At 41.8% G+C, this 72,089-nt stretch overlaps 1 protein-coding gene across 2 annotated transcripts; it reads right to left on the bottom strand.

The window, feature by feature from the left end:
* Positions 1–17,347: 17,347 nt before the first annotated feature.
* On the bottom strand, positions 17,348–69,803 carry B4GALT5 (beta-1,4-galactosyltransferase 5). Of its 2 annotated transcripts, none has more exons than XM_081867990.1 (9): positions 69,773–69,803; positions 33,388–33,522; positions 29,554–29,667; positions 28,156–28,280; positions 26,386–26,502; positions 24,443–24,630; positions 24,127–24,249; positions 23,343–23,444; positions 17,348–20,384 (listed from the first exon to the last, which is right to left on the bottom strand). In XM_081867990.1, exons 1-9 carry the CDS (start codon positions 69,786–69,788, stop codon positions 20,237–20,239), a joined length of 1,068 nt encoding a protein of 355 aa, XP_081724116.1. In that variant the 5' UTR covers positions 69,789–69,803; the 3' UTR covers positions 17,348–20,236. The 2 variants fall into 2 exon arrangements, with proteins under 2 accessions (XP_081724116.1, XP_081724115.1); XM_081867989.1 differs by lacking the exon at positions 69,773–69,803 and adding an exon at positions 66,375–66,867.
* Between the last annotated feature and the right edge of the window lie 2,286 nt (positions 69,804–72,089).

Here is a 72,089-nt window from a genome sequence, read left to right as displayed (position 1 = left end):
CAGTGGATCATCCTCTGTGTGTAAGACTTGTCAGAGGACATCCTCTTTTTGAAGATCCTTCTAGAAGTCCACATCTGGTTTAAAGATAAAAAGCCATCAGACAGGAGAGAAGGGGCCTGGAAGTTGTCCTTCAACAGTTAACAGTATCTGCAGTGCCTCCAGACTCAAGCGCATGCTGAGGAAATTATGCTTGCACAATTAGAATGGGACGAAAGACTTTGGGCTCATCCGTAATGTTGTTTTATGTGGATAGCAAGCTTCCTGTACCCCCATTGATTCTCAATTGTCCAGATGACATTCGCCTCCAAATCATGGCCTCCCCCCACCCTCAGTCTGGATTTTCTCACACCCTCTCCTTTTCAGAGTATTCCCGGTGTGAGAAAATCAGGAGGGGAAAGTGTGAGGAGGCTGTGATTTGGAGGGGAACATCACATGAGCAATGGGGAATTAATGGAGGAGGTACCGGAAGTTCACTATCCACATTAACTGACAGTACGGATGAACCCCCTGTCTCCCTAGCACAACCAATCTGCCTTTAAAAAGGTGACTTTTGCAGTTTGGGAAATGCATTGAAAAGTATAGAAAGAACCATGAATGGTGACGGGTATGATGTTGGGGTGGAGGGCTAACATGCTCAACTCACGCCTGGCCTCTGTTCTTGACTTAAGCAAAAATAGGTGTTTTTAATCACATTCAAAACCATTTCCGAACATTTAGCTTGGAGCATCAAACATGCTGCTTTCGATGAGAGAGAGCTGGATCCCTTTCTAACTTGGGGTAGCTCACAGGTACTGATCCTGAGACATTTGTTTGTTTGGTTGCATTTAGATCCTACCTTTTCTTCAAGAAGCTCAAGGTGGCATATATGGTTCTCTTCCTCCCCATGTTATCCTCACAACAACCCTGTGAGGTAGGTTAGGCTGAGAAACTGTGCCTGGCCCGAGGTCATCTAGTGAGCTCCAGTGGCTGAGTGGGGATTTGAACTCTGGTCTCCCAGGTCCTAGTCCAACACTCTAACCCAGGGGTCAGCAAAAAATTTCATGAGCAGCACGCAAAAGAGCTCTGGAGAGGGGCTGCTTTAAATGGGGGTCACTCAAGAAGGGCACTCAGCTAACCATGGCTCCTGTGTCTTGCGAGCGGTAGGGACTGGTGGGGGCAGCGGAGGGACAATGAGCAATGCGTAAAAGGGCTCCAGAGAGGGGCTGCTTGAAATATCGGCCACTCGAGCAATCACGCGACTGCTGCTGGCACCAATCAAAGCCCAGTCCCCTTCATCCACAGGGCGGGGAGAAGCCAAGGGGAGGGAGGGAGGTGGCACCACCACGGTGTGTGAGAGGGAAGGGGGGGAATGGCACAGCCCAAACGATCAGAATTAGATCTACGTGGTGATTCCCAGACCGTCCGCAGGCCAGATCCAGATGGCAATTGGGCCAGATCCGGCCCCTGGGCCTTAGTTTGCCAACCCATGCTGTAACCACTACACCACCCTGGACCGATATTTTAATAGTGACTTGTAAAGGTGGATTTATGCCCACCTACACAGAATATCGTTTACTCAGACTTGCCATGGTTTTCCAAGATGCTGATCCCAACATTTTTATAGCAAAAGCTGGATTTTAGGGATAACTCACAACATTGGGACATATAAAAATGGAATCAAACATACAAGAGTTACTATGGAGGAGGAGAGATTAATAAAGTATGTTCACTCCTTCCAGGGTGGTGCCCCATATGCTCAACAAGGGCTATGGGTTGAGCACATTAGCTGCACTTGGTCAAGGGGAAGGACCGAATTTAATGATGGCACATTAAGTGTATCTGAGTGTTTTGATCCATCTTGGCTTCCCTGCTTTCCTGTAAAGCAGTGCCATTAGCAAAAGTACATTGGAACCAATCCACACATCAAGGGGAAAGCTGCTACCAAGTGCAAAGAAAGTATTCTTAACTGAAGTCAGTGCCAAGAGCAAGAGAACTCAGCATAGGCATCTGTCCTCTAGTTTTACTGCAGTTGTCAAGGCCCTCTATGCTATCATTCCTCATCAGAGTGTTAAGGGGAATGCAGATTGATTAGTTAATGTGCATAACACCCAGGCATTGTGCACATTCCCCAGTCCTCGTGGAGAATGTGCAGAAAACCACCAATGAGGAGGGAATTGTGCACATTTCTTGGTCAATGGACATAATCACAAAGAAGCCCTGGGAAATGTGAATATATCAACATAATTTGTGCATTTCCTTGTCATTAAGCATAATCCCCAACAGGCTTTGAGAACCATACATATCTTGACATCATTTTGTACATTTTCTGGGCAATATGCACATTGTTTGATCAGTGTCTCTAAGGAACACACTACCCGCCATACACGCTGTACCCGAGGGCCTTCTTGGTAGTGGCACCCACCCTGTACAACACCCTCCCTTCAGATGTGAAGGAAATAAGCAGCTATCCTATCTTTAAAAGACATCTGAAGGCAGCCCTGTTTAGGGAAGTTTTTAATATTTAATGCTGTACTGTTTTTAACAATTGATTGGGAGCCTCCTAGAGTGGCTGGGGAAACTCAGCCAGATGGGCAGGGTATAAATAATAAATTATTATTATTATTATTATTATTATTATTATTATTATTATTATTATTATTATATAGTTGAGAAGTTTGAAATCCACACACCACTACCCTGTTCTGCTTCTGAACCAGAGACAGCCAGGGTGGTGTAGTGGTTAAAGTGTTGAACCAGGGAGTGGGTGTAGTGGGAAAACAGGTTTGAATCCTCACTTGGCCATGAAGCTCACTGGGTGACCTTGGGCCAGTCACTGCCTTTGTCAGCCTCACCTACCCAGTGGTGGAGGAAGCCACTTGGGTGCCCAGGGCAGCACGCCCAGGGGCGGGTCACACCGTGGGGCCTCTGGAGTCTGCCGGCCTCCTCCCACTCAGCCACCCTACAGTTGGGGGGGAGGCAGTGGGCGGACCGTTTGGGGAGCGTGGAGCCTGCACGTGCCCAAGCCACCGTGTCTCTCCCAGGAAAGAGGCGTGACTTGGGCGCACTGCAGGCCTCGTGGTGAGTGCCGCCCGGCATTTTGACACCCCCCTCAGTGGTGGCACCCTGGACGGACCGCACCTACCGCACCCCTCCTTCCTCTGCCACTGCACTACCTCACAGGGTTGTTGTGGGGATTAAAGGTGGAAGGGGAGAACCATGAGCTCCATGGAGGAAAAGGTGAGAGAATAAATAACTACTACCTAATTATACGTGACCCACAACATTCCTTTCCCACTGATCAGCCAACCGGGGAAAGAAGGTGTGCAGCTCTAGGTGAGGATTAACATTTTTTCCTGCAGTTCAGCCTCCTTTTCAACCCCCTCAGCTGTTCTCCAGTCAGCTGAGCAGCATTGGGGGGTCACAAAGAGGGAACAAATGGTCATTATGAGAGGTTTAGGACCTCTTAAAGTTATCAAAAATTAAGAGGACATTATATTAAGAAACAATCTGATCTCTATTCCTTTTGTGATGTCATTTTAGCTGACTCTGACAAGTTTGTATGTGCTCCATTAACGAAAAGGGGGAAAGCATCAAAGAACACTCATGATCACGGTGGAAAACCTACTTCAAAATGAAGAAAGGTCAGTGCAAACTGCAAATGAGTCCTTCAGGAAGGAAAGCCGGTCATGTGTTTGCAGTGCCTTGCAAAGCCAGCCAGGAACTCTTCAGTTTCCCAATTGTCCTCTGAAGGAATCACATGCTGAACCAAAACCCCCAGCAGAATGACACCGATTGTTGAGGAAGAGAGAAGCGGGTTAGCGCGTGTTTGGAAGAATATACCGCAACTGTTTCCCTGGAAAGCTTTCCGGAACTTGTGACTGGCAGGACGAGAATCGGAGACTCAGAAGCATCCTGTGACTTTGCATGTGATCCGAGCTCCAAACTAAAACAGCATGCTGGAAGGCATGGCTTTTCCTGTTGGAGACTTTCTAAGATAGTGCCTGAATCATAGAATTGAGATAAGTAAATTAGGCAGAGGTATAAAGCTGCTGGAAGGGATTTTGCCAGGGTTGCTGCACAGGTGGGAGAAAATATCAAGGCATGATTGGAAGGCATGCGATATAGCCATTTTGCTAAATCATAATATTAACTTATTTTTATATTGATATTGTCAGGGTTTTAGGGAGAGAGGAGACAGAGAGCGAGGGCGAGGAGGAAGAGGACGACAACGAGCCGAGGTTGTCCCAAAGTCCGTCTAGCGAATCAGAGGATTCCCAGAAGGGAGCCCCCCTGGTCAGGCCAAGGGGCAATAGAGAGGGAAGCAGTCAGAAAGAGGGGAACGAAGAGGGAATCCCCAGTGGGAGTGGCAAAGCGGGACCAGCTCCCCCGTCGGAACGGAGTGGAGGGGGGGGAGTTGCCAGTGTGTCAGAAAGAGCAGGACAGGAAGGAGGAAGGGGGAGGAGTTCGGAGCAAGACGTCCTGCCTGAAAGGGAGGAGTGTAGTACCGAGAGCAGCGTAACTGTAGAAAGGAAGGTCAGAGGCAACGTACGCGCGCCAAGTTCAAATATAGAGGCGCGCGGAAATGAGGAGAGCTCTGAGGAGGAGCCTGGTGCCAAAGCACGAAGGAGGGGGGAGCAGGCGGGAGAAGACTCAGCCTCTGGGGAGTCCCGGAAAGAGGGAAGACAGGGGGGCAGGAAGACCCTGCGGAAAAGGAAAGAGAGGAAAAGGTGGAGCAGTACAAGCCTCTTAAATTGGTGCAGGGGAGGGACGGACTCAGAGGGGACTTCTAACATCTAAGGGTAACAGATGCGGAGCCACGGAGTTGGGATGTAATGGCTACAATGATCTTCAATAAATCCTTTTGTACATAACTTGGACTGGACTTTGGTCTCTTGTGAGCTGGGACCTCGGGTGGCTCTGACAGATATTATATTTATATTCCACCTTTCTTCCCAGAAACAGGACTCAAGATGGCATACAAAAATTGAAACAAAACACAGAAGGCTAAAAAAGAGAGAGAAAGATAATACTTTAAAAGTAATTAAACTATAATAGAATTAAAACAACATAGCAAATCTAAGCAAGCCTGTATATTGGGAGATTTGGGAGATTTATTTATTTATTTATTTATTTATTTATTTATTTATATTTATTTATTTATTTATACTCCGCCCTCCCCGGTCAAGACCAGGCTCATCAAATCTTCACCAAGGCCAACTGTCCAGACAGGTCCTACATGGGCCAGAAAAAAGCCAGGGAAGTCCCCAAATAGGGGTTCCAACACAGAAGGAAAAGGAAAGAGGGGGAATGGATCAGGCTGATTCTAAGCCAAAGGCCAGATGGAACAACTCTGCCTTACAGGCCCTGTGGAAAGAAATCAGATCCCGCAGGGCCCTGGTCTCATGAGATACAGAGCGTTCCACCAGGCTGGACCCAGTGTTGAAAAGGCCCTGGCCCTGGTTGAGGCTAATCTGAGTTCCTTAGGGCCCGGGACCTCTAGAGTATTGCTATTTATGGACCTTAAGGTCCTCCGCGGGGCATACCAGGATAGGCGGTCCCATAGGTACGAGGGTCCTAGGCTGCAAAGGGCTTTAAAGATATTTGCAACAAAATGCTGGTGCATTTCATGAGGACTTTTCAAAATTAATAAATATTTTGCAAACTGATGTGGAAATGTGGAGAACTGGATGTATGATTGGAAAAATGAGAAGCCAGAAGCCAAGGCCTACATATTTGCCCATCCCTACATCTGACCTTCCCACCCCAGATTCCTCTGGGCCCAGGGTGGATATTTTGAGTTCCCCATTGCCATGATCATGGCTCAAAAAATGCTCAGTGGGCAGGCAACTTAATTCTAGCTCTTATGACAAGGCAACTATTAGAGGGCGGAGGGTAATTTAGAAAAGCTTTTGTTTACTTAAGGGAAACATTAATTATAAGTAGATGAAAACTTCTGAACTTTAAAACAGCTTTTCTAATTCAACTCAATTCTGCTTCAGCCTCCAACATCCCAGAACAGCAGCACTTGAGCTAGTTTGATCAAAGGATTTCAAAAGGTTCTGTTGAATGAAAACACTGACTTCTCGTTCCTTTCTTCAAAGCCCTGCCTAGAGAAGGCAGCTTTTCCCAGGAGAACTGAATGGCTATTCAATTAGTTGTGAATCTACAATGGTGCCTCGCAAGACGAAATTAATCCGTTCCGCGAGTCTCTTCGTCTTGCGGTTTTTTCATCTTGCGAAGCACGGCTATTAGCGGCTTAGCGGCTTAGTGGCTTAGCGGCTATTAACGGCTTAGCGGCTTAGCGACTATTAACGGCTTAGCGGCTTTAAGAAAAAGGAAACAAACTCGCAAGAACTCGCAAGACGTTTCGTCTTGCGAAGCAAGCCCATAGGGAAATTCGTCTTGCGGAACGACTCAAAAAACGGAAAACTCTTTCGTCTAGCGAGTTTTTCGTCTTGCGAGGCATTCGTCTTGCGGGGCACCACTGTACTGACTTAGGCATGCTCCCTAAACCCTAGTCCAGGCAGGGCTTTCAGTTTGGTACTTGTGCAAAGCAGGTGGGAACCGCAATGAAATGTTGCAGCGTATCATCATCCTTAATTGTGGGTTTTCCTGTGCAGAGCAGCAGCCATGTCTTCTTCTAGCATACTGTATACAATAGCAGAAATGTAATAGAAGCTGCATGTAGCTGGAGCAAGCACCTTATGTTTATATCTTCCTTAATAAACAGACACTTAGGTTCCATTGCTACTGAATATTTTTGTTTTAGGGGAAGAAGGAGGTTGCTGCCCCCTTACTGTTTGTATTTTTAAAAATTTTCATTTTTATTGCACTTCCACAAATCTCCAAATTCTCCTGAGAATGCTGACATTTTCTTTACGTTTCTCCTTGGACATCAATCCACCTCTTGATTTTTCAATTCAGGCAAATTCTGGTGCAGTGCATACTAAGAAAACGATGCCTGGGAACAGAACACAGCAGCTGCATCCTGCCTTGAACATCAAATACCCATCATCTCCTCCCCTTTTGGCAGGTGAAATTTTGTTTGTCTTCATTCATCATGGAGGGGGGCCACACCCCTTTGGCTAACGTCCCTGCAGCAGCCAAGTACACACACCCCAATTCTCCTATTGACGAAGGACCTATTGTTCAGATGGGAGTGTTATATAATTAGTTTTGGGGTAAACAGAAATAAAAGTATGGGTGAGTCTGGGAACCCCAGCACATGTTTGTGTCAATTCAGGGAGCTATGAGGCAATGAAGAATGATTGATCAGCTAGACTGGTGACTGGAAGCTGCCGCTGGGACCATGTAACAACGGTCCTGAAACACCTACACTGGCTCCCAGTATGTTTCTGTGCACAATTCAAAGTGCTGGTGCTGACCTTTAAAGCCCTAAATGGCCTCGGTCCTGTGTACCCGAAGGAGTGTTTCACATCCATTGTTCAGCCCATTTATTCAAATAGCCTGGGACAAGGTTTCTATGTGTGTACCCAAACTCCCAGTTGTTGTTTAGTCATTTAGTCGTGTCCGACTCTTCGTGACCCCATGGACCAGAGCACACCAGGCACTTCTGTCTTCCACTGCCTCCCGCAGTTTGGTCAAACTCATGCTGGTAGCTTCGAGAACGCTATCCAACCATCTTGTCCTCTGTCGTCCCCTTCTCCTTCTAACCTCCATCTTTCCCAGCATCAAGGTCTTTTCCAGGGAGTCTTCTCTTCTCATGAGGTGGCCAAAGTATTGGAGTCTCAGCTTCAGGATCTGTCCTTCCAGTGAGCACTCAGGGATGATTTCCTTAAGAATGGATAGAATGAACTCCCAGAATTCAGAACAATTCACAGGGTGTTACAGTGATTGGCCACCCTTCTATAGTAAAAGGCCCATAATGAATGAGTGCAGGTATGCAACTTAAACACAACTCCAGACCACACTGTCAGTTTGGTACTAAAAAATTGGGCAAAGCAGGTGACTTTTCTGGGAGACACACATACACAGCTATTCAGTTCTGTGACTAACTAACCCAAGTAGTTTACATTTGAAACAGTACAATGCAATCTAATCAACCACATCTAGTTATTAGATTTACTCTGCACATGGGTAAACAAGAGTGTATTTAACTTCCAGCAGAAGCTGTTCAGCCTGGGCACCTTTCTGATCTCTGCTAGGAGATCATATTGCAGGGAAGGTGCCTCTAGCAAGGAGGTCCTCCTCCCCAATGTGGCCAGATGAGGATTTGTGCAATGTCGGACAGTCAACAGAGGCTCCCCAGAAGATGCCTGTAACCTTGACGGCCTGTACAGGTGAAGGAGGTCTCTCACAAACCTGGGTCTCAAGCTGTTTATTGCAGGTCAAGACCAGTAAACTGTCAGGCCCTGCAGCTCATTCAGCATAAGGGTAATTTGTGATCCACACTTTGAAATATGCATTGCCATGTAAAGAGCAGGAACACAGGAGACTCTCAAATTCAGAATCTAAAATTACCTAACAGTGCCACTTGTGACAAATTAAGTAACTGGCAGGCTGTTGTCCTTTGACGACATTCAAAATCAGCTGCCTCTGGCAACCACCTCACTCCACGTAATGGTAGGGATGGCTCCATCTGGATATTTGTGTGCAGGTATGTGCCTGTACATAGGGACGTGGGTGGCGCTGTGGTCTAAACCACTGAGCCTAGGGCTTGCTGATCGGAAGGTCGGCGGTTCGAATCGCCACGACGGGGTGAGCTCCTGTTGCTCGGTCCCAGCTCCTGCCCACCTAGCAGTTCAAAAGCACATCAAAGTGCAAGTAGATAAATAGGCACCACTCTAGCGGGAACGTAAACAGCGTTTCCATGCGCTGCCTTGGCTTCACCAGAAGCAGCTTCGTCATGCTGCCCACATGACCCGGAAAAACTGTCTGCGGACAAACGTTGGCTTCCTCGGCCAGTAAAGCGAGATGAGTGCCGCAACCCCAGAATCGTTCGCAACTGGACTTAACTATCAGGGGTCCTTTACCTTTTTATGTGCCTGTACACATGCTTGTTTGTCGCTAGTAACAGAGACCAAGGTCTTATTCAGATATTCTATGAACTGTTAACACCAATATACAAGTAGGAAGCTGGGTAGAACTTCCCCTTGGCAACACAGATGGGTGAGAAGAGTCGTATCACAAGCAGGTTTCTGCACAGTCTGGAAGCCTGAGTAATCAGGGTTCTAGATCAGGGTTCTAGATCACAAGGGTACACCAAGGGTGCTCTTTCCTTTCTGATACAGTGGTACCTCTGCTTATGAACTTAATTCATTCCGGAGGTCCATTCTTAAGCCGAAACCACTCGTAACATGTTTTTGCTAATGGAGCCTCCCGCTGCTGCCGCCCTGCCAGCGCGCGCCTTCTGCTCGCATCCCGGGGCAAAGTTCGCAACAAAGGGCATCTACTTCCAAGTTAGCGGAGCTCATAACCCTCAGCATTCGCAAGGAGGCCAGTACGTAACACGAGGTTCCACTGTACTTGCGTTTGATGCATAGGCTTTGGGGGAGCAGCAACGCAGCCTACATGCTGGTGCTAACTATGACCAGAGCACCCAAATAGTGGTGGAGAGAGATGAGCTGGAAGCGGCGTGTGAGTGGAGTAGCAGATCTGCTGCATGGTAGGAGCACGTGCGTCTCTGCTTACATTCTGCTTGCATGCTTGTAAATAAAACCAAGCAGCTTCTGCACCAACGTACTTACCAAACTAAATGTTGTCCAATCACAAAAAAGCAGATTTGAATTCCTCACAACCACAACCCCTCGCTGCAGTGGCGTAGCGTGGGGGGTGCAGGGGGGGCCGGCCGCACCGGGCGCAACATCTGGGGGTTAGGGAAATCCACGGGTTAGGGGGCGCAAATCCACGGGTTAGGGGGCGCAAATCCATGGGTTAGGGGGCGCAAATTACTTGCCTTGCCCCGGGTGCTGATAACCCACGCTACGCCACTGCCTCGCTGAACTAATTTTCAAAAATTAAGTTTCACTCTCTAAAATGACACTCTCTCCCCTCCCCACCCTGGAATAACTCAACCATCAGGGAAGTGGGCAAATGTTACAGTATGGATGGAACAAGAGTAACTGCCTAAATATGTGACTTGGATCTGCGCGTTCATAGTTCAGTGCCTGAGCCCATCTCATTTTGCATGCACGAGGTCCAAGGAAAGAATGCCGTGCATAAAAAAAGAAAACATCTCATCATTACTATGATCACATCTGCGCTGTCCATAAATCTGATTGCTGGCTTCCTGCCACTTTCCCCATCAAATTAATCAGAGATCCTTGTCCTTTCATTTCTCCTCTCTGTGTACCTCAGCTCCTGTACCCTTTTCAGTCTCTCCCCTAAAGATCACCAATAGCCACTTTAAAAGTCTTCTCCTATTCTGCTCTCTTATCTAATATCCTTTGTATCCCACCCCTTCTGCTGGGAGTTCAGCTTGGTGTATATGGGCTTATTGCATGTGTTCCAAAGCTGACAACAGGTTCAATGTCACCTAATAAGCTTCAGAGCCTTTTTGCGAAAAAACCAACTGCTTTTCTTTTAGGAATAATTGGTGGAGAAGTATCTACCGAATTGGGGGGGGGGGGGCTTATGTATGCTACCACAGCTGCTGAAATGATTTATGCCCAAAGATGGAAGAAACAGTTCTGACAACGGAAGACTGTCCATTAAAATTAATGGAATACACAGAAATGGCAAAACTGACCAGAAGAATAAAGAATCAAGTAGAGAGACTTTTTAAAATAGAAAGGGGAAACTTTACTGACTATTTGAAGATACATTGTAAACAAATCCAAATATTAGCAGGACTGATAAACATGTGCAGTAAGAGAGAATTAAAGGGAAATTAAGGGGAAATTAGTAAATATATTTGAACTGGATATTCAGTAATAAAAAAAGATAAATAAATAACAACAAAAAACAGGGGAGAATGTTAGCCGCTTTGAGACTCCTTAAAGGTAAAGGTAAAGGGACCCCTGACCATTAGGTCCAGTCGCGGACTCCTCTGGGGTTGCGGCGCTCATCTCGTTTTATTGGCCGAGGGAGCCGGCATACAGATTCCGGGTCATGTGGCCAGCATGACTAAGCCGCTTCTGGCGAACCAGAGCAGCGCACGGAAATGCTGTTTACCTTCCCGCTGGAGCGGGAAGGTAAACTTTGATGTGCTTTCGAACTGCTAGGTTGGCAGGAGCAACGGGAGCTCACCCCGTCACGGGGATTCGAACCGCCAACCTTCTGATCAGCAAGTCCTAGGCTTTGTGGTTTAACCCACAGCGCCACCCGTGTCCCTTCTTGAGACTCCTTAGGGTAGTGATAAAGTGGGATATCAAATCCAAACTACTACTCCTCTTCTTCTTCTTCTTCTTCTTCTTCTTCTTCTTCTTCTTCTTCTTCATTTCTGGCCCTCTTTCTCTGCATTGCAGTCTCAGCACATTAGTATTAGTACATTAGTGTTGAGATGCCGCGTGGACCAGTGTGGCCTGGCACACCAATATCACATCAAGAGAGGCGCAACATGTGTGACATCACATGCATGTGATGCGTGTCACACATGTGGCATTAGGCCCCTCCCCTCCAATGTTGGGTGCAACTCAGTGCCTGTGTGTCATGAACTGGCAGGATTTGGGGGAGGAGGGAGAGGATGCTGTTGGGGGTGCAGCTAGGAGTGGGTCACACAGGAGCAAGCTGGGGATGGGGAAGGAGAGGTTGGGGGAGACAATACTCACAGGGTGACAGTGGATAAGGGGGGCAGGGACTAGAGCACAGGAAGCCAAAGCAAGAGAGGCGCCCATCCCCACAAACATGGCAGGTCCTAAGGCACAGGGGACAATGGGTGGGACAGTCCAGGAAGCAGAGACAGGCCAGGGCTTGCAGCCTCATTCACTAGCTGGCCAGGTGGGGAAGGGGACATGGAATTTCTCAGCTGGAAAAAGCTGAGAGCAGGTGAGGGTTCCATGCCTCATCAAGCTCAGATATTGAAAACAGCAGACACAGTATAAGAAGGCAGCAGAGCCCATGTTGAGGGACCTTGCCTAGGGATTCTTCTTGGACCTTCATGGATTTCTGCTTTGAGACTGAGTGCTGAACTACTATCGTGTCTTACTTGGGCTGCGTTTCCTGATCTTTGGACTTGGCTTACGTGGACTGGCTTCCACACTTGGAACTCTGCCATGTGGATTGATTGCCTTCTTGATGTGGAGCTTTGTCTTGGCGCACTGTTGGCCAGGGAATCAGGACACTGTGCCACCTTGGAAGCTTCAAAATGGAAAAAGTAGAAATAATAAAGTAAAAGCAGGTGGGAAACGTCCTGTGAAAATCTAGACCTTGCCCGGAGAGGACGGGAGAAGAAAGAAGCTCAAGGAACTGTCACCCACCAGGAGTGGGAGTTAGGGACAAGTCAGCAATGAAAGACCTGGTGTCTGTGAAGTCAACTCTTTATTCAAATAAACTAAGACAGCGCAGACCAAGTGATCACAGCAACTATTCTCAGTAGGTCTTGCCCCAGTGAGGCAATTGCAAGGACTGAAGGTCCACACTTTCCCACTGTTCTCTAAGTCTCCTCCCCCAGTTCCTTCCTCAGCAGCCTAATATAATAAAAACATCAAACATTACAGGCTTCCCTATGTTGTAACACTCTGTAAGGTAGGCATGTATTGTTAGGTGTGCATTACATATAAACTCCTAGTAGCTTAGTGCAAGATGACCCAAAGAACTGACAATAGGAATGAGATTTGTACTGCAGGTTTTCCTGTTCCTCCCCTTTACGTCACACTGGTATTTTCCAATCACCAGTGCTATGCTGTGGTTGAAAGGCCACCTGGGGTTTTCCATCTACCCATGCCATTCATTCTGAGTCACCCTGCCCTGCCTCACAAACGCCGGTTAGCTCAGTTAGCTTTAGCTGTAACCGAATTAGTCATCAGCAACGATGCTCCACCTACTTCTGTCTTTTTCTGGAGTGACACCGCAAGTCTAGTTGCAGTGAGATGAAAAGAGGGAAAGGAAAGCAAGTGCAGTTGTGACATCAGTTCTCAAGAATTTCTCAGCTTATACAGAGAAAGTGATTTCAAAACCAGAGACCAAGTAAAACATGCAGATGTTCACTAAGTGTGGGAGTAAAAAAAATGTGTGCAGGTAGGTTTCACTGGGTGGCAAAACTGAAATCATTTTCTGTTTGCAGGAGTGTTTCACTCGTGCAGGCAAGAGAACATGCTCAGTACAGCAAACTCAGATACGGCTCTAAGTTGAACATAGCCATTCAGTCTGTTGTGTTTGGTTCTTGTGCTTTAACAACTGGTCATATAAAATAAAATAGGGCACAGATAGGGACCCTGTGGTCCTTCAGTCATTGTTGGACTGCTACTCCCATCATCCTGCCAGCTGAGAACTGGAAGTCCAGCATCATTGAAGGGGCCACAAATTCCCTACTTGTGACCTAGGATATAGGAATGTAGGAGTTGTCTTGCCGAGAAGGCAAACACACTGTACCTTTAAAACACATTCAAAACAAAACTCATCCCACAAAGAATTATGGGAGCTGTAGTTTAAACTATCATGCCCGGAATACTTTGAGGGAAAGAATGTGTTTTAAAGGTACAGTGTGTACGCAGCCAGAGTCAGGCCATTGATCCATAGAGCTGACTATTATCTATCTATGCAGACTGGGAATGGCTCTTCTGAGTTTTTCCAAGAGGAAATGCCAACCAGGGATAGAATCTGAGGGTTTTTTGCATCCAATAGTTGCTCCCAACAGACAAGTCAATGGGGAATATATTGAAAATGAATATATTACCATGAAACCCTTTACTATAGCAGGATACTGGAGCATATGCCAAGCCTGTCTTCCACTGAGAAACTCCTCACCCTTTGAAGGAACCTTGTGGTTTGCAGGAACAGTTTGAAAACAAATAGTGCAGCAGTTCATCTGGAATGCTGGTTTCCGAAGCTTAATTTCTCTAAGCCCAGCTACATTTGCAGAAGAACCACTTGTGCTTTCAAAAGCTGGAGTGGTGGAATTAAATGCCCTGCCGGGACACACTGCACATCTTAAAATTTATTTCTGCTATATAGTTTTAAAGGCAAAAGAGCCACCTTAGCCAGTATTTTATCCACCCCACCGCAGAAATGATCCAGTAGGAAAAGGCTAGGCTGGTCCTAGCAAACATAGTTCTGTCCTGAGTAATCCAGATTGTTTCACAACAGGTGGAGGAAGAGGGTGCAGCTGCTTGTATTCAGTAATTTACTAGTTAACCAAGCCAGTTTTAGCCACTTGTTCATATACATCAATAACTTCCTGCATTAATGCCATTTTGAACCACAACTCACGAGCAGGAGCTTAAACTCCTTCTACACCCGTTATTATAATGGAACAGCAACAGCAACAAACCAGCAGCCCATCGTGCCTAACCAAGTTCAAATATATCAGGGTGTATGGCATTGAACACAGCATGACAGAAGCCTGCTCCAAGGAACTTACAATCTAAAATGGAATACAGGGGAAATTAAGAGAAGGGTAAACAGAAAATATGCCATTGCTTCACTTACACACACTTAGGTCTAGATGTTGCACACTAAGTTATAGTAGGTTATGGACCTACTATGTCCTATATGCAGTGGCGTAGCGTGGGTTGTCAGCACCCGGGGCAAGGCAAGTAATTTGCGCCCCCTAACCCGTGGATTTGTGCCCCCTAACCTGTGGATTTGCGCCCCCTAACCCTAACCCCCAGATGTTGCACCCGGTGCGGCCAGCCCCCCCTCACACTACGCCACTGCCTATATGGCCCTATAGTTCCCACCATTCCTAACCACTGGCCAGTCCCACCATCTGGAGGGCACCAAAAGTAGGAGAGGTGCCATCACAAAGGTGTTCTGGAAATACCTGGAAACAAAGGCCAGAAAGGCAGAAACCCTCCAGAGCAGGAAAGCCTCCAATAAGTTGGAGGAGGAACATTCATGGATAGGGATGTATTGAAAGAGCAAAGAGAAAAGGAGGCAAGTCCCAGGAACGGAGCGTTGAAGATAATGACAAGGAGTTTGTGCCTGGAACCAGGAGGTGATGGGAAAGCAATGTCAGAATTTGAGAGATCCACCATATTATCAGAGATGAAATGTAGATGGTTGGTTGGGCTGCAGGCAGAATGCCGGATAAAATTCTGGGTTCCAATGTGAGACCATGGAAAAACAAAGAGAGCAAGGCCGCAGCAGCAGTCTATGTCACGGACCAGAGTTTTTGCCAAAGGGACAGAAAGTGTTGTTTCTTCTTTCAGAATATTTGAAAAATACATTACTGAAAATCAAGAACAAAAGTACAGAGTCCAATATTAAAGCCAAGTCTGTGTGCTTGTTCAAAATGTGTGAAGAATGGAAAGGCATGGATGGAATAATGAGCTTGCTTATGGGCATGCCAAGTCTGAGATGATGGCAAAGCAGCCAAACAGAGGCATCAGGGAGGGCATCTGAAGATGAAGGACTGGCTGAGGATGGGATTCTTCTCATTTGAGGTGTGGGGCATGAAGAGTACCAAGTGTCATCTGTGCATAGGCAATACTGAAAGCCAGGGGATTTGGTGAACTCACCCAGGGACCATGTGTAGAATGTGAAAAGCAGATTCCCATGGGACCACCATGCAGAAAGAGAAAGGTGTGGAAGACCTTCCACCTAGGGAAAAACTGAACTGTCCCATTCAGCTAGGCTGGCGCTTCTACAGGGAGATCAGGCAACTGTTAAGCATCTCTAAAATCCATCCAGCAACAAAAACATTTACCTTTATCAGACTCAAGAAACTAGAGAATACAAGCAGCAGATCACCATGCTTTGAAGAAGAGAAGCTGCCAAGTATTTATCTAGGCCTCTCTTATTTTGTCATAATGTTGCCACATTGCCAGTGATAAGCAGAAACCACAAAGCGTTTAAGAAGGCATTCATTCATTAGCTTACAAAAAAACTTTTTTTTTCTAACTCCCAGATTTTTGTTGCTAATCACATTGGGGAGGCTATGACCTCCCTTTTGCTGATGCAGGTATATAATTGGATAGAGCTAATATTGCTCTAATAAAGTCAATGCCGCTGTTAAAGATTAAGTACTGGCCAGACTCAAAAGGCTATACCTTTTCAAGGAATATGATTCCTACAAAACATTTGAGTATCACCAGCTAAAGAAAAAGGATGTGATAGAAACAGGCACTTCCTCTGCAAGTTACCAGAGCCTAATTATACCCGTATCACAGGATAATCTGATTAGTTAAACTCCTGAGCATTAAACAGCATCTAGCCTGTTCCCTTGACTCCTTTATCATTTCTGAGGACTGAACAAGAGCTTCTACATCAATAACCACAGTTCTGATTTGTATCTCAGGCTTTGGCCAATTTCAAGGTCCCCTATAATTTTCACAACAGATATCAAATATAGAAGCAATTTTAGATTGCTAGTTTAGAGATGGAAATATCCCTTCTACTACCAATGATTAAGTGGTAAATAGTTTTGTGAAAACACGTTATAGTTCAGTACTTTATTTTTGCTGTGTGCCAAAAGGACTTGAGCAAAGGAGGCTTTAGCAGTTTTGATAGGTAAAATCTCCTCCTGAACAAATGCTGGTGTGTGTTTTCAGGACAATGCTACATTCCAGGTTCAACATTAGTTTATCTCTACATCCATTTTCAAGGGGCCTGGAACAGATGAAAGCTGCATCGCAATGCAGTCTCTCTTGAACACTGAGATGTCACAATAAAATGTAGCATGTGCATTAGCTTAATTCCATGAAGACTGAAATGCAGCTCAGCCTCTGTAAGAGATTGGTCCGGGTTTAATGAAACTATTGTATCGGAGGTTTCTGTAACATTGTGATTTACTGCTAACAATTTTACAAAGCTTTGGAGATAGTAGCTCATGTTACTGTGTTTGACATGGGCAAATGTTAAGGTTAGTTTTGATGGTCTGAAAGTCACCGTATCATGAATTTAAGGCAGCACTTTGTTAAGTAACCCACAGAAGAATCATGTATTTCCCAAAAGAGATTCTGGAATTATAAGAACAAAGAACACCTGGCTCGCAATCCTGGAGAAAATTACCCAGGCCACTTCTCTGAACAATAAGGGGCAGTGAGAGTGTGCACATGTTCCTTCTAACAGAAACAGGTTGACCGTCTTCAGTGATTATAATGTTCAAAGTTCAAATACTATCTCATGGAACGGAATGCGGGGGTGGGGGGTGGAGAAGATTGAAAAAAGCTGACTTTTTAAAAAATAGCTATCTGGCAAGTTGTTTCAACTAAACTGCACATTTAAGGCTTGTCTGTGGTTTGTGCTACATAGAACCTGCAGGTTAAACATTGTTTCGATAAATAATGTGACATCAATAGTCTCTTGGTTCTTGAATATGTATTCTTTTTACTGAAAAAATCATTCATAAATTAACATACAAAAATGTACAAACACATGGGTAAATAAATGTAATGACACAAAGGATTGCTTTGCTGAAAATTGTGTGTGTTTTAAAACACTATAGATTTCAGTGCAAAAATGTACCCCTGGCACCTCATAGAAAACATAAGAGCAAGCTCAAACAATAGGATGGAAGGAAGCTAATTGTTGTTCAATGCTACCTTTTCCGAGCAGGTGTTTGGAAATGCATGGTGGTTGCTCAGCTGGTAAACTCTTTTCAAGAAGAGGAGCTGTTTTTTGTTTTTTACAAAATGTAGTGGCTTTAAAACAAATGTTTTAGAAAAAAAAGACCCACATGGCTCATACAAAAAACAAAAAACAAAAAAACACGCATTTTTATCATAGTGTTCTGCCCCCAGCAGTGTTAGCCAACTGTGCTGATGGAGATGGGGAGCACTGGCCTTGTTGAAATTTCAGCTGCCAAAGTATGTACAGTTTTTAAAATGATTTTCTTTTACACTATAACATCACATGCGCTTGACATTTATGTTTTCAACAATTACATTTACTATATAGTATTTGACTTAGCTGATAAGAATAACAGTGCACATTTCAAAGATATTCCACATTTTAAAAGAGGAAAATAAAACAACTTGATTGGAAAGAACAAAATAAACCAAAAGCCATTGATTAAGGAGTAAAACTGACCCTTTCATGCTAATCTTTAATGCCTTTCCGAGCAGAGGTAATTCCTTTTCTTGTTCAAGAATAGGGGTTCTAGAGGGATGGCAATCTACTCAAAAGCTTGAGGATTTGAAATGCCACACAGACCAATATCTATTCGGGTATATGTAGATGTGATGGTGAATTCAGACAAATTGAAAATACATTCCACAACTGAAGCACCATTAAATAAAGATGTTGTTTTCTAGATTTAAAAAAAAAGACAAGCAAGGATATGTGTCTTATCCACATCTGAAAAAAGTCAAAATTTAGAAGTCTTTATTGCTATATGTGCCATAAAAAAATAAAAAGACACGCAAATCCTTACCTCTGCAGCAGCCATGAAGGGTTCCCCTTATGAAATATTTTAAAGCACACTTACCAGCATTCTCAAGAGCAGACTTGCTGCCTTTCATATGGGCTGATAAGACAGACACAAACACAAGTGCGAGCACACACACACACACACACACACACACACACACACTTTCATAACTCTTTTGAGACGTACGAAAATAGGCTTGGTCAGTCACACCCACAACAAATGTATATGGGGGATCATACATCCACCGAACCAAAGAAACTAAGTGTAAACTATCCAAGTTAAACAAATTGAAGGCAACAATGCAATAAAAGAAATTAAAGTACTTCTCAGGTTAAGTACTCACAATCTGCGTCTATAAATATATATTAGAGCAATCCAAGAAGACATTTACCAGGGTTATAAGCCCTAGTAAAAAAAAAAAAAGTTTGTACATACAGTATGAACAGGTGGATTAGTTTTTGAAAAATGAAACAAAAAGGCACAAATCTAAGATGCCCATTTAAACAAAAACCAGATCTGTGAAATTGAATGGAGGATATGAACCAAGCACCTGTGTCACAGAGACTCACAATCTGCCCCCCTGAACTAATCTCAATGCCCTTCATTCTTTTAATTATGATTTGGAGTCTGGATATATTTATCCCAGTATTTGTACTTGTGCAACACCTTCTCAGTTAACTGTAATAACCAAGAGTTCTAACCTACAATTTTAACCTAGATTAGTTCAGTGTACAGTTTCATTTACACAATAAATATATCAAAATACTATAACTTCCCCACGCCCAAAGTTCAATTACGGGAATCACTGTAGACTTTGCAAACTTAGTCTGAACCAAAAATGTGTGGATATGAGGGGTGAGTGACGACCTACAACTTTTTGGAGAACCTGTCCCTTGCAAAGGCGAAGCTGATTTAGAAGCATTTCTTCCTGTGTTTAGCTTCCATTATGAGATATATGGCAGAATGTGATCAATCAGCATAAAATTTGGAAAGGCTATCCAACCACAAAATGCACGAGACTGGTCTTTGTTCATTAATGAATAGAATCCCTATTTCCAAATTCAGATTCCACCCCCCAAATAAGCACTGCTATGGCTTCCATTTGTTAAGCTTCATAACCTACTAGCAGAGTCCCAAACCTGCAAACAGACAGCTAAGGAGCTCTGAAGAAAATTACTCACATGAATGTCATCTGATGTTCTGAAGTGTTTGCACAGGTGGGGGCTTACATAAATTATCTTATGTTGTAAACCTTCAGCTTCAGTTCGGGATCATAAAATAGTTATAAAAAACGCAATTTCTACAAGCTTATTTACACCTGCACTTCTTTAAGAAGTGATTCTGTTGTGTGTGTATGTATATATATTTATATACAGTATATAGTCTTCAAGCAGTTCAGTTAAAAAAAACCAATAGAAACACAAATGTAGAAGAATGATATCATTGTTAAGTAGCAGTTCATCTCCCATTAGGGTCATTGCCTCCAGATAAGCTTCTGGCACCCAAAGTCAAAAAGCCAATGGCGTCCTTTTTAGCCAAACTGGTTTGATGAACAGGAAAGCACATTCAGTCACAGTTTGGTATTGAAGATTAAGGAGATGGAATGCTGGAACAAAAGCAGCAGGTCACATCACTGTTCTTTAAAAAGAGAAATCAAAAAGCAAGTGAAGTCCAAGCTCGCTGCACAGTCTTGAGTGAGTTTATAATCTGACGATCTGTGTGCGTGGAGTATTATTCTTCAAAATTACTGTGATCCTTCATTAGACACAAGATTTTTCTTGTCCAAGAGATACCTACAAAATAATATGTTTTCTTCTTTTCATCTTCTCAGTATTCACTCACCAGAGCCAGCTCTGGCGTCAGGTTGACAGTTATGTTTTTATACAAGGCGTCATATGTAACATTTGGAAAGTAGTTCAAGTTATTGAGGCCATCTAATTCTTGCCTCTCTTTGGACTTCCTCAGCAGTGCATACCTATTGGAATAAAAAGTTGGGAGACATTAAGGTAAATGTTCAAAATTGAAGATGAGAAATTAGTGTATTTCTACTAACAGGATGCTTAGTACGATAGACTTCTGTCCCTAAACATATTACAACCATTCAGAAAGTAATGATCATAAGTAGGAGACTGGGATTTCAAAAAGCACACTGAGAAATATTTTTAATTTGCAATTAGATTTGCATCAGACATACTGTGGCAGGAAATGCAACATAATTTATTTTCAAGCCCCACCTCCTAAAAAAAATTATTATGCACAACTGCAAAACTGCTTTCCAATTTTCTATATTGTGTACAGGGCTGCCAAAAATACCAGGCCCAGAGCCCTATGTTCTTAGCTTTCATTTAGAAAAAGTAAGTCAATCTGATATACCTAAAGAAAGTTATAAAACAGTGCAGAGATACATCTCTAAGGCTTTGACCTCAGCAGGCAGCACTATTGCTAAAGACAGTAAAAATACTTCATCGCTGTTGTTAAGCAATCAGATGAAAGAATGTTGACCACCCCCACCTAGGACTTGTGACTGAACGATTTGGCTGTGCTCCTCCAAACACCTCTTTGAACCACGTTGCAGATTTGTTAATTGGGGCAAATCCTCATGAGAGTTTAATATAGCCTGGGGCTATTTTCAAGGCCAGGGCTTAGCTCTGAAGTCATGTGCAGAGCGGCCACTCTCCAATGGGCTTCCCATAGGCATCATGGTGAGAAACAGGAACTTGAACTAGATGGGCTTCTGGACTGATCGAGCTGGACTTCAGTGATGCTCTGTCCCACATATTTTGAATTAGAGAGGAAAGGCTGCTAAGTTGAGGGACATTACCTGCAGGCAGGTTTAATTCATGGCTACTCTGTTTTTAAATGTGAGACACAATCTCTGCCTGCCAACTGCAGCAGCAGAATGAAATCTGGGAAGTTAAGTGAAATAATGCATCAAATGGCTCATCAAGGCAAAGGAGAGATTGGAAAACAGCCCAGAACATGCACTGCAGACTCATTCTATGCTTGAGTGTGCAGTTAATTTAGAGAGCATGCTGCAATACACATACAATATGTGTGTGTGCTTTATGAAGGGCTGCCCTTTTATCTGGTCTGGAACCTGCAAGAAGTGCAGAATGCAATGGACACGCCTACACACAGGAGCAGGTTACCAACAAGATGCCACTCATTTGCTGAAAGAACTGTACTAGTTGCCTATTTGCTACCAGGCCAAGATTCTTGTGTTAATTCACATAGCCATTAAAAAAAACAAAACAAAAAAAAACCTTAGGCCCCAAGTACAGGCAACTGCCCATTTACTCAGGAGTTGCATTCAGAGGAACCACACGTTTCTGCAGGATGTAAGCCCCCCTGCCCTGCCAAAAATGTTGGGTGTGTCAGTGGTCGTACATGTGTCAATTGCACACCAATGGGGAGTTGCCTGTACCTTAAGGACTTCCCGATCCCTTACACTCCATCTCTATCACAGAGATCTTCTGTTAGGACACATTTGGTTGTCCCCCATCATCTTTATGTTCAGCCAGCCTTCACCAGGGACTGAGCCTTTAGTGTGGCAGGCTCTGCCCTTTGGAACTCCTTGCCAACGGTCTGGCAGATGTCATTCCTATTTTGGAACTTGAAGTTTTTACCTTGAATTGACATGCTATTTGTGTTTTTATTGTAATTTTTGTTAGGAAACTGGCATTTATTATTCAAATAAATAAATTATACACACACAAATTGTATAACACTTAAAAATTTCCTGTTTACTTCTTTATCACAATTTCTGTTATTTAATAGCAATTGGCATTATCCTGCAAGAATAGCCACTACTGACAAAGTTGCCAAGTCATCCTCAACATCTTTTTCTTAAAGCAAATGTACAAAATATCTAGCTGCCTGTTTGTGGAAAGGGGTGGGGAAAGCCTCATTCAAGTGGAGAATACTGAACTCATCAAGTTATTTATATTTAAGTGCTTGGATCGCTTTTAGATTTCTAAATGTCATGGTTCAGAATAAAGTAGCAGAAGCATGTTTTAGAATAAAATAGGAGAAACATATTTCCCAAGTGAAAGCATTAGTAAATCCTCATTTGTGGCAAGCCTTGCTAAGGCAGAGAAAACCATATGAGCCTCTGTCAAGTATTGCAATGGCTGCTGGGTTTGTACCCATGAAGCTGCCTTGTACAGAATCAGACCATTGGTCCATCTAGCTTAATACTGTCTATACCAACTGGCAGCAGCTCTCCAGGGTTTCAGACAATGGGTGTCTCCCAGACTTACATGGAGATGCTGGGGATTGAAAATTATACGTCTACATGCAAATCAGATGCTCCATTGAGCTATTAGCCTTCAATATAAATTAGTCAATATAAATTAGTGTGTCAGCTTCTTCTGCCCAAGTCCCATGCAATGAATATGTATAGCAAAATAATGGCATAGCTATATTTCAGTGAGGCGTGGGGGAAAAATCGCGTGGACTGTCCATGATCAGAAGTTGCATTTTATACATGCACAGCTGAAATTAATTTTATTGTAGCTGGCATACTGACGTTTCTGGTGATGTTACAGGGCTGGTTGAGCTCTGCACAAGAATCCAGAATCTTCACTCTTGGTAATCCAATTGAAATATTGGGCAGGTTTGGGCAAGGGCTGAGCAATGTATTTTTATTCTATTTACATTAATTGGGCAACCAATGTGATTTCTGGACTTGAGACACAAGGTAATTGTATATGAATGTCTGGGTTGGTAGGTTTGATCCAGCAGAATGGAAGTTCCTAGTGCCACTACATATATTTCTGTGATAGACATAACATGTCAGCTATGACTCCACCCTTAGTTTTTAAGGTGGCAGAGTTTTAGTGTTTGAGATCAGACAGGTTAGCAACAGACACATGCCTGAAGTGCTAGGAAATCTGTACTCTCATGAGTATTTCTCTGATAAAATTTGACTTGCCTTCCTAAGAACTGCACTTCTCCTCTGTGATGATGAGGAATAGACTTGTATTTCCCTGTATCTCCTTCTGGCCGAGTCACCAAGTAGCCTGCATAGTGCACTCTGGAGGGGAAAGAGGAAAGAGAAAAACTTTTTAGCATTTTTGACTTCAACATTTGCCAGGACTGCAAAATCTGAGCAATAACCCCCCAAATATGGTTTGTATGCTAGTGCTCCTGACAATCTTATGTAACCAAAATGATCATATTTATACCATGTGTAGGTCAAACGCTTAACTGAACATCATACTTTAGTTAGGAAATACAATGGGCAATTGGGGGGCGGGGGAGAGAAGCAAGCATTTGACTGCGAGACAGAGCAATCCACCACCCCATCCAGAACTGCTAAGTAAAGAAAACCCATCCCACAGGACATAAAAATGTTACAGATCCTGGAAGATCTTCCTTAAAAGTCATGCAGAGGGGGGGTGGGGGTGGGAGTTGTCTAAATGTTACTCTGAAAGGCTGGAAGTCACAGGCACATGGCCAAATTACACAGAAGGGAAATGGGCAATGCCTATGGGCAGCTTATACTGCCAAGATAGGTGTGTGTAGCAGAAGAAGTGTCACCAATCCTCAACATTCCAAAGCTAAGCCAGCCCTAACCCCCATGCCACAATATTTTATATCATAATTCTCGTTATTTATCTGGCACACTGGGAATTGGATAGCCTATGGGGGAGTCATAACACAATTAGAACTTGCATGTAATGCACCCCCTCCCACCTATTTTGCATGCAATTTACCTGTTCCAAAGGTCATCATCTTCTCCACCCCAGCCCCAGAAGGCATTTGGAAAGCCATTGATTTTTTTAAACTGTTCCACTGTTAATCCACTCACTCCTCCAAAGAACTCATTGTAAGGGAGGCTGTATAAAAAGAAGTTTCAGTCAAGGTTACTATGAACAGAACTTAATACAGGTAAGAACAAATTTGGCTTCCTTTTCTTTGCCTGTCATAAATAGCACTTTTCTGGGATGCAAACTGACACAGAAGTGTCTGCCTCTGCTTACTTTAACCATTTTAACTTGAAAAGTAAAGCACATGATTGTAGTTACTTACAGATACATATATTTATCCAGCTTTGCTGCAAAGTGTCTTGGCATCTGCCCACATCCATAATAGTTACGGTCATTTTCAGGTATATGGTCCACATCATGAAAAATTAAACAATCCCAGTCCAAGTCCTTCATTGCTTCCCGAAAGCCAACATTGAAGAGCATGGCGCGGTTAAAGGGTTGGTTACCAGCCTGAGAGAGAATCCCAACAAATTAATTACATGTGTTCATTCATTTGTTTACAACACTAGAGATGGAGAATTCTGGTTCACATTTAAGTGCTGACCTAATTCATATCACTTAGTATAATGCATGGATCAGAATGCAGATTCTCAAAATTTTGCAACAGTTTTCAGCTCAAAAAAATTGAAACATGTAAAAAAAAGGTGGGTGTTTTGGGATAAAATTAGAAATGTGTATATTGAGATAAATATATTTAAATATATTGCAAAAGAATACATATTTATGTATTTAATACAATTTTAAATACATATTTTTCTTTTCTTTTTTAAATCACAGATAATGCAAAAACTGAACAGACTTCCACGATGTACATGTACATCGACACTGACTGGGAAAAAACCTGATGTGTCCATCCCTACCAGGAACTTTAGGGATGCAAATCCTATGTTGTACCACTCAGCTATATCTCATCAATTGCCAATGTGAGGACTACAGCTAATTGGCAGAGTTCATGCTTTACAAGGTTTCAGGTTCAATCCCAATCATCTCCAGTCAATAGAAATTCAGGGACTAGGTGTTGGTAAATACTTCTGACTGAGATCCTGGAAATCTGCTGCACACTAGGACAATGTTGAGCTAAATAAACCAACCATGTGGCTCAGGCTGACAGAAAATTTTGTTAGAAAAACACAATGAGTAGCTAGGGATAAGTAACTGTCTCTCTTTTTCATAGAATAACTGCTTAGAACTAATTTCAGGAAAGACCTGAAGAAAAATACAATCTAAATCAAGGCAGAAACATATTTAGAAGGTATACAAAAGATGTAAGGGCTTTTGGAATTAACTTGCAACACTGCTTGAACAGGTTAGGTTTCTTCTAGATCCCATTTGCCCAATACTACACAGACTGGCCAGTTTGGATTTGTGGCCTGGTCATTTTCCGCAGCCTGAGGGCTAGAAGCTCTACAGGTAAGCATAAATACACTACAGATATATATACTGACTTTCTAACAGTTAATTACCTCCCAGATTGGATGAACAACTAGAGTAACTGCAATTTACTTCAGCTTGACAATAAATTTATCCCCAATAAATTCTGCTTGCTAAATAAACATAGGGCAATTTATCACACTTGTCTTTTTCAGTCGCATAGGCTAAGAACTACTAGTGCCAAGCCCTGAGGAGTTCACATGCACCTTTAAGGGCAGCATGGCAAATAAAAAATAGTTAAGATATGGTATCTCAGTTACTTGCAGAGAGTTTAGTTATAGGAGCATTTCACTGCTGCACAGCAATTTAATATGAAAAGTTCATTTCAAAACCAAGGCCAAAATCAGCAATATCAGCTAAAAAGAACTTATGGGATTATTATATCAGCTTTCAGAGAAAAGTGTGACACCAGAAAATAATTTAAGTTTAATGGTACATGTTTGGAGAGGTTTCATAAAAACCTGCTGGACTGATTACAGGGTAAAGTGAAGTAATATTTGGGTCCCAACTGCTGATCACAGAAAGAGGACATTCACTACCACACAGGGAAAGCTAACATGGCATGCATTTTGGCATCACTAACTGCAGGCACATTCTGGGCACATTTTAGGGATTTAATACAGTATGCAAGAGCCCTATGGAAAGCACAGTTTACTGTCTTTCTCTCAACGCGTATTTCGGAAATAAAACCATTACTAGGTCATCTTATTTCAATGTATGTTCTTCTGAAGAGAAATTAGATTGGGGGGCAACAATACACACAAACTAACTTACTTGCTCAATAACATAAAATGCAAACTGTAAACGTTGGTGTTGCAGCATTGGAATAAGGTGTCTAAAGAGGACTGGCAGATGCTCATAACGGTTGCGGAATGGGATAAGGATTGCCACCTAGAGACAAAAAAAAAAGACCATTAGTTCTTTCTAGATCTTGGAAGCAACCTAAACTTCATCAGTTCACAGGCTACCAGCACAAAACACCAAGGACATGTAAATCAAATGGATACAATCTTCAATAATAAAATCTGCAAGAATGGGCAACTGGCTAAACTATCCTCATCCCTTGAGAATTTGAACCAGGATTTCATATACAGATAGGTAGCCGTGTTGGTCTGCCATAGTCAAAACAAAAAAATTCCTTCCAGTAGCACCTTAAAGACCAACTAAGTCAGTTCTTGGTATGAGCTTTCGTGTGCATGCACACTTCTTCAGATACACTGAAACAGAAGTTTCCAGACCTTTCTATATAGTGAGAAGGTGGGGAGGGGTATTACTCAGAAGGGTGGTAGGAATGGGTGATTGGCAGATAGCTGTGATGAGCCTGTTGACGACTCTTAACGACTGCAATAGGTCTTACAGGAGGAAGCAAGGGGTGAAAAGGTGAAAAATGGCTTTGTCATGTATAATGAGATAAGAATCCTAGGTCTTTGTTCAGGCCAGGTTTTTCCATTGTTTTAAGTTTGGTGATAAGTTGTAATTCAGCAGCTTCTCTTTCCAGTCTATTTCTGAAATTCCTTTGTAGTAAAACAGCTACTTTGAGATCTTGTATAGAATGTCCTGGGAGATTGAAGTGTTCTCCTACTGGTTTTCATAATCCTTCTAGCGTTTTAAAGCCTGCTGTAATTCAAACTTTTGTTGTGTACAGCGGTACCTCTGGATACGAACGGGATCTGTTCCGGAGCCCCGTTTGCATCCAGAAGCAAATGTAACTAGCGTTGGCATGTCTGCATGCACACGCGTCACTTTTCGGCGCTTCTGCGCATGCACGTGACGTCATTTTGAGCGTCTGCGCATGTGCACGCGGCGAAACCCAGATCCATTACTTCCGGGTTGCTGTGGAGCGCAACTCAAATGCGCTCAACCCGAAGCGCATTCAACCCGAGGTATGACTGTACTCAAGAGTTACAAACAGGGATTTCAGAATATTAAAGACATGACCAGACAGCTCCATGTCAGGGAGCAGGATGGTCTGAACCTATTTAATTCTTTTACACAACAACAGAAAGCTTCAGCTGTCACAGGTACACACTTAACAACATAGACCAGGCTAGACTGTGCAGTTCATACAGCCTGAGGAAGAGAAAGTTTGTATTCATACAGCCTGAGGAAGAGAAAGTTTGTATGGGTGTGCACCCACCAGAATATCTATAGCTGTGGAAAGCAGTCCTTTCTAAACTGATTTCTTCTTCAGGACTAAATTAGATGTGTTAAAAAGGAGGCTCTTTTCCCCATCCCCAGTTACTATAATGGGGAATGTAAAATGGCTACAACTTGTTTTCTTTTCACAGAAGTAGATTAAATGTGCAAGCTCAACAGTCCCTCCAGAGTGTATTAAGCCTCCCAAAACTGGGGGCAGATACATCTGAGGGATTTTGTGCAGGCACTTTGGAAGTCTGTTTCTTTAAAAAACAAAGGGGAAAGTATTTTTCATTTTCTGCAGGAATTGGATGTAAGTTTGCTATGCAAGCCTATTATTTTCCTTATAGTATAATAATACTATTGTTTGGGAAAGATAAGCTTCAGCTTTCCCTGTCTTTAGATTACCTTCCAACGAGGCAAACAGTCTTTAGGCTTCCAGTGGCCTCCTAGTTTGATAGCAGGGTCTTGAGAGAAGAATTGGTGGATCTCTTCCATACTGATTTCACTCATATTTACATCAATAGGGCCCTCTGCGTACATAGTTAAAAAGCAGGTTATAAGAAAAAACAAGTACAGCTCCGATTGAGAATATGCATTTACAATTCTTGAATTTCTTTACCCCATTATATTGCTGCACAATTCAATTCTTACATTTTCATAACTCCCAGTATGTCAAAAGCAATTGATTTCTATATATATATGGGGTTATAATTGATTTTGAGGTGTGCTTAATATGTTTTGTAGAACGCTGACTTCTCATAGTAAAGGAATGATGCAGCTGAAGTTCAACACTTTGAATCAGGGGTCAGCAAACCTTTTCAGCAAGGATCCGGTCCACTGTCCCTCAGACCTTGTGGAGGGCCGGACTAATTTTTTTGTGGGGGGGGGGGGGATGAACAAATTCCTATGCCCCACAAATAACCCAGAGAAGCATTTTAAATAAAGCACACATTCTACTCATGTAAAAACACCAGGTAGGCCCCACAAATAACCCAGAGATGCATTTTAAATAAAACACACTGATTCCCGGACCGTCCGCGGGCCAGATTTAGAAGGCAATTGGGCCGGATCCACACCCCCCCGGGCCTTAGTTTGCCTACCCATGCTTTGAATTTGGTCTTCATTGAATTCAACTGTAAAGTGTTAAGCAGATAGACTGTCTCATCAGGTTTAGGGTAACAACATGGGAGGCACTTATCATGGTTACAATCCTTATGCCTCTCATGGCTTGTTGGTATGTTTTAAACAGATTTTATATATGTATATGTATATAGTTTAAATTCTATCTCTGTTTAATTGTATTTTAATGATATATTTTTCTGTGTTTTTAGCTGTACTTGTTTTTATCTGTAAGCCATCTTGAATCTCATTAGGAAAAAAGGTGGGGTAATAATAATAACAACAACAACAACAACAACAACAACAACAGCTTGCATTTAAAGTTTTTTAAGAGACTCACACAGCAAATGTTCAATGTGCTATCTAGCCTGGTCCTTCAACATAATTATCTGAGTTCATGTTTGAATCTGAGACCAGCAATACATGGAACATGCTATCTCATCTTTGGACTGAATTAGTGTTACAATCTTCTCAATCGCTCAACCAGTGAAGCACTCATTACTAGTAGAAAATTGAGAATTCTTGAAGAACAATGAAGACTTCAAATACACCAGGAAAATAAAGAGTACCTCCTACTTACTCATCCAACTGGCTCTGAAGCCCATAAGGATGATGAGGGGCTACGAAATGAAAGGAGTGATGAGAAACTAAGGCAAATTGTTCTGCAAGTCCTTCGGTACTTACTCATAGAAGGGAGTCTTTCAGGGCAGGTATGGTTTGGAAAGTATGTAAAGTCTTCGGGAAGAAAAGTTGTTGTTTGCAGAAATGTTTCACTGTGGTTCAAATCAAGAGGATAATCTGGGAGGTGGGAGGAGAGAAAAGAAGAGTGCTATTTAGGCTATTAACTTTGCAGTCTCTTTTATTCATCAACAATATCTGTCGCTAACCACAACATTTAGAGCAGGGGTAAGCAAACCTTTTCAGCAGGGGCCGGTCCACTGTCCCTCAGACCTTGTGGGAGGCTGGACTATATTTGGGGGGGGGGGGATGAACAAATTCCTATGCCCCACAAATAACCCAGAGATGCATTTTAAATAAAAGGACACATTCTACTCATGTAAAAACATGCTGATTCCTGGACCATCTGCAGGCTGGATTGAGAAGGCGATTGGGCCACATCCGGCCCCTGGGACTTAGTTTGCCTACCCATGATTTAGAGTACTTCGCTTCTTCACCATCAAGTGCTATACAACACAAATAAGCATGTTCCTAGCATTTAATTCTATATTAAGCAATAAAACTATGGAATTATTAATGGGTTACAAATCTATAAAGCAACTAAGGCACTGCTGACAGTGTTTTCCCAGAGAAGCCATACAGTTCTCTCATACATTTGAAAAATTCCAGCCACTCATTCTAAGGTTTGTCATGCTGCATCTCTCATTTTGTACAACCTCCGTGCCTTGAAAAATAAGTTTTCATTATTAGTTTGAAAAAATGTGATGCACAGAGTTAATTAATTCAACTATGTAATAACTGTTCTGGCTGTTATCCTTTGCCCAAATCTAATCTGGTCAGGTAGGCTTTGCTCCCCTAAACCAGACTCCTACAACTGCCTTGTTCCCTTCAACCACAAGAACCTACTAAGACACTTACGGACACCTAGCTCAAACAAAAATTTTGCTTTACAGGATGCTGCAGCTGAATCTTAAGCTGTGCAAATTCTATGCACAGTTATGGTATTCTTGGTTTAACAGGAATATGTCCCAAGGTTCTTCTGGGGACAATAGCACAGGTACAGCCTTGTGCCTCTCTGCCTAATCTTCTCCATCTATTTGGTCTTCCCCTCTAACTCCATCTCTGTCCAAGGGCTGTAAGTTATGCCTCCTCCCCCCCCCCCCCCGTCAATTGAACAATTCACAGAGCATTTTTTTTTAAAAAAAATGAAATGGCAAGTCACAAGTGCTTATTTGCATTTTCAGGGAATAATTCACTAGCCCCAAGCTATCAAGTGAGTCAGTAGGGCCTGCAAAGTTAAGACAGAAAAGGTATTGCAATTATAGTCTAACATTAAAAATTACCCCTCCATCATTTCAACTCATGCCATAAAGATCAGCAGTCATGAAGCTTATTGTATTGGAACATAATACAACAGAAGCTGACATGCAAATCAGCAATGACAATCCAGAGGACACCATTAGCATCTGGATGAGCCAGCTTACCATGCCTATTTGTTATGGCCATTGCCATATTTAAATAAACAAATTTCTATTAAAATCAGGCAAGTACATGTTGTATTTCTGCTTGCTTTGTTCTACTCATCATGCTTTTCATGAATGTTACTATTTTAGTATAGCACAGGGTTCCCTGCTAACACACTGAAAAATGCTAGAGAGTTCAATATACTACTACTACTAGCAGAAGCTTCATTTAATTACTGGGATCTTGCACAGAGCTGTTGCATTCAGGTTCTGCCTCCAGGTTTCCCATTGACATCTGACTGGCCATTGTGAGAACATGATACTAGACTAGACAGGGTCTTTGGCCTGATCTGGCAGCGTCCTTATGCTCTTTCCATAAATAAGATAAACCTTCACTCCACTCATATTCACTGCAATTCTACCATTCTCCTAAGTTTTAGCTTGTTTGTCTTTTATGTGGATTATTCAAATGTAGCTGGATGACAGTCCTTCCCAAAATACAACATCAATAGTGCATCCTAGGACCAAAGAACCCTTGGACCAACTGCCTGGATTGCATGCCAGGTTTCATAACTTCCTCAAGCCATCTAAAAATAGCATTAGGAAAATGAGACAACTGGCATTTACAAAGATGACTGGCTTAGTTGTGTAATCTAAAAAACTGTGACAGATGTATAAGGTTATTAAAGGTTCCTTCTTCCCATATGCATAGGGAAATCCATATCTTAGAGCTCCTCCTTCAGTTACCCTCCCAGAAAGAGAAAATCTGCAGTAGTTTCCACCTCTTGGGTGTGGTAGTTAAATGGAAATTAAAATGACATTATTATTGCCAAACAACACCGAACAAATGAGACCAAGTTGATTTTGCAACCAACTGTGATTCAAGGGTTGTGTGTCAGCCCAAAATGATGACAATTTCTATGAATGTATGCTTGATGGTTTGGGATTCAATATAACACTAACAGCAATGAGAAGACCAGTGCAGTACCTAATTCCAGCTATTTGAACAGCCTAGGACTTTGAACAAATAGACATGTAAGGTAAACAGAATTTTCTGGTTGTATATCTGCTTTGCTTTTTGCATCATCATCATTTAGTGCAGAAACAATGAGCCTACTTCTCCCCATACTTGCTCAATGTTCTGGGAATGTAGTGAAACTAGATGGCTTTTCCTAGGTTTCAGAATGAGTCAAACTAACAGGTCTCCAATAAGCTTTTGGCCTAAAGGTAAGGTAGGCTATACCTTCTTGTAGATAATGAGCACTCAAGTTGAGATACTGTTATTTAACTGACTACAGGCATCCTTCTAAGGGTCCACAAATGGAGCCCAGGTCCAGAAAAGAAACTATTGAGTTTGTTCCCACAGCTAGACTGGCTTGTTTTGTCTGTGGTACTTCAGGAGAAAGGGAGGCGCAGCATGGGAAGTACTGAGAAGCATACACAAGCATGAGGCTGGTTCATATAAAACCATGTTTGTTCTGTACTATAACTTAATATGATGTGCAAGCAAGGCTAATGTGTTGTCCACTTTAGCTCATTCAGTGTGAACTGTTCATATAGCAATGAGCAATGATCAAAAATGTTATTTGGCTATGTATTTGAGACAGAAGAGTGTCAACTGTGTCATCAGCAGGCAAAAACACTGTGCAGTGGGCTACTGGTAAGACTACTAAGTGACTTGGGTAACCATCCAGAAGATGGCATAAACTGCAGAATCACTTCTGGGTTTTTTTCATAGAAACACAGGAAGCTGCCTTATACTAGGCCAGGCTATTGGTCCATCTTGCTCAGTATTGTCTACATTGACTGGCAGCAGCTCTCCAGGGTTTCAGGTAGGTAATCTTTGCCAGCCCTGCCTGGTGATGCCGGGGATTGAACCTGGGACATTCTGTGTACCCTAGGCGAAACATTTGAAAAAAAACCTCTGACAGATCTAATGTATTAAATAGATGCCCAGCTGAGAAGAGAGCTATAATGCGCAGCTGAACTCCTGGCACCATATGTGAGTTCATTAAACATAGGGTATAGGCATTTTATTCAGGTCATAGTAGAAACGGTGTTAGTTAAGTGAAGTGTGTTATATATTAGTAACAGCCCTGTGATTGAATCAGAGTAAAGCTTGTAAGGTTAAAATTCAAGTCAGGAACACAGATGATTACTATCCGAGATATTCAAATAGAAAACAAGATACTTCAGTATCCTTACAAATGCCACTATCATACACTGGTTCCACTGGAAATCTCAATGCAACAGCTTTCAGTCTACGGTGTCTAAAAGCTGTTCAATGCTTCTTGGGATTCGGTCAGACAAAGGGAAGTTCCCCACTCCTACCTGAGATGGTCTTTTTTACCTAAGGAGAAAGGTTTAGTAAACATACCTGAGTCATTCCCACTGCTGTTCCTCTTGGCATAGGCACTGCGGACCACCTGTTCATAAACCTGAGCTCCTATTGTTCTCATGTTTTCACGAATCATGATGCCTTGGGCTTGCATCATGAAGAGGTAGGTGTTCACTGCAAGAAAAATGAAGGTTAAATTAGTCACAGCCCTTTTACAGAAAGAAGACAAGTTCTAAAATCTTTTAAAAATTATTTCTTTGCCACTGGTCACTACAGAATGTGTCTTATGTATATTGCTTCTCAATTGCTGTGTATTTTAGATTTGTGATATATAGAGATTTTTGTTTTGTTTTTGCTTAAACTCGCATGCACTGGAACAGGTTTGTGTGCTTTGAGGTGAAGAAATTTAATAAAATTAGTGAAAGCAGGAAGAGACCACAAGGGCCAACCTGCAATGCCAATACTCTGCAGGAAGGTCCATCTCTTCTCACTCTTTAGAAAATGGGCAAAACTAGCTAGACATGCCTCCCTGGGCAGGAAGTTTTTTAGGGTGGGGGTGCGACTACCAAGAAGGACCATGAAGTGAGAAATAAGGTAGCACACATATGCTACATAGGGCACCAAAGACATCAATTAGGTATGCTTTACAATCATGCTATGTAGTGAACTGTGAAGACTAGATGCGCATTTTGCCACAGGCTATGCAGGCAGGGAGATAAGTAGTACTGGAATTTTTTCAGATGTGTTCAAGCACAGAGTTTGTTAACTCCAGGCCATTGCCTTTATTTTGACAGAAGTGGAAAATAAATTCCATCCAGGCAGAATGTGCAATGTCAATGCAAGTTGACAAAAAACACCAAGTTTTTATTCAGTGAAGGGCTCTCCTATTTGGAAACAAAGGCCCCTTGCAAGTTTAAACTACAGAGGAGAATGTATGAATAAATTGTTCTAATTATTGCATATTGGAAAAGTCCAGTGGGGTGAAAGCCCTGATCAATACTTATTTTCACACTGAGGTTATTTAATGCAACACACACAAAGTGAACCATGTATTTCAGATACTAATGTATGAAAACTGTATGAAAACGCCCTTGATTTTTACTTGATGCAGTACTAAAAAGTTGGCCTGCAAATAAAAAGAAACACAATGTTGGCCTTAAACACATACATCAGAGAGTACCACACAAAGGGCTAGACTCTAGATCGTTAGTCAGCAAGAAAAGACTGCATCAAGTTAGATCTGAGGAAGCTCACAGATAATAAATTCATTTGATTGTGCCACGGCTCATAAGAGGAAAGCAGGGAGTCACTTTCTCAGGAAGATTCTTGTCAACCATCCTGTGCAAGAGGCCTACAGTTTTCCAAACTACAGTAAGCCCACAACTTACACACATTTAATTTGTGCTCGTTCAAGCTTTACATACTTGGCAAAAAAATTAAAAGGGGGCCATCCAGGAAAAAAATACTTTGGCAATCTCACCTGCCATTTGAACCCAATGTGTTTTGACTATACACACTTTTGGCTTTAGATGCAATCCCCACATAACACCCACATAGGTTGCAGGCTTGTGGTTGGTAAAAAAAATTCTATGCTGAGCTTTCATACTAGGTCATATGGGAAAGGAGTGGTACTCACATGAATGCTCTTCCATAAAAAAATAAATATATCCATATGTTCAAAAAACCTAGATGTTAAAGGAAAGAGTTCTAACATAGCCTTCTCCCAGACAAGTTAATTTTATATGGACGGAGTGGGCGTGGGCTTTGGAGGAAGATTCAATAATGTGAGAGCAGTCTGACATGGTACAGCCCAGATAAAATATTCGGATACAATCTTCTGCAACATGCTTTTTTGAGAAGGCAGATCCAAAACATTCCTCATGCACCCTCTACTCCAGTATCTCAGCAGCAGCAGGGAGGGAGGGAGGGAGGGCATCTAATCTACATATAATTGTGCTAGGCAGTGGATGATGTACAGATAAATACACCAAAACAGCTGTCATACAAAAACACCTAACAAATTACTAGAAATTTCAACCAGTAGTAATGCCAAGCTATTATCCAAACAGTGTTGCCTGAAAACTTCCTTTAAGTTGAAGATAATGAATCTAAATTACTGGGTGGGCTCCTGGAGGCATTCAGGGCTTGTTCACAAAATATTCTTAATAACTATATTTGAATATTCTGTTTAATCAGACATTATCCTTCATCAGACATTTTGAAAGAATATTTGAGTTTGCTTTTAATGGCCAACTCACAGATATCTGTCTTGCTTTTAATGCATTTTTACAATGCCACTGGTAGCCATGGTGGAAATTTAGTAAAATTGCATTTCTTATTAAAATCTTTTAGACCTTGCAGGGTAGTTTTTATAGTCATGTAAACCAAGGGGGAAGAAGGACTCCTCTAACACATGAATATGGCAACTATAAATAAATTGAATCAACAATTAGCATTATGGTATAAAGTACACAAAGAGTGGTAGTGGCATCCTGGCAACAAGGAATGGAGAAGCACAAATATTCAAGTATTTAGAAACAAACTCAGTCCCATTAAAATGCTGCTTAGCAGGGGTGAAAGTACAGCATTTCCACTTAAGCAGAATACAGACACGAGTTATTTTTATTTTTTCAAGGAATAAACTTTACCAAGCTTCTTTCACAACAGCATTTCCACTTAATTATATTAATCAAAATGATTCCATGCTGTGTTATTTATAGCCTTACCTTGGCTAAAAATTACAGTATAGATGCTCTAAGTAAATAAAGGGTTTTCACTCACAGCTGCCACATTAGATTGGTTGAGTTAAAGAAAGCTGGACTTCATAAAGTTCAGTTCAATTTGATCAGCTACTTCTATAAAGCAGCTTTCTATGAGATGAGATCCATGGTAAACATTCATCTGCTTTAGAGGGCCTAAAGGTCACCTGAGCTCTCTAGCCCTACCCACATCCTTCTGAAAATTTGCAGGTTATTTTCCTAGAGGCACTTATATGATATATTTCATTTTCATAATAAAATTGTTCACCACTAAACCAGAGAGGGGGAAAGAAGTCACTTAAGAGTTTTGCAGCTTAGGAAATACCACAGAGAATTCCCTCTACTGCATCAACCCTACTCCTCAACTTCTGAGAGACGTAGAGGACTTCCTCTGATGCTCCTAACACCCAAGAGAGTCTGTCAGGAAGGATGTACTGTACAGGTGTAATGATGTATAGGTAAAGGTAAAGGGACCCCTGACCATTAGGTCCAGTCGCGGACGACTTTGGGGTTGCGGCGCTCATCTCGCTTTATGGGCCGAGGGAGCAGGCATACAGCTTCCGGGTCATGTGGCCAGCATGACTAAGCTGCTTCTGTCAAACCAGAGGAGTGCACAAAAATGCCATTTACTTTTCCGTCTGAGCGGTACCTATTTATCTACTTTGATGTGCTTTCAAACTGGTTGGCAGGAGCTGAGACCAAGCAACGGGAGCTCACCCTGTTGCAGGGATTCAAACCACCGACCTTCTGATGGGCAAGCCCTAGGCTCCGTGGTTTAACCCACAGCACCACCAGCGTCCCATCTAATGATGTATAAGCAAGAGCCAAAAAGAGCAATTCCATTTAGGTATCTATAAAATATTTGTACTCTCTCAAAAGCTCAGACAAGTTTGTTTGTTTGTTTGTTTGTTTGTTTGTTTGTTTGTTTGTTTAAAGCACCTATACATTAAGGGGTATGGACTTCTGCTCCTAAAAGGCTCAACAAAAACTTTTCTATTACAGACTTTTTTTTCAAATAATCATAGCTTAAATATCAGGACAAGGGTCCAAACCTGAAGCAGCACACAAATCTTGGTACCTCTCAGGAGTCAGGACAAGAGACAATTACATATAACTCTCATATTTGTTTAAGCTGATGGGTGCAGCAAATGCATACAAGGAAGGGAAGCAAAACCCAATATGTATATATTTAGTTCCAAAAATAATCTGCATATCCACATTATCATAGCAAATAGGATGTGCAAAATATTTTTTTCTGGTCTGGGTTGTTTTGCCCACTGCACATTTATGCATCAGAATGTAATGGTTTGCAACAGCTACCTCCAAAAAGCACTCAGCAGAATAATTTCCACATATGTCATACAGTTTGAAAATACTCTAGTTGATAAATGAGATTATCTACAGATTACAAATTATTATTATGCAGATTAATGGGTTTATCTAGCCTGGTGGATTTTTGAAAAGGGTAAATATGAGATCCAATCCAATTTTAGTGTGGTGGCAAATTTTGACATCTGAGCCCCTGAAGACCTAAAAGCAGAAGATTAGCCTGCTGAGTGGCAGTAGATTGCCAGCTGCTAACAAACAAAAATCTTTACAACTCCATACACAAATAGTTGCTGACAAAAATGCAAAACATTAAACACTTGCGCACAGTATTTAGAAATGGTTCTGATGGCACCCACATTTCTTCATAGTCAGTCATCAGATGGCAGTTTGTCTCAAGTTCTGATAAACTCTCAGCAACTATGAAGCACAATCCAATTAGGTTTTGCACACAAAATATTTAGAAACTGGTGGTTACGTCAGTCACTTGCAATAATGTATCACTGTAGTCCTGTCTGCCACAGGAAGAAGACATTGTTGCTCTGTTGGTAGATAATGTGTTTTCCTATGCAGGAAGCCCCTGGTTTATTCTCTGCTTTCTCCGGTTAAAACGAATCTCAGAAGGGAGGGCAAAATCAAAAACCACAATGAGATACTGCCCAAAACAGACAGTACTGTGCTAGATGGACCTTTGATATAATTGTGCATAAAGCAGATGCATACGTGCATGTCACTTGTCCCATTTTCAGACCCTAGGATCAACCAGACTCTCAGACTGGCAACTGCAAGGCTTGATGGGCAGTGCAGTTGTTGCTGTTTCAGCAGCCCCAGCACTCATGCCAACTGGGGCAGAAGTTGGGAGGAATAACCATTTGCTGCACCAGCTCTTACTGATGCAAGGGAGAGGCTTGTATCAGGCTTGTTGTCATCATGTGACAGCAGCAGGGTCAGTGCAGGATCCAGTAGATCCTGGGCTAACTTTGCCCCACAAATACCCTATTTAGGTGGTTTCCACTGCCTGCCACAGCTATGCATGCTGCTGGTAGCAGTTCCTGCCTGCCATTTAGGAAGGCACATTGATGTGTAAGTGGAGCTGGGCAGATGGACTGCAGCAACTAGAGGTGGTAGACTGCTCTGCCCCATGCCACAACAAATCCCACTCCTCACAGAGGAAACTTCAATTGCAGAAGTGAAAGCTCCTACACCATTCCACGTCCCACTGTACTGCTGTTTATTATGGTTGTTGATTGTAAATTAACTTCCTATAGAAATCTAACTCTTGTAAGTCACCCTGAATGCTGCAAATGCAGTAGAAAGTATTTGGAACAAATAAAATTGGCTTGCTTTCTCAGTACACTTATTCTGAGGTCCACTTATGACATGAAATTCAGACTTGAAGCCATAACAATGTCACATTATTCCAACTTGTGATGGATATAAACAACAAATTTCAACTTTCTAGATGTTGCCAAATTAACTTCATAACATGCCTGGCAGTGGGGAGCGCGTCTCAAAGCATCTCTATATACACAGATTAGACACCATATATGAAAAAAACTGTAGTGCAAAATACACTGCAAAATGTAGAAATTATAGTGTTATAGGTAAATGTTTCATTCTCATTTGGAACATAGGAAGCTACCATTTACAGATTCAAACCAATGACCCATCAAGCTCAATTTTGTCCAGAATGCTGATTGTCAGCGGCTCTCCAGGGTTTTAGCCAGTGGTCTTTCCAAGCCCTATGTGGAGATATTGGTGGCTGAACCTGGGAGCTTGTGCATGAAAAGCATGTGCTGTATCACTGAGCTATGCTCCTTCCCTGTACATTGTATGAACTCTGAAGTACTCAGAACTTTCTAACTTTGCATGGTGCATGAACAGGCTTGATTCTGCTTGCTGTGTGGCTGAGCAACTACAGAATGGGTTTAATGGCACATAGCCAATAGAAAGACAAGATATTTTCTTCTGTTTTTAGAATTGGACCAAATGATATCATCTGAAGTCAAATTATGTAATTTGAAATTCAGTTTGTATTTTGCTATTCAGCAGAGATAGCCATGCCTAGTGAGGTGAGGTGAGAATATTCTCTGCTAGAAAATTTTCTGGAGAATATTCTCCACAAACTGTAAATTCTAATGTAAGAACCAGTTTTACAATGCACATTTAAAAAATCTAGTAAATAATAACTCAAGCTGTGATATTGCCAGCGTAAGTAATGAATAATGTTTTTTTGATCCAGTTACATTACTGGGCATTGTATCATTCACAATCGGCAGTTCTGAAATGTGAGCTACAGAAAACTTTTTTTTAGTTTTTAGTTTTTAAAATGCTATTCGTTTAATTTGATGAACATTTGAATTCATATGTATTTCAACTATATGTAATAGGCTTTTTTTCTATTTTGGTGTGACCTTATTCTTAGCAATTCTATACCCTTGGCCATATGGTGATATAAAACACACACACACACACACACACACACACACACACACAGAGAGAGAGAGAGAGAGGGGGGAGCTTTAATGCTTTATACACTTAAAGTACCTAGGCCTATATAATTATGTGTAACAGCATGTGAGGTGGCCTTGATTTAAACAGTTGACCTTTCTGTATTTTTATTTAGTGCCAGTAACTGTTTTTTGCAGTGCCATTCAATGGTACAAGGTGCCATTTACCAGAGATTGACATACTCAAATATATTAATATTTTTATTAAAGTTATATCATTTTCAATGCATTAAAATGAATATTCTATTTTAAATGAAAATTCTCTAATATTCTCATTAATCGAGAATATTCTCCAAAATATTATTCTTGAGAATTTAACATCACTAGCCATGTCACACTGCATCATATTACTTCAGCTGAGATACTTGGATATTCCTCCACTGAGAAGTTACAGTACACATATAACAAAGCTTATATAAAGGTTCGGTAGACCTGTCCCTTATAATGGAGACGGTACAGTTAATACAGACTGCAGAAACTGATGTAATGGGCCTGAAGAGAATTTTGTTCAGTAGCTTCTAGGCATCTTCATAAGAGCTTGAAGTTGGAGTAATTAGCACTTAATTAGAAATCTCACTCAATAACATATTGCCTGATTTTTGCTTCCTTGAATCTTAAAAGCGCCATTTCAGATGGCATTTTAGCAATTCTTTGAATAAATGGGTTAATACAAAATCTAAGAAATGTCAAGGGCCAAACAATAAGGCAAGTCATTTGACTATGTCCGTAGGTAACTGTGTAAGTCACTGAATACTGCAGACATTTTAAGGACCTTTAGATCTGGTAACCAGCTTTTGACCATTCTGACTGCTTCCATTCCATGCCTGAAAGTAAACTTCCCTCATTAGCAGCCTTGGAGACAAGCACACCAAAAGCTCTGCGAAGGAAGTGGGAAGGTTCACTGAGTTAATATAAAGCATAAGACCTTATCTTGTTTGTAAGGTTGTGCAAGCTCTGAGAGAGAACCGCCTGACACTGCATGGGTACAAGGGCACATACTTGGCACATACCTCTCTGCCAAAGTCACAGGAAAAGAGCCTCGTCACACTACAAGTAAGATTAAACCACCTGATGCTGATCCAAGGAAAGACGTGGTGTTTCAGAAAGATTCCTAAGATACTTTAGTGAAAATTTAAAAATCTACATTTGTAGTGAGGAGGAGATCTCATTGATTAAATACAAACAGAAAGGACTCATAATAAGGATGCTTCACTGACAAAATCAGTTTGAGCACCAATGACAAGGGGGGCACAAAAGTTTGGCTTCTGGTACAATTGTGTCCTAAAGCACCTAGAATTGAGGCTGGAGATTTTCACCCAGCAGAGAGTTAATATCACTAGTATCCGGGGAGGGGGGGGGGGCATGTCTCAGGAATCAAAAGAGGATTTGCTGTAAACAGAATGCAATTGCAACATACATATATATTCCTGAAAATCCTTGAAATGACTCAACAATGTTTCTATTTCTAAATCTGCTACCAAGGATTGCACATGTTATCCTTTTCATTTCTCTCATCCTATCCAAAATACAAATTAATAAAACAGGCGGTGATCAGTGGTAGGAGGGTAGCAGGAATGGACACAGCACAAGTAAAATGTTCTACTCATAATAATCACCAAGCACAGAGTGCCTGTAAATTCTAGAAATTTCTGTGTCTTGGAAATCCCACTTTTCTCTTAAAAGGAACACATGCGGCCAAAACCTTGGAAGTTCATTGACAAGGATCAGACATGCACTACAACATCTTGGATATCATTTCTATACACAAAACTTTATTTTGAATAAATCTTTGGTCTGCAAATATTTGGGAGCTAGCTGTTAAAGTAGAGGCCCTTAATGTTGCTGACTGGAAGATTCCCAACATATTAACACTGGAACACAAATACTAGAGAAACGTTGTATACTTATTTGGTCTTCCCTAGTCACTCACTCACTCACTTATTTGTTTTGGGGTACTTTTACTCCTTTTGTATAACCAAATTTCTCAAGGCATCTTGCAGTATATTTAAGACGCAGAAAAATAAATTCCAAACTTGCCAGGAGCCCCTTCCTAAAAGCACATTACCCAAGAAATAGTTCACAGCTTAAATGACATTTAAAAAGGAAATGTAACCACAAGTTACAGTCTATTAACTGCTGCTCTCAGACAAGTATCACATAAATCTAAACATAGCACCCAATTCTACTGTTCTGAATATTCATCCCACATCTGGTCAAGAAGATGACATCCACATAATGATTGTCTTTTTAATAAGTATTTGCTTTCTTGCAAGGTTTTTAAACACAAAGTCATTAAAAATATTTAAGTAAATAGGTGCAAGGAAACAAAATATATATATATAGTACAAGCTATCTCAAGAATTCATGTTAGCAGTAGTGATTTACCTTTATTTTTTAAAAAAACTTACTGAAATCAAAACAGAACAAATTCTTCATATGTAGTACACATAGCCTCCAAAAAAATTCTAGTATGTTCATGGTTGCAAGTCCTCGCTCAGGGCTTGGAAGAATGAACTCAGGATCTTAATCTGGATTAAGATTCTCAAAACTGCTATTTCCATCTGCCTCTGAACACTAGTCACATTGGAAAATGAGATTTGCTTTATTACTGAACCAGAACCTGCTGTACTGCTTATATAAGAAAATGAGCTCAGACATTAGTGACAAATTTACTGTTGTTGTGTTCAGTCTAGGAAGGTGAATTTAGTATTTTACTCTGCATTATTTAAATCCCTTCCCTACCTAAAGTCAGTTTTTGCTGCATGAAGTATACACTTTAATTTGTCTAGCTGTTAGTGAGCCTTTATTTCATTTTCTTTGCTTGGGGCTGCTTTAATTGCTTTCAACTCTCTTGTTTTCTCAAGGGATTGCCATTTACATACAGCCACCTCCTTAGTGGCCAGGTGTGCCTGTGTCAGGTTTCAAACCAATTACAATTCTAGTACCTCTAGGTGTATTTAAACGAAGCAACTCCACAATCCTTGAACAGGGTTAGAATACAGCTTTCACCAAGCCACACAACTAAAGTTCAAATACCTGAAGGCTATGAACCTATCTGCAGCCTTTGCCTAACTAACATAACAATCCTATGTACAGGAAACCACTGAAACTTATACCAGTTTCAGTTAAGCCAGTGCAATAATAAGTGTGCACTCTTGTTCCAGAAGCACATATACACACAAATAGCAGGTTAGACTTTACTTACAACATATTGGCCAGAAAAGGTAGCCACTACTAAGCAAAGCAGACCATTGATTTCACTCAGTGCTTTGTCCCTTTATTTGAAAACTGACCCACTGAGATTATTTTTAAATCCCAAAGCCATCTCCTTCCTTCCTACCTCCTTTATTAAAACATAGTCGTGCCATCACATGGCAACTATCTGAAAGCTATTTTTGAATGGTAAGGAAGGTTGATTCATTTCAAGTAAAGCTGTGAGCTTATCCTTTGATTAAATTCAGAGCTTAATCCACCTAAATCTTGTTAGATCGCAACTAAGTCCCTTGACTTATACGCTTATAGGTGTATAACTACACCAGCTCGTATTTTGCTGGTATGAAAAAAAAAATCACATAATTTTTGTGTCTAAAACCAAAGCTGAGAAAGCTATCTGTATATTGGCACAAAGGAGAAAGTGCTGAGCAGACAAACTATTATCGCGAACAAAAATTCTAATAAAGGCTGAAATAGGATAAAATATTCAACTTAAGTGCAACAGGGTAAGCTAATATTGATTAGAGCATCTGACTGTGGTTTCTTTTAGAGACCTGCAACTGTAAATTGGATGTATAAAATACAACCAAAAAGATGCAATGTTTTTACTAAAACAAGCAATGATTGCACAGATATTTAAGAAAAAGGTATACAGCACAGACTTAGTATTGGCAGAGTTCCCAAAACTATGTGCCAACTACTTGGAACACAATCCTTCAGCTCCTCCATGATATGACATGATATGACAGAAACTATTACAGATAACAATGGCTCTCAAAGTGAACCATTCACAGCGGGGATCAGGTGTTAAACAGGGTTGTGTTATTGCCCCAACTCTATTTATTATTTTCATTGCCATAATCCTACACATTGTCAAAGGGAAGCTACCCACCGGGGTAGAAATCATATATCGAACAGATGAAAAGCTCTTTTAACTTGAATAGGCTGAAAGCAAAGCGTAAGGTTACCGTAACTTCCATCATAGAGCTTCAATATGCTGATGACAATGTAGTGTGTGCACACTCAGAGGATGACCTCCAAACCATCCTAAATATCTCCGCAGAAGCTTACAAAAAGCTTGGCCTATCACTCAACATCCAAAAAACCAAAGTGCTGCACCAACAAGCACAAAAAACCCCCTCTGCAGCGCCACAAATCCAATTCAATGGTGTAACATTGGAAAGTGTCAATCACTTCTCCTACCTGGGCAGTTACCTTTCCTCAAGGGCCAACATTGATGGCAAAATCCAACATCACCTGAACTTGGTGAGTGCAGCTTTCTCCCGATTGAAGTGCAGTGTGTTTGAGGACTAGGATATTTGCAGGGAAACCGAAATGCTTGATTACAAAGCTATTGTACTACCAGCCTTACTGTATGCTTGTGAAACATGAGAACATAGAAACCCCATCTCCAACTCCTCGAAAGATTCCATCAACAGTGTCTCTGAAAAAATGCACATATCACCTGGGAAGATAGGTGAACTAATGTCAGTGTACTGGAAGAAGAAAAGATCACAAATGTCCAAGCAATGATTCTTCATCATAAAGTTCGTTGGACTGGTCATGTTTTTCAGATGCCTGATTATCATCTTCCAAAGCAACTACTCTATTCCAAACTTAAACATGGAAAGCATAATGCTGGTGGACAACAAAAGAGGTTTAAAGACTCTCTCAAGGCAAATCTTAAAAAATGTAGTATAAACAATTGGGAAACACTGGCCTGTGAGAGCTCCAATTAGAGCCTTTACCAAAGGTGTCATGGACTTTGAAAACACTCAAACTCAGAACGAAAGGGAGAAATGAGCTAAAAGGAAGGCACGTTTGACAAACTCTCACCATGATCAACTCTTGCCCAGAAACATGTCCCTGTGAAAGATGTGTGGTTCCATAATTGGCCTCCAGTGTCACTTACAGACTCACTGTTAAGACTGTGTTCATGGAAGACAATCTTGCTCAGCTAGGAGTGATCACCAAAGAAGAAGACAACACAACGTAAGGGAACATGATCAAATTAATTTATTTTGAACATACACATTTTATTCTAAAGTGCCTTGGGAGGTTTATAAATATATTAGATAAAGGGTGGCATATAAATATATTAGATAAATTAAATAAACTTTGCAAAATGCTTAAGTTTTATGTTGGTCATATTGTCCCAGACATATTGCAGGAGCTAACAATCTCATTTCACTTTGGTAGCATACAAAATTTATTCTTGCCATAAGGAGAGGACAGGATCTTCTGACATTACTCTAAACTTGAGACCTAGCAAAATTGAGCAGGGTGAGTCTTAGCTAGGAGAGGGATGGGAACTTGTCACCTATCCATCCAGTAAGCTTCAGGTTTGAGAAAGGAGCAAGAAGTCTCTCAGCTTTCCAAGTGCCACTGAGGCTTAAAGCAACATCCAGGAGAGCTCTTCCCATACTTCAATGCTTCTGAACTTAGCCGGGCATTGTGAAGAGTCCTCATGATTTCCAAGGAACACAAGGGTGGGAACCACCCTCAATTCTGGCTCTTGCCAAATAAAAAGTGTACTTGCCAGGCACAAACTAGCAAACACATAGGTGCACAACACTTGCAAGTGTTGGTGAGAAAAGGCTCTAATGACACTTTTCCTAACTAGATAGCCTTGTCTTTTGAACAGGATGGTCATATGGAACTTCCTCTTGCAAATCAACAGAGTATATTAGCACTTCTACAGCAGTTGACAATTCACTCACTCAAGAATGAACTTTTCATTCAGCAGCACCAGGATGAAAACTAGTAGAAAGTGATTTTATCAATGCTGATAAGAGCAGGAACTATCTACCTATTCTCTTCTGGTACAGTGGTACCTTGGTTTTCAAGCATCTCAGAAGCCGAATAGTCTTCTGGAACAAATTATGTTCAAGAACTGAGATACCACTGTACATTCACATATGAGACAAGCAAAGACAACAACATAACATGGGCTTAAGTAGATCTCTATAACTTGCATTCTTATGATTTGGAGAGCTTATTGTCACTGCTCACTGCCCTCAGTTAAAGTTTTTTCCTTTGCTATATAGACCAGTTTTTCCCCTCTTTGAGTAGCCATTATGCCAAAAATTGGGTTTTTTTTAACCATGTATGACAGCTGTTTTGTAAGCCAAGTAATCTTTACTACCAGTACGGAATTCATGCAAGCATATAACACTTAAACCTAGTCAACAACTACTGGCACACTAAAAGAAATATAATTAGTCAATCATGTTGGTTTAGTAAAACTGACAGGAAATACATTCCTTCCAGTAGCACCTTAAAGACCAACTGAGTTAGTTCTAGGTATGAGCTTTCGTGTGCATGCACACTTCTTCAGATGAAGAAGTGTGCATGCACACGAAAGCTCATACCTAGAACTAACTCAGTTGGTCTTTAAGGTGCTACTGGAAGGAATTTTTTTATTTTGTTTTGACCATGGCAGACCAACACGGCTACCTATCTGTAACAGGAAATACATTGTTTGATATGCTATTTGATATATATGTGCAGTTTCTGCCAGAACTCATCAGATAAGGCTAAAGAACAAATAATAGACAGGATATTAATGCATTGGTTATATATTATTGCAGATAAAACAGATTTTTAAAAAATGGTATAAAATGAAGAATACTTTAAAATGGAGGTGGGGAACCTCTTTAGCTCCATGAGCCAGATCCTTGGCAGGATCAGCCTTGTGGATCAAATCTGACATGTGGGCAGAGCAACACACACCTCACAATCCTTTATGCAAAGTTTTCAGACACCAGGCAGCCAGCTGGCAGTCGGACACTTGAGAACTTGCAATGCCTTCAAAGCCCCTTCACTGTTTGTAAGCAGTTTAAAGATGGCCTCAGCACTCTTGTGTGAGCCTCCAGAGCATCAAGCAGGGGCTGTCTGAAATCCTTAAAAATTTTAATCACTTAGTCATTTTCAACTGCAAAGTGATATCTCTTATCACCTTGAATGAACCAGACACAGAGGAAAAAGAATGTAGTTGATGGCATATGCAGTTATGCTTCAAATATTTCTTAAGAAAGCAGCAATCTGCAGATAAACTCATTCCCCTCTTCAGGCATATACTAGATGGATATCTTAAACTAAGATCATCCACTTTAGATGTACAATACATTCTTCAGTTACAAACTGGTGAAACAATCCCATTCTTGTTTGGCTTTTCAAACCAGGACATCTTTAGCAAAGACTTTCCTGCAGAGCAGATGTGCATAACAGATGACAGCACAACAGCACTGCAGGAGGATTTCATTGCTTTCTGCTGCTCTGGAGGCTGCTGCTGTAACAATCTTCTCTGACTCAGCAGCTGAAGGGGATGCTGGGAAGGCAGCGACATAAAAAAGCCGTACATTATTAATGTGGACTCTGGCAGTGGGCCATGAGTCAGAAAAACACTGAGAAACACAGGGCTGTGGACAGAGAGGCAGCAAGGCCTTTGCCTAGTTAAGCATTTCACACCATTCTGTTTACATTTCCCATTTGGATTCTGGCTGCACTTCACATTTCTGTCTCAATAACTGGCCAAAGGTGTGGGGGACATAGTGGAAAAACTTCAGGGGAAAAGAGCACTCAGAACCCTTAAATGGGGCTTCTCCCTTCTCTGTGTGCTTCAGAGGGTCTTTTCACTTCTCTTAGTGCACACCATCTTTACTATGGCTGTGGGACATGAAACCCAATTCCTAAAGCATCCAACAGAGCTTCTTTATCTGAGTAACAGTGAAAACGCATTCTTTCCCACATTCAATATATTGCTGGTTAGGGACTTCTTGTTTATGCTATTTATGCTTAAACTCAAATGTAGCTGGGACACTGATATTGTGTTTCCCGGTATACTACTCTATCTAAAGAATTGCCTTCAGCTCTGGATTTCTCACTACCCTCCCAGTCTTACTTGACAAGCCATTACATTTCTGGCAAAAGGAATGTGTTAACACACACTGAAGTCAGCTTAGAGTTGGTATTTAGTACTTGCATGTTTAGGCCCTGATGGGGCAGTAGGTGTGTAGACAGCTTCCCAGATCAAAAACTACGGTATACTTCTAACTTGTTCCTGTCAGGGAAATGTTCTAAAGGTGGTTTCATTGTAGCCTAACTTAGTATTGATTGTTTTTACATCATGAAATCTCCATGGTTCCTGGAATTGGGTTTACAGACATACTTCAAGTAATCTATTATTAGACCCTGCAAACTATTGTGAGTATAACCAAGTTACATATTAGGAGAAGGGGTCTGAAACTGTAACAGTAAGTGGCTTGCCTAAGGCCATAATTAATTTATGGTGACGGTGAAACTTGAACTAGTGATCTTTCCTCTCTTGTTGTAGTGCTATGACTTCCTTGCCCTAAAGATCTTAGTGATTAGCTATTGACATGTACTTAGACTACATTTTATATACTGTTTCAAAGGAAGACTCAGTGCTGATAATCAGCTTCAACGAGGAATGAACAATCAACAGCGTGCAAGCCACTGCATGTGCAACAAGGAGCCAAGGACAGGTGTACTATGATACAGGGCAATTTAACACTGCAAACACCACCTTTGGAATGTATTTATGATGCATTTCTAGAACCATCAGCAGCTTTGTAAATGGCGATGTGGCCCAAAGTCTACAATTGTGTTCCTTACAAGCATGAAACCTTGGCAAAAGGCATTTAAACAGTTTTAAGACCTCTTACATTTGACATCAAGTTTTCATAACACACACGTTAAGTGACTCCGCTTGTCTACAACTTGTTTAGAGAGAGAAAATAAATCAACTAAGTAAATCCTCATGAATTCAGCCCTAGCTTTTTCCACTGAATTTTTCATTGAGAGGCTGTACATCAGTTAAGAAAATTCTTCCAGTTTTGGTCCCTTCTGATGTCAGTGACAACTGGCCAAATCTTCCCCTCTATACATGGTGCCAAGAATTCTGGAATCTAAAAATAGCTGTCTAGTGTATACTGAAAGGTGCAACTGGAAACCCTCCAAAGCTAAATTACACATATTTTCAAGATGCTGCTGAAGACTCTACACATTTTGGTTTTGGCTCAGTAATCAGCCATTATTTGTGGTCACCACTACCCTTCCCTGAATCCACAGAGCATTCTCTGACCATGTCCCAAACTCTGACATCGCTTTCCTTTTCCCTGCCCTTTTTCTGCCATCTAGTTAAGAAATTAAAAAAACAGATATGTTATCAATTTGCGTGGTTAGATTTTTTTAAAGTTAGACCTAATACTTTAGCTGACTTCTATCTACAGATGTTCAGTTGTACTACATGTTCATGGAACATAATCTTTCTCGGCTATAAGTGATCACCAAAAAAGGCAGTAAATTTTTTCATGCTATATTATTATTTTGTTTTAAGTATGTAAAAAGGCAGACTATAAATGTTCTATAATAAAAAAATTAAGTTGTTAGTATCTTGCATTGTGCTGGACTTTTGGGAACCTCATATTGTTTCTGCCCAGTATGCCAATGTTCAGCACAATGATACTCCTACTAACCTTTCTCCAAGTACTCTCCCTTTGGGATAGGTTTTGCTTGCACTGTTTTTGACTTTTCTAAAGCACAGAGTGACAATAACTCAAACAGGAGGATCCGGGGTGCAGCTAGGCATCCTGGCTAAGGCAACCCTGGTGAATTCATATTGTACATTTTGCTATCTACCTTTTGAGTGAGTGGGGTGAATAAAGCTTGCCTATACCAAGTTAGAAAGTTATGTTTCCATATGGAAATGACAGGTAGATAAGGAATAAGAGGCCATGGAAAGTGGACGAGAGTTTTGCCAAGAGCTAGCCCACTGACTACTGCAGCCCCCATTCATACTTTCAACTAGCAAAAGGTAAGGGTAAGGTAAATAACAGCTGGTTGATTAAGTCCAGTCAAGTGTGACTATGGGGTGCAGTGCTTATCTCACTTCAGGCCAAGAGCTGATGTTCGTCCACAGACAGCTTTCCAGGTCATGTGGCCAGCAAATAACATATTTTTAACAAACCATCAGCCTGTTCACTATGTGGGCTGTAAGCTTTTAAACTAGACTTTAAATAAACCCACAAAATTAAAAACATGCAAAACATGTTTAGTAGCCTAACAGGCTGTATTTCAATGTTGGCTGAAGTATAAAGGAATCTCATTCCTCCACAGCCAGCATGTAAACACAGGCTACTTGCCTCTCAAGAAGGCTAGTAAAAAAGCCTTATCTCAAGCAGATACCTCCTCTGCCAATCCACTGCAAACCTGCTTGGTTAATATGATGGCCATAGAGAAATGGGTTTTCATTCCTCTGCAGCTAAGCTAGCATAGCTAGCACATAACTGACAAGAGGAGGGATAGAGAGATTTGACCCTCTTTGCTTAGTCGCCTGCAATGAATTCCACATACTTGTATGCATGGAATTCCTGGTTGCCTATGGCTACCAGGCAAGCTGTTAAACATGGCTGTCTTAAACAAAACATCAAGTCTCATGGGATTCTATTCAAGGTATACTCCATATCTTATTCCCTGCTCGGCAGGATACTGAAGCTTCATTTCATGAGTGAAAGGCAGGTAGGATTTTTTTATATGGACAACTCAAAACACAATAGTCAAGCCTGGGTTTCCTCTACTTACAAGAGGATATGTTATTTTGCTCTCTGCTATAACTACAGTATCTAAACACTCCAGAGCTCTCTCCTGTTGGGAGTCTGCTGTATAGGGTGTTTTCCCACCCGAGGGAAGCCTTTAATTGCTCCTGGGACTGTGCCAGTAAAAAAAGGATCTTGAGTACATTTCTCCAGAGACACCTCTGATGGGAAGATAAATCTAGAGAGAGATGTATAGTATAGCTTTTTCTCAAAAGCAACACCAGTTCCAGGAGGGAGCAATAATAATTGAAAATGATGATTTATCTGATGCACCATTTTATCTGAGATTCAGAACCACCATTTAAAAAAAATAGTGGCACTAAACATATTTGAAGAACTTAAAATTTGCTTCCCAAACAGAGTGTTGTGGCACAAAACAAGGCAGAATGTCACTTTCCTGACACAAACCCAATTAACACAGTATTGCAAATAAAGACTTCAGTTTCTTTTCAATATTAATAATCCCCAAGGTAAACCCACTGAAACTAATGCTGATTTAGTCCTCTTAATTTAAATGAGTCAACTCTAAGTAGAACTTAGTTGGATAAAATCCTAAATTTTCCAGCTTATGAAGGTTCTCAGTAGTCCACCTGCCCACATACCTATCTTGATAACTTGTGGCCTAAAGTAAAGAATAACTGCTTTAGTAAAGCTTCCCTGCTTAGTTGCCTAGAACCAATTAAGCAAGTGACCATTTACAAGCATGAAATGAGCTCAATGAAGTTTCATAACTCTATTTTTATGAATTGATGGAAATTTTTTATAATAGAATGGAAAGTGTTACATCACATAGACACCATGCATGCCTTCTTATTCCCTATATTTTTACCTTTGGTTTCCACAACGTCAAAACTTGCATACATTATGTATGTGTTGTTTGGATAAGCAATTAGCCCTTTATGCAACTCTGAGATTAGTTGGTCTCTTGTGTACAAGGAAACAACATCATATGCAACTAAACAAACCTAGCAGGAAACCAGTATTCAGATCCCATTGTAGAAAATGGCTGAAGTAAGAGTTACCAATGCCTTGACATGATTTCCTTTTGCTACTTATGGCTGTACAACAGAGGAACATGTGGAAGAGATGGCCTTTTATGCCACAGCAGCATATTAAGTGGCCAGAAACTCACATCCGGAACTTATGTGTGATTTAATGCTATGACAAAAATGAATTAAGTTCAAGAAAAATTTAAGATGTACCGTACATACTAAGAGATTATGAAAAGCTGTGCTAAAAAGAAAGCTTTCAGAGTTAAATAGCAAGTGGACTTCCTATATGGATTCCGGGATTCAGTGACCTTGGGAAAGAAAGCAGGAAAATGCTGATGGCATCAACTCTGGCAGCATTGTCTATATGAAAAGGAGGAGCAGGAAGTCTGTGTAGAATGAACTGGATGGCCTTATGAACTCATAAGGTGAAAAAAAAATGTGATTAAAGATTTTAAAAATGAACTCAGGGAGATAACAAAACATTTTTGCCATCAACAGGAAGCTGATCTGTCAGAAGAGAATGTAAAGGAAACAGGCATCTTTGAGTTACGAACATCAATGTGATACAGCTATAGGTGATCAATGCGGTTCTAGGACAAAGTCTTTCAGGACACAAACAATCAGATTGATGTAGAAGGCACTACTCTTGAGTACTGTGTTCCATTTGAAGAATAATTCTAGACTGAGAAGTCTAGTGTTTTGCCTACATAAACCTTTGCTAACCAGGTTAGAAGTATTATCAAAAGTTGCTTTTTTTTCTTTTCAGGATTGTCAAAGACTTTTGGGAATGCCAAAGAAACACATATAGGTTAGCAACATCATGCTTTATCACTTTACCCAACTTGACGCATCCCCTGACAACCACTGAACAACTTCCAAATAAAAATCGATTAAAAAACCCAAATTCCTTCTTTCTGAAAAAGGCAACAAGCAAACAGCAGTGTTTGGACTGCTGGAGAAACTCCTTTCTCTTGATATAGTATTTCCACAGGTTACAAAAAATAATTTTATCAACTTGTTTATCTTTAATATACTGCCTTATTATATTGAAGACTAAACTACATGTTTGCAGGAGACATTGTTTTGTTTTTACTTTAAAGGGAACCAGAGGGGAAGTCAGAATTTAATCACATCACTGGGAGAGGGGACATCTAAGACTTCCCACCATATCATTTCCCCCTAGTCTAAACCCTTTCCCTCAAAACTGATGTTAGCTTAGCCAGAGGTAGGGAAAAGCACACCATCCTCTGATGCCAATGTCTGGTCAAATTCAGAGCACTTCACGGATGTTTCAAAAACACAGTTTAGCAATAAAATCACATATATCCCGTGTAACATTTAGTTTGGCTTCAAGTTAGATTTCCAATTCTCTGTTGAAGCTGATAATCAATTTAATGCATGCTCTTTATATCAGGGTGGCCAACTTTTCATACCAAGTCAACTGCAAGAGTACTTTGACACAGAACCTGCAGGCTGGCCACTGCCTTGTCACATGAGGCAAGAGGGAGTGAACAAAATAAGTGGAAATTGCAGAGTTTTGAGAATGTAAAAGACAAAGTGCGAGATTGGCTTCACTATTATCAAATAATGGAGGTTTACAAGCTGGATAGGAAAATTGATTTCCAGGTGGAAAAGTCGAAATTGGAAACAGAACTGTTAGAATCCAAAACTAAGAATTTGTCAAAAATGTATAACTTGCTGCTGAAATGGAACACACAGGATGAAACGGTTAAATCAGCTATGATTAAGTGGGCACAAGATATTGGACATAACATTATGTTTGCTGACTGGGAAAGGTTGTGGACCACCGGCATTAAAATTTACGGCATGTAACGCCTTGAGAGAGAATATTATGAAAATGATTTACAGGTGGTACATGACCCCAGTCAAGCTTGCAAAAATTTACCACTTATCAGATAATAAATGTTGGAAATGTAAAGAAAATGAAGGTACATTCTTTCACCTCTGGTGGACGTGCCCAAGGATTAAGGCTTTCTGGGAAATGATATATAATGAAATGAAAAAGGTATTTAAATATACCTTTCTGAAGAAACCAGAGGCCTTTCTCCTGGGTATGGTTAGCCATGTGGTGTTAAAGAAAGACAGAACTTTTTTTATGTATGCTACAACAGCAGCAAGGATACTTATTGCAAAGTATTGGAAGACACCAGATCTACCCACTTTGGAAGAATGGCAGATGAAGATGACAGACTACATGGGACTGGCAGAGATGACCGGCAGAATCCGAGACCAGGAGAAAGAGACAGTGGAAGAGGATTGGAAGAAATTTAAAGACTATCTTAATAAATACTATAAAATTAATGAAGGTTAGAATTGACATGGGTTTAAAAATTATGTGGTTTTCAGGAGTGTTGATTATGGAAAAAGAACAAAATTATTAAAAATTATGGGAAATAAGGGAATGGATTTGCTGATTAGATAACGAAATTAGAATACAGAAGGGGGAGGTATGAGGAGGTCGGGGAAATTAGCTTTAAGAAAATAAGGATTGAAATTATACCTGTTTCTTTTTGTTTTTTGTTTGTGTATGTTTTTATTGTTAAACTTTAATAAATATCATTTAAAAAAAAAAAGAGGGAGTGAACAAGACCAACATCTGATGCCTCCTCCCCATCCTCATGCTACTTTCTGAATACAGGGTCAGCGGGCTTCGGAAAGGAGGCATGAAGCTTTGGCACGGTCCTAGAACCCTCCCATCTCCTCCCCAAAGCTAGGGGGAAATGGTAACTAGGCTTTGGGAAGGAAGTCAGAGGACTCTGGGACCCTATCAGAGCACTCACACCTCCTTCCCAAAGCCCAATGCCTTGCTTACCCAGCTTTGGGAGGGTGGTGCAAGGATTGAGGGGGCATCAAATGGTGTTGAGTCACACCAAAAAAGGTACTGAAGGTTGCATGTGGTCCTTGGGCCATACAGTGGACCATCCTGCTTTACATGTTGAATTACCTCCCAAGGAGAAAGGTACCTCAAATTTCCCATTTCAACCTCAGTCTCACAGTGTCGGATTCATATAATCTGTCTCTATTGCTTTAACTGATGGATCCAAGGTGGTCTTTAAACATTATTAATGCCATAAACAGTGTTTGAAATCCCCTGGGCACCCGCTGCAGAACAAACATACAAACTTCCAGTTTGGGGGGGGGGGGAGGGTGACCCACACAAGTTGTGTGGTTTTGCAAAGAATGAAAACCATAAAACATTAACTGTAACTGGCCTAATGAATGCAATATATTCTTAATGTAATATATTGTTTGGGTGTGAGGGACTAGACTTTCTTCATGTTTAATACAAATTTCTGAACACCTTTACTACCACTGCTCCAACATGTTTGACCACATTCATGGAGGACAATCTTACTCGGCTATAAGAAGATATGAAGCACATTCAATATTATCATCAAAATGGCCACCATTCAGCAGCAAGGAAGAAAATCACTGTTAACAAGCAAACTGGCAGTGACAGGTTGAAAGAGCACCAAGGATGTATAAAATTGATCCATTATATCAGGTTATGTCAAAACTGAAGGTTCGACGTGATAGCTCAATCTCATATTTTCCAAAGAATATTTACAAGCCTTGCATTTTCAAGAGATGTTTTCACCACTGTCTCATTTAAATCTGATCAGAACAGACTGAACTGACAGAGAGCACTTAAAAATTACCACTGCAAGGAATCCAAGCAAGACTTAAAGGACCAGGTGTTTAGAAAACTGAATGTACAGTTGCACCCATCAAGATCTGTATGCATAAAAAGCAGTGACTGGTTACTTATTGCTCTAGTTGCATATAATATAAAGACACACAAACCATATTAAAATGCCCCATTGCATAGATTTTTGTGAGATTCTAAACATAGTTCTCCATTCAATACTATCATTTTTAAGGGTGTTTTTTAACTATAGAAAGGGCATTCTCTGTGGCACTTCCTAAGTTATGGAACTCCCTCTTTATAACAGCTTTTCATACCTGAGATGCATATGTTTAGGACCTATTTTACTTCCATAAATGTAAAATTGTTATAAACTGTTTTTGATATTGTGTTTTAATTGTTGTAAATTGCTCTGGAACCTTAGGGTGAAGGGCAGGTAATATATTGTAATATTAACGCTGTGCAGCAATTAATGCATTGCAGGGGGGTGGACTTGACCTTCAGGATCCCTTCAAACTCAATAATTCAATGATGCTATGGGTCAAACTGAAATAAGAGATAAACATATCCAGTATAAAAAAGATTCACACGCAAGCAAGGGTTTATTGCCCTCTGAGATCCTTGCTTGATTTGTTTTCAGTCAGGATTAATGTCCAAATGTTCAAGCAGTTACATCTTGATTAGCCTCATAGAAGCCAATATGCAAGGAATACAGTCAGAAGTCCAGTTCATAGATCCGGCAGCCTATTCAGATAACATGGAAGGGGGGAATCATAGAATCATAGAATTGAAGAGTTGGAAGGGACCAGAAAGGTCATCTAGTCCTCTGCAATGCAGAAATCCTGCCCACAGCTATCCCTGGTTGGGCTTAAACCACCAATCTTCCGGTTAACAGCCAGACACAATGACCCACTGCACCACCTGAAGGGGAAGAAATGTCTCAGGATATAAGCCAAATTCAGAGCAACAGAAGACAGGAAATAGCACATGCAACCTCTAGATATGGCCTCTCTCTGTATTTAAATGATGTAAATAGCTCCACCTGTTAAAATGTCAAAGCTGCATAGCATCAATATGGTTTTTCCAGCAGCAGCAAAAGGCTTTTTTTAGAGAGAGAGATGCATGTTTACCAGTCTCTCATATATAGAATAAGCAAACAAACCTCTTTCATAAAAGAGGACCTCTCCAACTTCTGTGTTGCTGACACTAGCACTACTCCTAGCAACAAACTATTCTGATCACTACAATACTTGTTTGCACCCAAAGAGGAGGCAAACACGGTGTGTTGTTTATTAAGTGTTACTGTAATGAAAACATATTGCATGGTTTGGTGATCTTCTATCAAACTTTGCTTAGTAGCAGAAAAGGCAAACTATTCCCTCAACCTTATGAATACCACCAGAGCCACTCCTTTCGTACAGAGACTAATCTGGAAGCAAAGCTCTAAACAGAATGACATGTTATCACTGCCCCATTGCTTTGAGCAATAAACCCATTAAAGCTGAGGAGTTATGGAGCCAAGCAATATTCCATTTAAAGACTGACCCTACGATTTGCAGATCATGCACTATTCAGCAGCCAAGAATACAAAGTCCAGTCAGCAACAGTATACAAGGTCACTTCCACTATGTGGAAGGGGTGTATATTAGAGGATTGATCACCTTCATTCAAACTTGAATGCTCTACACTTGGGATTTTAAGGAAAATTGACATGGTAAATTAAAGGCCTTATAGTAAACTGCATTTTTAACCACTGCAATGTGGATCCACTGTATTGAAGATATTAAGTATAAAACTATTTGTTAAATTTGGTAGCATAATGAGGCACAGGCAGAAAGAAAATTGGGATCTACTTGTAGATCTAAACGTTTTGCTGGAGATCAGCAAGGACTTCAATTTCCAATTGTTTTCCAATACTACATTGCATTATATGCCAAGCTGCCTTTGAAGATGGAAATGATAGCTAGTACAGCCTTCAGCAGCCGGACTGCTGACTGGGAACAGGAGGGCTAATTTTATAAGACCAATCTTGGCCTGAAAGCATCAGCTTCTGATTATAGTCGTACCTTGGTTTTCGAACAGCTTAGTTCACAAACAACTTGGAACTCGAATGTTGCAAACCCGGAAATAGGTTTGTGAAATTTGACTCTGAAGCCGAACATCCGGCGCGGCTTCTGCTCGGCTGCAGAATGCTCCTGCAGTCATTTGGAAGCTGACTTAGGACATGCCTGCCCTACATGAACCTACCTAGACCCTGAAATTGTCAATTTAGGCTCTTCTTTGTGTGCCCCCTCAGATGGGTGTTGAAAGTGGCAACCTAAGGACAGGCTTTTCAGTGGGGCCTCCCCACTTGTGGAATATTCTCCCCAGAGAGATTTGCTTGGCACCCTCATCATCAACTTCGAGGTGTCAGGCAAGGATGTCCCTGTTCTTCCATACATTTGGCTCTTAATTGGGGTTATACAGTATAATGATACCCAAGCCTATACTGGTGTTCATCATCCTTTTTATGTTATTGCAGGATAAGCACTTTTAGTCTTATCTCCTTTTAAATTTTTATATTTTTAAATTTTTGTATAATGTATGGGTTTTGAATTACAAGTTGCTATGATTACAGATAGGTAGCCGTGTTGGTCTGCCATAGTCAAAACAAAAAAATTCCTTCCAGTAGCACCTTAAAGACCAACTAAGTCAGTTCTTGGTATGAGCTTTCGTGTGCATAGTTAGGCCTTCATGTATCTGAAGAAGTGTGCATGCACACGAAAGCTCATACCAAGAACTGACTTAGTTGGTCTTTAAGGTGCTACTGGAAGGAATTTTTTTGTTTTGAAGTTGCTATGAGACATTTTATGTATAAGTGATGAATAAATGCTATTAATAATAATAGGTTTGTCTTAAAATAAGGAAGGCCTAACTATCCATATTTCTTGATCCGATCCAGGAAGGATCCCCTCCTCACAGGCAAGAAGCTAGTCCCAAAACACTGCAAGATCAGAAACACAGCTCAGAAAGATCTTATATTTATAGATCTGCCTATCACTCACTACCCGAGTAAAATATACATAAGTCTGCAGCCAGTTTGCATAATGTACAAAGATACAATTTGCATGCATTCTGTAGCTGCATACATATGTATTTCCATTTTTTAAAACCCATTATTCTTCATAGAGATAAGAATGAGCCCCAGATTTTTTTCTTTTGATAAACTGCAGCCCAAGCTTTTGAAGAGCTGACTCTTTTCAAATTGTGGGATAGAACCCTGCTGGGAAACAGCACTGGAGTCAACTAGTGAAAGACAATTTTTCATATGTCCCTGTAAGTCAGGAAATGAAAACAGCAGCAGTGTTATATGGCTCAAGTGGTGAAAAATTAGCTGCACTTGCTTACAAAAGTGAAATGTGTAAACCAGTCCATCTGGCATTTCCCATGTTCATGCAAAATGGTCACCATGCATACTGGCTGGCCTGGTAGATGTTCACCATTTCCTGAAACAGACACAGGCAGCCACCCTGCTGCCTGTATGTAGAATGCAGGAGCTGTTGTCGCCTACAGGATTCAAGGTATGCTTCTGAGTGGGTGCAGGAGGGACAACTCCATCATGTAAACATGCATTCAGCACACCCTAGACCCATTAAGTCAACCCCACCCAACTGTGGCAAGGGTCAAGAGAGCAAGAATCCGGTTACATCATTTTGGGAGTGCTATCAGTATCACAAGGCTGCATGAACTGAAATTTATCCCACTGGGGAGGAGCTGCATTGGAAACTTCAGCTGGAGTTGCCACAACAGTGTTATCTAAGCCTAAGGAACTACAAAGCTGAATGACTTTATCCTCAAAGTGCCATGCCAGGTATTCCACTGGGAATCTAAATACATGCGATAAGAAAAGGAAGATGTGGTCCACGTGAAAAACTTTTTCTAATTCACTTAGTAAGATTTTCTGATAACCAGAATATTGTCAAACAATGACCAGCATGTAAAAAAACCTGCAGCTTAGCAGCTACTGCGCATGCGCAAGCGGCGAAACCTGGAAGTAACCCTTTCAGGTACTTCCGGGTCGCCGCGGGACGCAACCTGAAAAAATGTAACATAAAGCAAACATAACAGGAGGTATGACTGTATATGAAATAGCTGTAGCCCTTATGTACTGCCAATACCACCTGAGTACAGAAACCAGGCTTGGCTTTAGACTGAGAGAAAGACAAGGGAGCAATGGAACAAGTTTGTTCTCTTAAGATAAATTTTAACTAGTCCAAACTTTGGTAGAAAATTAGTGTATACAACTTACAACTGTTTGTCTAGTGAGACCCTGAGAAGTATACCTGTTAGGAGCTAATGTTTATAACAGTGTGCTTTGTAGCCTACTAAGACTATGATATTTCTCAAAGCCAGCCAAAGGTTTCCTAACTACAAGTGAGTTCTCTCTCTTTCTGAAATCTAGGTATCAAGCTAGGAAAATAGTTTGCATTACACATTCCCAGTCAGCAATTGCATGAACTGTATTCAGTTCACATTAACACAGTTCAAGGAGGATTGCAAGCTTGAAATAATTTGTAAGAAAGGATTAGGGTCCAAGAGAAAACCCAGCTAATTAGGCCAATCCCCAGCTTGAAGACAAGACCCTCTTCCCTGATCCACTAAATGATCACAAGTGGGCGGGGGGGGGGAAGAGTCTGGTGCTTTTTATTTATTTTCAATATTTCACAAAGTTGTTAGAGCTTGCAGAATGAGACTAAAGTAAAAACATGCACTGGGTAATAAAAACATGATGGAGCTTTTAAAAAACAAACATGAAGTGCAGGTTAGAAAATATTTTTTTTTTTAATCTATTGCCTTTAGAAGGCATGGGGAAATAATTTGACCACCTAGGGCACAAGTACATTGAAAGTAGGCACTGTGAGCTCCCTATGGAGGTCATTCTGTTCTGGGGTGCCAAAACTGAAAAGGTCTTTTTACTCATAACCACCTGTACCTAACCTGGCAGGAACACACAAAGAAGGGCACCTACTTACTTACTCAAAGGAGCCCAGGGCAGCAAACAAGCAATAAAACAATTTTTAAAACATATTTAAGACATCTAAAAAATGTATATATAAAAAAGAAAATTCATTGTTAAGTGGGTACATGTGAAGAAAGTAGTTATTGGTTGCAATTTAACCTACTTTTCATCCATTTGGATGGGTGATAAAATAGTTCCTTAAAGATGCATCTGTCACACAAAAATTACTAACAAAAGATCATATGAAAGCAATTTACAATCATAAACAAATTCAGTGCAGCAATAACAACATACCAATGGCTGCACTCTAAAAATATATTTAACTCCCAAAAGTTTGAAGGAGAGAGCAACATTTGGCACCAGAAACCTGTCAATGTAGGGGACAAATGCATTTCTTTTGGGCAGGAATTCCACAACCAGGGTACTACTACAGTGGTACCTCAGGTTACAGATGCTTCAGGTTACAAACACTTCAGGTTACAGACTCCGCTAACCCAGAAATAGTACCTCAGGTTAAGAACTTTGCTTCAGGATGAGAACAGAAATGGCGCTGCGGCAGCAGCGGGAGGCCCCATTAGCTAAAGTGGTACCTCAGGTTAAGAACAGTTTCAGGTTAAGAACGGACCTCCAGAACAAATTAAGTTCTTAACCTGAGGTACCACTGTACAGAGAACTCGCTGTCCCAAATTACTGCCAGTGTGCTACACTAATTAACTGGACTATGAGAAGGGCTTCCCCCGCAGCTCTCAAGGTTTGGGTTGGCATTTTTCAATAACATTTTAAGCTACCCTGAACATAGGAAACGACCTTAAACAATTGGTCTATCTAGCCCAATGCCGTCTACTCCTTGCCCAATACTGTCTTGCGCTGCCTGCTCTTAAGGATCTCAGTCGCAAGTCATTCTCATTAAAAGAAGAATTTGTGCTCTACCAAGTTGCTAAGCACTGTACACCATTAAACCTATAAATACAAACCTGCTTTGCAGAAAATGCAGACATGCAAGCCACAATATATGGTTCATGGGCAGCATTTGGCTTGCAATTCATACATTGTATAGTCCTGCTTTAAGCACATCATATTCTATTTAATGGGGGAGAATCCCCTTCAGCTCCCTTCGAGCTCCAATTCTAGATGTAAACTTTGGAAAACACATGATGTAAGTTAGCTATTAAACTTAGTTACTTTGCCATCATGAATTATTTTGCTTATCCATTTCAGGACTCTGAAATGTCTACTGCAGCACTAATTCCAGAGAGTAACCATATTACTCTATTGCGGTAAGAACAACGTTTTGTGGTATTTTAAAAACAAGCTTACAGACTCCATGCATCACATTTTGTTTGTGACCGTGGAAATATCCCTGTGATATATTTCCCCTACTAGAACTGACTTTGCTTCAAAGTACATAGCCTGAGGAAGCCAAAGCTCACTGCCAGCAGCAGCATCAATATTGAGAATTATATTAAGAAAAGCAAGTCAAAACTTTTAATGAATAGCAGTGTCTCTAAGGACAACACATCTAAAATAAAACCATGGGACAGAGAGTTGAACTATCTTATGATACTGTGGAAAAATGTAGTTACTATAAAAGGAATTGCTCTTCCATATATGTAACAGATAAGTCTATAATTTAGACACCACTGATAGTCAACCCAAATTAGAATTCAGCACTGCCCCAACCCTCTCCCTAGAAAATGTTGATGTCTTCAGTGGAGAGCTTCCAAGGACCTATGCAGCTATGGGGTAAGTTGATTGGGGGACATATTGCCTTCCCAGACCCCCTGAGACTATGTCTGAGGTAAACAAGATTACCCCATTCTTCTTCACACTCATGAGAATGGTAGGTGATCTCACTAATGCACTGAACAGTGGCAAGTTGGTGAATTCAATAGTGTGGACTGTTGAACACATCTCACATTACATTTTTGAAGCTATAAGAAGCTATAGCCCAGTCCTATGTATGCTTTTCCAAAAGTGCCAGTGTATTCAATGTTTACTCACAAATGCAAATATCTACTGAAAGAATAATGCATACAGGACTTAATGTTCATTTAGCACAATATGTGAGGCAATGCTAACAATCAAGCCTTCCTGGTGTTGCCTCTCTGGGATAAGATTGCCTTTACCATATAATAAAGACTTTTCAGTGTTGGTACTATGTTTACAGAATGTCTTGCCATCTGAGATCTACACCAGGGACATTTTAAAAGTGCCAATATATTTTTATAAATAGATATAGTTAGGCAGGTGTGTTGTTGTTAAAAGTGTTGGTTTTATAGCAGATATTAGACTGTTTGGTAATTTCCTTTGCCAAGTATGACTATTACGAAGTGTTTATTATTAGATTGCTGTAAAAAAGGTGTTTTTTATTTTAAAAAAATTAATTATTTTCAGTGCACATTAATAAAAAACAATTTCCTGATAGTTACGCAAACTGATAACTTACATGGCCTATGCAAACTGGGAAGAAAAATCACAACCTTGCTAAATTGAACTGCTTGCCATCAAGTTTCAGTGGCTCTAACACTTTACTGAGTGCAAGGCACAGTGATTCAGATTGTTTTCAAACTACTCTTAACAAGCAATAAATTCATTCTTAGGTTTCTGCAACTGCAGTATCACTAGTTTACTTAAAGTAGCCAATGACTAATGCATTCAGTATCAACTGACATTTAAGCTAGCTACTCTGTGTGACATTAAACTGGCAGATATGCCTGCCATCTCCTCTATAGGTGAAACTATATCCTAACTGTTGCTGGCCAGGGGTTGGGGTTGTAGGAGTGTGGGAGGCAGTGTTCACCATTTTTTGCCTTCCCAATGCCTTCAATTGGGTGTTTAATTTATGTTGGCATTTTTGGTGAAGTGCTTGGGACCAGAGAATGAATTTAGGATGACATGTAACTTTGTTTATCCCTCTCCTCACCTGTAACATGCCCATTCCCCACTCTTTACACCAGCATAACTTTTGCCAGAGGGTTTCTCCTCATGGTAAATAGATATGCCAGGACAAGTTATTTATGTTGCTGAATAGGGGCAAGAGAGCAAGGGGGAGAGAAGTGCCACATCCTAACATCTCCCAGCTAGCAAATCTGAGGGTTAGGATTGCACCACACTACTGAAGCCTTTGGGTTCAAAAAGCTAGGTTTATTACATTGTTTTAAGGGTCAGGTGCCTCATTGTACAATAAATGAATATTACATGTTACAAATGACAGGCTTCATACTGCAGGGAAGGTACCAAAATCAGTATTCAATCACATTAGAAATTAAATATTACTAAAGTTTGCACCCAACATTATAAGGGGAACATAAACCTGCAAATTCCTTGGAAAGCACTACAGTAATAAAGAAATGTTTTTAAAGAATTTTATCATGAGGTAGAAGCCATTTCTTCTCCATGTGTCCAGATATATCATATCAGGATACTAACATAAGGATTTTTAGGCTGTTACTGCCTTGAGGTAACTGTTTATTTACATCTGTATTTCCCAAACTTCTGAGTTCACTGACCCATTTATGAGCATATAAAATTGTCCTTGACCCCAACCAAAAATCTTAACAATATAAATGAAATCAGGTCAAGAAATATCAGTAAGCAAACACCTTTTAATCAATCACCACTATTAGGAAGCATAAAATGTACAATATAAGGAATATTATTATAATCTGGAACCACCTTATTAAATGCTGAGACTCCTCACTGGCAAGGAAAGGGCACTCTGTATATATTCCCATGCCCTTTACTTCTGAAGCTCATAGTTCCTAACTATTTTTTTCAAACTATGTTGTGAATTTCTTTCCCACCCAAAGAGCCTTTTTCAGCCCCTAGATCTTTATTCATCCCCTGCACAGTACCATCAACCACTTTGGGAAACACCAATTTAAACAGGTCAGATCATGGTATCTAACTAAAATAATACCAAAATTCTGTCCTAAAGCTTCTATACAGGAACATTCACATACTCAGCGAACCATTTCTGTGATATAAAAGAAATTGCTATTTAGCAATTAAATGAAATGAATACATTATTACTGCAAAACCATCCAAAGTATCCCTCAAATTTCCTAATTGTATGTAAATTCAAACACAGCCAAGACCTAAATAAATACTGTTATTCTCATCTGATCCCAAACTCCATTAGACAGTAACAGTAGCAATGTGGCAGGTGATCGAAAGTATGATAAAACTTTGTTTCACTCTCACCAGACATAAAAAGACCACAAACATGACAGCACAGAAAGTAAAATCTGCAAGGAGACAGCAATTAGATGAACTGCAGTAATTTTTGCTTAAGTTAACAGAAAAATGTCCCTTATAATAGATGTTTAATAATAGGTATTTAACAACCAGCAGAATATGAGCTTAACTACATAAACAGCAGTACCTTATGGTATTTAGGAGCGAGGCAACCGACATCACTAATTATTCATTCAATGCTTTTTACTATCACCACCAAGCATTTGAACCTGCTGCCAAATCTCTACCTGGAAGGCCCAACCTGCAAGTTTTACCTATGCTTTTTAACATATCCATTTGGGAATTACTCAGGCGGAGGTCCTAGCCAACCAGACCAATTCCCTCCATTATGCCTTTTTAAAAGAGGCACCAATGCCCAGATTACAGGAGGAAAGGAAGAGGAAATCTACACTCAATCACTCTTCACAACCTCCCATGAAAATATACCTAACATCTTCCTTCTGTTTGTATGTAGAAGGGGAGAGGATAAAATGGTGAATTAGTCAAGGTCAGGATACAAAGGGGGGGCGGAGAGGGAGGGAGGGAGGGAGGGAGAGAGAGAGAGAGAGAGAACACACAGATGAAGGAAGAGATAATTCATAGCCAGGAGGGAGGAACTGGTGTCAAAAGACTATTCTTAAAGCACACACAGGGATATACCGAACCCACAAATTAACGAAAACCCTAAAAAAAAAAGGTGTCCTTGCAAGAGTGTCCAAAACGCACGGACTTTAATGTTTTATAAAGAGGAATAACACTGTGGACATGCTGCAATATAGATCCACACCAGAGACACTCTACAACAACGCAAAGTATACCTCAACACCCCCCCCCCCTTTCCTATGCGGGAGCAAAGGAGAGGGAATGAATGCCTCGGATTCTTAGAACGGAACCGGGGAGGGCGAGAGGCGAGGAGGGCGGGAAAAGCGGGCGGCGAGGTGTACTGGAGACGGGGGGAACTAGCCAGGCCCAAGCCAGGCGGCGGGGGGGAGGGGGGGGTCAGTGTGTGTGGAGGTGGGTTAGGGGTATCCTCTCGAAGTTTCTGTATTTGCATATAATTTTGTGGGGTGGGGTTGTAGGCTACGAAAATGTGCTGTTTTACACACAAATCTCAAGGCACACACCTTTGGAGGGGAGGGGGCGAGATATGGCTGTGGGGGCGGGGGGGGGATGCCTGAGATCCCGCCCCAAGTCTGCGGCAGTCGAGACCACGCAGCTTGTCAGCCGGGCCTGAGCAGCATTGGGGCGGCGGGGGGGGGGGCTGTTCGCTCCACATCACCTCCCGCCCGGCAGCAGCAGCAGCAGCAGCAGCAGCACCCCTAAACATCCGGCTCGCCCCCTCCCCTTTCCCGACCGTTAGGAGGGAAGTGGTTGTGGGAGGGGAGAGAACCCTCCTCGCCTTTCCTCAAAAAAATAAAACACCCACCCACTCAGGCGAGGGGGGGGGATGAAGAGGCGACCCCCCCACACACACACACTGCTTCTCCTCACAGGAAAGAGGCAGGGGAGGCTCTCCATCTTGGGGCTCCCCCCCCCCCACATATATGAAGCAGCCGTCATCCCATTTTATCCCCCCCCCACACACACGGTCACTTTCAGGTCCTGAGGCGACTGGCCGGGAGGGCGGCCCTCGGGAACGCGCCCGCGCGCGCTCCCCCCCCCCCCCTCGTTTCCCTCACGGATTCTCCCTCGCCTTTCTCCTCACCGATGCCGGGCGCCACATAGACGAAGTAGAGGAAGGAAGAGGAGAGCGAGAAGAAGAAGAGGGCGGCCAGCAGCGAGCGCCGAGGGAGCCTCCAGGGCCTCCGAGGGCTCCGCTGCCACCGCATGGTCCGGCCCCGCCGCGCCCCCGCCGCCGCCGTTCGCGGGAGGAGGAGGAGGAGGAGGGCAGCCCGGCTGAGGAGGAGCGGGAGGGCTGAGGCAGGCGGCGGCGCACTGAGGCTGCTCCTGCTGCTGCTGGCTGTGGAGCTGCGGCGGCGGCGGCGGCGGCGGCTCCTCCTCCCTCTCCCTCAGTCGCCTCTCTCTCGCTCCGTGCGCGCCTCTCCTCGGCTCCGACGCCGCCGCCGCATGAATGAAGAGCCGGCCTCCGAGGGCGCCTCATAAACACCCTCCTTTCCCCCACCCCTCTTTTTTCCCTCCCCCGCTTCCTCCTCTTTCTTGTCCTCCTCCCTCGCCTCCCCTTTTCTCCTCCTCTGTGGTCGCGGCCGAGGTTGGAGCCGGGGGGCGGGGAGGGGGAGGCGCCAGCGGGAGGCGGAGCCAGGCCCTCACGGAGAGCGCCTCACCTCACGGCCCCAAACAGAGCAGCCTGGAGGCGGAGGTGGAGGCGTCGCCGCTCTCTCGCTCTCCCTTCGCCCAAGCTGAGCCCTGGTGTCACACCGGTAGCTTTTGACCTCCCTCAGACATTTTTTTTCCCCTTCCCTCAAAATCAGATTTAATTATACAACCTATTAAGGTATAACCTGTCACAAGCGTCGTCGTTGTTGTTTTTTAATTAAAAAATGGCATCAGGTATACACGCCATCCATGCATTTAAAAACGAAAACAAAAAAACAACTATGCTTGGAACAGGTTGTTTACCTATTAACTATCATCTTCCTTTTCATTATTCCTCTGCTGCATTTAATACAGTACTGGACACCTCAAGGGCAAACACGTAGGTTGACGTAAAAATAAAAAAATCCGCACCTAAGACGTACGCCTTGCTGCCTTACTCAATATATTGTTATATTTTTCATTTATTCGTTACATTTGTATACCACGCTTTGTCTGAAAGATCTCGGGGCAGTTCACAGCATCAAGGTATATAATAGAAACAAAATACATAAAACACACACACACGTTTTGATTACGTTTATCATGTGTTTTGTGCTTTTTATATTGTACCTACGGATACTGGACGGCACACAAATAAATAAATAAATAAATAAATAAATAAATAAATAAATAAATGCAAAAGGATATAAGAGGAGCAGTGCTCCTCTGGCAAGGTTGGTCCTTCATCCCGGTGACACACCAACTGTATGATGTGTGTTATACCCCCAAAAAGCAATGTCTAAGTGGAGAAGTGTTTGAAACATCGTGTTCCCAGACGTCGCTCTGCCTTGAGCTGTTTTCTTTAAAGAGACCTCAGTCCGAACATCAGCATCCTGGTCCAGGGATAAGAGTTCGTAGTCAGCCTCCTCGGTCTCTGCTAAGTAGTCTGAATGTAGGAGGAACTTGGCGCCCTTTAGTCAAGTTGCCTCAGCAAGCTGAGATGCTGGAATGGAGCGTGTTGCTTGGTCGCTGGATTTTGGTTGGGAGGAACAAATTGCCATGTTGCATGTTCCAGCTGCGTTGGCCTTCTTAATACGCTCCACCCTGTTGCTCACATACACATAGAACCTTCTTTTCTCATTGTGTATGACCTTTCTGTCTGTGTAAAAGGTCACACTCTCAAATTGGAGGCCCAATTCTTTTTCTATCAACTCTGACAGTTCTACTGCCAGTATGGCGCCACACAGCTCAAGCCTTGGCATGAAGTGTCCTTGGAGTGGTGACAGCTTGGCTTTTCCCAAGACGAAACCCAAGTTGAGGCAATCTTCAGCAGGTTGATGGCCTCATCTGGAGTGAGTACAGACTTCAGTCCGTCATCCATGGAAAAGTCTCTTTCAATAAATTGGTGCACATCTTATTTAAACTTCTCTTCTACAATCTTTGCAGTTTGGTACGGTCCATAGTTTGCAATAGCAGGGGATGGTCCATTTCATGCAGTATTCCTGGATGTCTGCTTGTCACTGTACCATAAGAAGCGCCGATAGTTACGGTGGTCTTCTCTCATGAGAAAGAAGTAGAACATTTGTTGGATGTCAGCCATGACAGCTATGCCTTCCTTTCTGAAGTGGAGGAGACCTCTGACCAGCCTGTTGGTCAGGTCCGGGCCGATGAGGAAAGCCTTGTTCAGTAAGAAGCCCTGGAACTGGGTGCTGGAGACGATCACTACTCTGATCTGCCCAGGTTTCTGTGGACAGTACACACTAAAGAATGGGAGGTACCAGAATTCTTCACAGTGCATGTACGTTTGCTAACATCTTGTCCATGAAATCGACAAAATGGCTTTTCATCCCTTTTCCCTTGCCTCATGTGCATGTACTACCACTCGGTAATGTTTTTAGAGTCTCCGTCAAATTCCAGTATTTAACAGTTATATCTGACTTGGTTCTTCATAACTTAATCAGGAAATACTGCTGCAATTTGTACAGACCCAAATTTGTGAAAGTAACGTAGATCTTTTTACCATAATGAATATATTTAAATATCTTGTCTCACAGTGAAGCATTGGATATATACCGTAGATATATGAAGAAAGCTTGACTTGTTTTTTTTTAAAAAAAATAAGTTGGCCTCTCTTTGTTTATCACTGCTAACTGTTCAGATATCGGAATCTTTCAGTGGCTCGTTCTGTGTTCTTGTTTATATGGAGTTGTGTCTAAATTTTTTACGGAGTTGAAAGGGGTGGGCGCCACTACCAAGAAGGCCCTCTGTCTGGTTCTCTGTAACCTCACTTCTCGAAATGAGGGAACCACCAGAAGGCCCTCGGCGCTGGACCTCAGTGTCCGGGCTGAACGATGGGGGTGGAGACGCTCCTTCAGGTATACAGGACTGAGGCCATTTAGGGCTTTAAAGGTCAGCACCGACACTTTGAATTGTGTTCGGAAATCACAATTTAAAATGAGAAAGAGAAAAAATAAAAGCAATTTAAAAACAAAAATGGAGCCCTCTCTGCCCAGCAGCCGTAGAAGCACTCCTTTATGGAGCCTGTCAGGCACCCGCCCCAAGCCAGGTGGAGAGAAGCAGGGCAGGGCCCTTCAGGCTCCCAGCAGGTCAGTCCTGGCTCTGGACACCAGCGCACATATTGAGAGTGAACTGTATCTGTTTCCCACCCAAGCTGAAGAGGTCAAAGAACTCTGGTCTAGCCAGGGTTCGGTTGCTTTGCCCATCCAATACAACATACATCTTCACAGCCTGCTCCGGATGCCCTGCAGTGAAAACCCTGGCCAGACTTACCTGATTGCAAGACCGGCCACCGTTTTCCACACCACAAACCTGAGTGCAGCGGACACCCACCTCTGTCCTGGCTCATTCGCAGCTGGTTTTGGCATCCTTTCCACTGCCGCTGGAGCTGCTTCAGCTGAAGAACCTGAAGAGTGTGCCGGAAGAGAGCTATTTGGGTGTAAGTCAGTTGGGTGCTTCTCCCTGCTACATTCACGACACCTGACCTTGGTCAGACGGTCCTTTGCCATGTCGTCCTTGGTCCTTTAGCAAGGCTTATCGCTCTCCCAGTGGCTCCTCTCTGAACTCTCTGCATTTGTTCAAAGGGTGTGGTTTCTTGTGCAATGGATAGGCTGACTCTGTCGACTTCTCCATCTTGGGCTTGCTGGCATCATCTAACACTTCTGTCTTCCTCACTGAAAGCACTACTTTGGGTGTGATGTCCCTAGTGGATTTATTCTCTTTGTAAGAATCTCCATAGAGGGACGCGGGTGGCGTTGTGGGTTAAACCACAGAGCCCAGGACTTGCCAATCAGAAGGTCGGCGGTTCGAATCCCCGCAAGGGGGTGAGCTCCTGTTGCTCGGTCCCTGCTCCTGCCCATCTAGCAGTTCGAAAAGCATATCAAAGTGCAAGCGGGAAGGTAAACAGCATTTCCATGCGCTGCTCTGGTTTGCCAGAAGCAGCTTAGTCATGCTGGCCACATAACCCTGAAGCTGTACGCTGGCTCCCTTGGCCAATAAAGAGAGATGAGCGTCGCAACCCCAGAGTCAGTCACAACTGGACCTAATGGTCAGGGATCCCTTTACCTTTACCTTTAAGAATTTCCATAGAATCCAACCAAGTCAGTTTGTGGGTCACTTCTTTCTTTCGTGATCTGTGTGACAAATGGAAAAACGGTTGTGAAAGAAAGCACCACCATGCTTTTCTTTGTAGGTGGTGACCTCTGTACCCCACCTTTCGTGTAGAGGTAGCAGAAGCTTAGCTGTGATTTCTTTCATGTGTTGATCAAGACACGCAAGGCCAGGTAGCTGTTGATTTCTTTTAGCTGCTGCCAGCCTGAATAGTATGTCTGCCAAGTCCCACAGTTTGATCCCTCATAGTCAATTTTGGAAAAGATTGAAGTCATGGCGCTCCTAAAGTTGCTGGGGTGCTAGTTTTTGTTCATCCACTAGAGCTGCATGGATGCATCTTGCCTGATCTGAGGAAGCAGGCCCTAGCCATGTGGTCAAAAGGGTCAGTTCCTCCTCTCAGAAGGCTCGCAGAATTTAGAATATTAAAACCGCAATAGCAGTTTTGAGCCACATGGTAACACTGCTGCCGAAAGTCCTTGACTCTCTTAGCTGTGGCAGAAAGGATAGGAATATCTTCCTTAAGAAGTTTGCTCTTTTTTTTAACCCCTGCTTTTAGCTGTGCCTTTTTCTCTAGAGTTTTATTCCTGTAATCTTCCAGTTTAGCTGCTTGAGAAGGTATGTGAGCTTTGCAATGGGGAATTAGCACTTCCATGGAATTGCAATGCAGAAGGCTTCCTGGGTGTGGAGAGTTACAGAGTTGCATAAATTTGCTAGGAAAAGCAGGGTGCACTTTACTTGCTGATTTAGACTTTAAAACATTGTTTGCATTTGTAAATTGCTCTGGGAGACCAACAGGGCTAGTTTCTTTGCTCTCTTTCTGGATAGTATTAACAAGACTCCCCAAAGCTCTCGTACATAGATTCATTGAAGATAATCAAGGCACATGTAAAAATATTACCCACATTCCAATAGGCTGTTCTATGGCTCTGAATGAAGATGGTTAGAAGCTTTCTGTGAAGTTCTCTGTGGAGCTCTGTAAGGACGAAGTGCATTTGCCCTTCTTCTTGGGTTTGCCATAACTAGACTGCCACTAGTTTACAAAGGAGGAAGGGATGTTTCTTCCCGCTCTGGCCAGAGCCAATAGTAGGGAGATATTTTCCCACTCTCTGGCAGAGCCAATAGAAAGTAGACTATTGCTGTGCCTTGTGATGGGATAATGAGCTGCTTGTGCGTAAAAGCTTGATCCCTCTGGGGTTTGGCTGGTCAACCAAACCGAGTCACTAACGGAGCCCCCAAAGCATGACTCCGTCAGTCGCTGGTAGAATCTGACAGTGGGCGTCTACGGAACTTACTCCAGCATAAAAGCTGTTTGACGGACATGCGCCTCCTGGACTCTCTGCGTGACAGTTTCCGGCGAAGGGTGGGAGTTCCTAAGGGGGGTCTTGTTACCTCTTCACTATTCTCACTGGAAGTATCCCAGAGCCTCCCCTCCGACTCCCCTTCCGCCGGAGCTCCTGCTCTCCCCCTACTGGTTCCTTCTTCTGCTGCAGAATCTCTCCTATTCTCCTGGAGCCTTTCCACCACCTGTTCCTCCGATGGC

Source organism: Podarcis erhardii (assembly GCF_964252035.2).
Source record: "Podarcis erhardii genome assembly, chromosome: 6".
NCBI lineage: Eukaryota > Metazoa > Chordata > Lepidosauria > Squamata > Lacertidae > Podarcis > Podarcis erhardii.
Note: the sequence above shows the minus strand (reverse complement) of the source record. Positions and strands in the feature narration are given on the sequence as shown.

Coding starts and splice junctions, on each gene's coding strand:
- B4GALT5 (XM_081867989.1), bottom strand. CDS start 66,498: ATGCGGTGGCAGCGGAGCCCTCGGAGGCCCTGGAGGCTCCCTCGGCGC. Junction 24,631..26,385: donor CATTTTATGTTATTGAGCAA/GTAAGTTAGTTT, acceptor ATTCTCTCTCAG/GCTGGTAACCAACCCTTTAA. Junction 23,445..24,126: donor GATGATGACCTTTGGAACAG/GTAAATTGCATG, acceptor TTTCCCCTCCAG/AGTGCACTATGCAGGCTACT.